The sequence below is a fragment of the Coturnix japonica genome, chromosome 11 (assembly GCF_054131305.1).
Source record: "Coturnix japonica strain WE chromosome 11, WE-NBRP24, whole genome shotgun sequence".
Taxonomy (NCBI): domain Eukaryota; kingdom Metazoa; phylum Chordata; class Aves; order Galliformes; family Phasianidae; genus Coturnix; species Coturnix japonica.
The window spans coordinates 15,778,790-15,839,737 of NC_140673.1; the positions used below are offsets into that span (position 1 = coordinate 15,778,790).

At 42.4% G+C, this 60,948-nt stretch overlaps 1 long non-coding RNA gene across 1 annotated transcript; it reads right to left on the minus strand.

The window, feature by feature from the left end:
* Positions 1 to 21,078: 21,078 nt before the first annotated feature.
* Positions 21,079 to 59,184, minus strand: LOC107317511 (uncharacterized). Its single transcript, XR_014932770.1, has 9 exons — positions 58,034 to 59,184; positions 46,232 to 46,291; positions 44,404 to 44,687; positions 40,781 to 40,968; positions 38,961 to 39,092; positions 37,860 to 38,078; positions 35,491 to 35,573; positions 29,649 to 32,645; positions 21,079 to 21,237 (listed from the first exon to the last, which is right to left on the minus strand). It is a non-coding gene; the product is annotated as an uncharacterized LOC107317511 (long non-coding RNA).
* Positions 59,185 to 60,948: the final 1,764 nt, after the last annotated feature.

The window sequence follows — 60,948 nt, forward strand, 5'->3', positions numbered from 1 at the left end:
TCTTACCTGGAAATTACTCTGTTAATCTGACTTGAAAGTAATAACATCCTCAGGAATTTCACAGTCACTGAGATGAATCTGTAAATACAGCAAATAACTAGTTTGTAGGAAAGTATTTAGTAATCTCACAAATAAACATGCAAAAACATTCAACTGACAAGAAACTACACTGGTGTCTGTAAGTATTAAATAATACTGAGAGCATTAAAAGTTTTCTATCCCTTTGAAATGCAATTTCTTACTTTCTCACTAAGCTCTCAGAGTTGAAGGAAAAAAACAGCATATTTTTTCCATTTCTGGAAAAACCCGTCTTTCTCAAAATGCCAGACCACCTCATTAGTGGAAGCCTTGGTTAGCTTATAGATAGCTGGCAGAGGTGTTTTGTTGTGCTTGTTTCCACTTCATTTTTTCCCCCCACCATTATGAGTAAGTAGAAGTAAAAGCACAGTTTTCATTGCCTGTAATGGGAGCAGAATGTGCTTTTATTTCATAGTCATTTTCCATTCTTCTCCTGGCAGTACCTGGAAAATCACGTGAAGAGAGAGATGCGACTGCGAGGTAACTTGGTGGTGAAGGCTCCAGAAGCCAACACTAAATGCAGATAACATATTTTTGACTAATGGTGCACATTTACAGCCTCTGACCAGAAATTAAAGAGTACTGTTATATGGAGAAGTCATTAACTGATATTTAAAGCTGGGAAATAGAGGAAGTATGAGGAAACCAAAAATGTAAGGCCTATATTTAACATCTCTTAACTTCAAACTGACCAACTAATGGGGCAAAGCCTTGAAGTTCATTTATAGTGGAAGAAATGAACATGAGACCTACGTGATTAATGCATCTTCTCCTTGAATGTAAGGCTTACGTTAGAAGAAAGCCATGCTGCTTTTGCAGTGTTTCAGAACTGCTGAAGCCAGATCATGTCCTCTCCAGATTCTGGATTAACCAAGGTTCAGACTATACAGCAGAACAGGTCCACAAAAACTTCAAGGCTTTTTTACCAACAGATTTAACTTGTGTCATGGTTAGAAACAGAGTTCATAACTAGTTAGGCTTGAATAGTTATCACAGGTAATGATGCATGGGAAGGAAAACATGCAGTGCTGGGAACATAATTTTCAGGGTCAACTTCAGAAAGCCATACAGTTTTATCTATAGAATCAGCAGAGAAGCAAGCATGCAGCCTGGTATATAAAGGTCATATTGAAGCCACTCTTCAGACATCTTCCTAGCTGGGTGTTGCTGAGCCTGGAGCTGAGCTGTGGCTTCTGCAGCCACCGGCAGGAATAGGGTGCTCTGCCTCCAGGCGGGGCCCACAAAACTCTGGTAGATGCCAAGGGAGCAGAAGGCATTGACACCAGCACAAGGGTCCTCAAGATCTTCCAAGAACGAAGGCAGAGAGAGTAAAATAGAAGTAGCTGAGAGATGATACAGCTGCTTTGCAGAGTACAGCCACAACAGGAGCTGTAATCAGAGAGAAAACAGCATGCCTGTCTGAAATGCTATTTCTGCTTTATTGTGTAAATACAGGAACTATGACTTCATGTCTCACACTTCAAGAGACATACTCTCAGGCTTGTTTTCTTCCATATCTGAGCTCTAAGACATGCAAAATGTGTCTCTGTATTTCAGTTCTGGCTGGAGGTTAATCTCTAGAAACAAGTAATGTAACATTTCCATCTATCTTTTCTATTCTTTTGGCGGTTTTAATTACACTAATATACTATGACACTTTAAACAAGACACATCTCAGCTTATGGCCTGCTCTGCAATGGTTCAGCTGCTGCGTGTGCTCCAGCACATTTTGCTCAGACAGGCTGCTGCAGGCTGGGGGTGCAGAATAGTGCCCTTCTGTCATGAGAGATTTCATTGCACTGATCATTGTGTATTTGACAGACTCTTTGTCAATGTCAAGTGTCTTTTGTGGTTAAGCCCAGTAAAGCTAAAACAAAAGGTCTCCTAGATATTAGATATATAGTGACATTACTGAATTCACTCGGAGGCAGTAATTTTTTGTCAGCCTCTGAAAAGAAAAATGGAGCTAATGGGAAAACAAAAGGAAGATGCTGGCATGTCTTTTTAGCTATTTTTGTTTATGTCAGACAGTGTGATTGACATCTGGCCCAGAACACCCTTTCAACCACCGAGGCTGATGTCATGAAACAGAACAAAGAGAAACTGCCAGGCAAGAAAACACTAATGGCTCAGAAAGCACTTTTTTGGGTTTATTTTCTTTTTAAGTGTTTCATTTTCAGTAATCAGTATCACTGCACAAAAGTGCACTCATAGACACCCCCTCTTACTATTTGGACTTCTAAGTTTCCTTTGTGTTTGCTTTCTTCCTTCTTGCCTGAATGGCACCACAGTTCTGGTTTGGTTGGTTGACAGTCTGTCATAACAGTGATGTTTGAGGTTAGTGAAAACTGACATGAAAAATACAATCCACTGGCCTTTAACTGAAATAGCAGCTCTGTTTTTTTGTGGAGTTGGCAGGCAGCATTTTTAAACCCCTTTCACGGTGAAGGCAGTTACAACATGTTTTTCTCTGTATCAAGCAGTTCCATCATGAAGTGCATTATCTACATCTGTTGTCATATCAGGATACTGCCTTTGAAGAGCAGTTTACTGTTTCTTGTGAGATCACTTCTGCTGAAGCACCCTAAGAGGGTTAAGGGAATTTCATGGTCATTCTCCATTGCCAGGCCCATTACAAAGCTTTAACATTTATTTAAGAGAGTTTTAGAAGTGTCAGTGACCAGAACAGCTCCTGCAGACACACAACACCACAGAGACTTCTGCATTTGCTCGCCACTTTGTCAAAATAGGAAGAATCCCAGTGTCCCTCTTATATTGTCTAGAGTCATTATATATATTATAAGCATAATGTTTGCATTCTGCAAGTGCTGTAGATTTTGATGTACTTAGTCAGCGTTATGTGCTAGCAGGAGGAAATTATTCTCTAAATTTTTAACTTTGTCTTGAAAGCATGATGCTAAACATAAACCAAATGACTACGACAAAAAAAAAAAAAGCAACAATAAAACATAAAAGAAAGCTTTTGGCAAGACAAGAGCAGGACATTTTATCAGCTATTTAGGTACAGTTACATTCTGAAATCATTGGAGAATTCTTAACAAAAGAGATCTTAATCACTTTAAAAGATTCCAAGGAATTTGGCCTTTGAATGCATCAGGTGCGCTGCAGCTAAATATCCCTGCACCTTTTTAATAGGGTTTACTCCAGTATTTAATGCAGAGCTATATTCTCCTCTAGAAGCGCACACTTAACTCCCCCCAGCACTAATAACAGATATGTTCACACATCGAGTGGAGAATTTTCTCTCTGTCTTTGCACAGTGTTCTAAAAAGAACTTTGAAGAAATTGAGAAAAACAGAAAGAGAAGTATATTAATTTTAAGGAGATGAAAGCACCACATGTCATTCCTAAATTTCATGGAAAATGCTCCGTTAGTAACAAAGATGAGCAGAAAATTTCAAAATCATTTTGAGCAGCATTAAAATCAGTCCTCCCTGATTTTCTGTTTTCCCCTTCTTTTCAAAGCACATACATTAAACTCATTTTATGCTTATAATGTATATAATGATTCCAGACAACATGAGAAGGACATTGGGATTCTTCCTATTTCGACGTATAAAGTGGCAAGCCAATTTATGCAGCTTAAACCATTGCTAAGGAAGATGTATCAAAAATTGCCTGTGATCATTACAAATAACAGCCTGAAATGTTCACAAGAAGCTGTTTGCTTATCATATTTTCATTAAAACATCTTTTCACCTGCTTTGCTTTTCCCATGCCTGTAACCTGCATTGTAATCAGTCTTATTAACTGAGAACATAAATATGATTTATTATAGTCTGATAATGGAAGCTGCATGGACCAAGAGAAGGGATATATTGTCCTTTGATAAAATGGCTCTTTTCTCTCAAATAGAGCTCTATCATGAGAGCATGCAGAATGTAGTGAGTGATTATTTCCTGAGGGTGAATGATGGCAGAACCCTACAGAAAATCTTCTTGTTGGCCATGACAGCCTCCGAGTGTCCCCAAATCTCACTGAGTTTGACAACCTGCAGACACTTTTGATGAACTGTATTCTTCTGTCAGAGACAGCCTGTCTGGGAGGAGAAAAGGGAACCTTTATCGTCTGATCTGCTATTATTGTCTTGATCTTTTATAAGCAATCTCTAATGCACATGAATATAATATCCTTTCACACAAGTGCCAAACATAATAGAAATGTAGTTTAAGGACCTTTTTCCCAGTTATGTAAATGTCCTAGTACCATAATTATAAAAGATGGTTTGTGAATGATAGCTGTAAGGAAAGGATAATGAAAATGTTTTAACATTATCTTTCTGTTTTAAAGACCAAAACCTGTGATAAATAGCATTTATGGTACATATGGGGAACCAGTTTGTGCTGAAGCTTTTACCTAAAAAAGAATAGTTTTGAGCATAAAACTGGTGTTATATTTTCATAAAACACATAAATGGCAGCTGATCTTAAGCCAAGAATGATCACTGGCAGATATGACTTAAAGAAAATGAGTATTCCACTCAAAATCCTTCCATGGCTGTTACAGACAGAACAAAGCGTTATTATTGAGCAGTGTATTTGGACAAAGGGGTGTTCAGGACCAACTAAAGTTCACCAACAAATCTCTCTTTTATCTATGTCCAGAAGAACAGGCATAACAGAATCTTTTTCAATTAACAGCTGTACACATTAGCAAAACACCCGTCTTTCTCAGCTGAAGCGGTCTGGCTTATTTATCACAAAAACAGAAATGTTTGGTGGGAAGCTTTCCAAGTTTCCCAGTAAAGGCAAGATACTTGATTTTCATTAACCTTTTGAAATCTGGAGGTGGGGCGTCCCCCTATTAACTACTAATGGTCTTTTGCATTACCAATTGGTGTTAAGAAAAGTCCCAATTGTCAGAGTCAAAAGGTTAATCAGCAATTTCACAACAGTGATGTGGTCAGTTTGCACGTTACTGCCTGAACAGGAGGAAGAAGTAAATAAAGTCACTAGCACATTACCACATTCCAATATGATTATTCTATTGTAATTTTATATTTGGATTTTTGTTGTTGGAAAATATTTCATGATTTGCTTAGTAAACATTCAGACATTTGAGAGGGTTTTGCAGAAACTCTGTGAGAAGCCCAGGTGCAAATATGTGACCAGCAAGTTTGGTGTATTCTACACTTACCTCATAAGGACAAACAAAAGAAATTATAGTTTACTCGCCCACCAAATGCCTCGCCCAGGCCAGCAGGATGGAAAAATCTTCCAGGTCTGATAATTGTGGTGATTTCAAAAAACTATCCAGCTGCGGCTAATTCAGTCTGAGGGCTGTGTCCTGTCTTCAAGAGGTGAAGACACTGGCATTCCCATTCATTCAGGGTGAATTCCATAGTGCAGATGCTGTGTTGCGGATGAAGATGGTTCCTAACAAGAAACTGAGCAAAGGCTTTTCCATCCTGTCCCCTTCTGCTGTGATGGTAGGAAATAAGCCAACAGCAGCATTTCCTGAACAAGAATGGACAGCAATGTTACTTTATCTGGAGGGACTCTATATAAACAGCCATTCCAGTAACTCAGATGGTATAATTTGACCAATGGGACTTGTGGCACAAGACCTTTCCCAGCCCTAGCAAAAACAATTATTTTCCAAAAGAAAATATAAAATATTTCTGAGAACATTGTACAATTTGGCATTTGCTACCAGTAACAGTGTTCATACAAAATGACTTCTCATTTACCCAGGCAATATTTGAAACTGTTATATTTAGCTCAGATCAAAAGATTTCTGATGTTGCCATATGGATCAAGCCAGTTGTTCTATGTTTTTGAGACACTCTATCTTTCTTCTTATGGCTAAAATAGCAGATCTTGCCCAGAACAACATCTTTCATATTGGATTTTTTCTGCGTCACATATTTACACTCGTTTCTTTCTCCATTTCAAAAAAAAAAACCAAAAACCCTACTGCTAAAATCTTTCCTCTCTTGATTGCTGCAGTTTTAATGGGGACAGGATTTTCTCCTGAAATGCTCTGAAAAAAAAAATTATCAATCTTTCCAAGTGCCCTATTACTTAGTCCACCAATTAGCTGACTACAGGCTCTGAGTGTCCTTGTACATCTTCCCAGTCCCCATCTGTATACTTGGCTGCATATGTTTATGCAATTAGAAATGGTGGAAATCTAATAAAATTAGGACGAACCTGAGTGAGCCATAATTCTGTATAATCTCTCAAACTGGATTCTTGAAAGCTTGCTGAATTCCCCAAACCTCTCTCAGGTGCCAATGAATGAGTCAATACCATACTAAAGATCTCACAGCACAGCAGATGTAAATTGTGCTTCCAGAATCTAATACACACCCTCAAACAATGAACCTAATATCTCAAAAATAAAGTCAGGGAAAAGCAAAACAAAACAAGCAAACAAACAAAGTAAAGTTTCCTCCAGTTACCATCATCATGCTTGATGCTACAGAATGGAAAAAAGGAGAATACACTGCAAATTTGTAAGAGGAGAGAGTTGCTGTTTTCAAAGCCCATGCCTTCCTATGGCAGTAGTAGATCAATCAAAGCTTCCTGCTTTCAGGTGAGGACCACTGATGTTATCACACTGAGGTTTGGTCAATCTTCCTAACAAGCGCTGAAAAAGATCAACAAAATGGGATAATTAACTTTTCTTACATCCTAGAATGACACCTGCCCAGATGTTTCTTTTAAAAGCCTGTTTCACATTTTGTTTTAGTCAGCAGTGGTGAATGTTGGTTTGCATATCAATAATCAGTAGCCTGAAAAAATCCCAGACAGCTTCATTCCTGCAACATCTCTTCACCCACCATTCAAGAGAAGCCAACAGAGGAAGTGAAGAATGATTTTGGCTAAACTATGAGGAATTTTCTCTGAAAAAAAAGAGTAGAATTATTTAGGTTTGAAGCACAACAGACAAGTTCACAACTCTGTTCTTGCATGAAGGGCCCCAGGATCTTTCATCTCATGTTATGAGGACTCTGATTTTGTATCAAAGGCAAACTATGTATTTGTTGTAGAACAGGGATCTTCAGTATGAGTAGGAAGATATAAGGTGTGTGGTCTTCATTCCTTATGTCAGAAGAAAATGTTTTTGGATCAACCAGTTCCTTTTCTTGGTTTTACCCTGTATGTTCATCTTCCTCACCTCAAAGCATATGCTGTATTTACCCTGTGAGACCTTGCAGAACTTCAGCCAGGAGGTAACAAGTCTTCTATAATCACACAACTGAAGTACCACTCTCATTACTAGTTTAATATAATCTTTGGGATGGTGAGGTTGTAAAAAATAGATCTGGAAGGGATCATAGAAGGTTTAATAATTGGGAGTATTACCCATGTTTTTGACTACTTTGCCACTGAAATCCTCAGTTGATGAAGTCTTCACCTCTTTAGTCAGTTATCCCAACTTCCTAAGTGACAAATACAGCTGAATAGTGAGAGACTGATTTCTTTCTGAGACACCTTGCTCAAATACGACTTAAATGTATTTATACCTTTCACCTTGTTTCTTCTCAATTAATTTCTGGCTTTATTATCTCCCCTTCACCATTTTTTCACTTCATCTTTTCTCTTACTGCTACTTTACTGTCTCTTCACTAAGGTACTTTATACCAGGTAAGGATCGCTGCATTATTTTAAAGTATACGTGAATACTGCAGTCTCGATGTGGCAGCTCCATGTTGCTTGGCCTAACAGTATTTGGAGATGTGAAGATAAACTCCCCCTGCCTCAGCAGGAAGTAATGCGATAAATAAAAGGAAGGACTAAGTGAAGCTTACACCTCACATAGGAACAGAATTTTGCTTTCTAGCTCTGTTGTTGCAATATAGGCATTTTGAACTGCAGTATTTTCGCATCTGCTTTGATCAGGGTCTGTGCTTGAAAACACGAAGGTCTGAAGCAAAGCCACTGTGGACATCTGAGAAAGGAGCTTGACTGTTGCAGGCATCAGCACTGAGGATCAACAGAAATGGCAACCTCACATGGTGCATGGTGCACAGAAGGTCTGAACATAAAGCCAAGAAACTAAACTTGCTCAGGAGAATAGAGGTTTGTCTCCTGTGTGATCTCAGACTTATCCCTGAAATAGGGACTGACAGCTTCATGGCTTCTGTCTCCCGACTCTTGGCTCTTCCGATGAGTGGCTGTTCCTGATTATGGGGATGTCTGATGACTGTGAGTATGACCTCTCAGAGGCCTCTGGACACCTCAGTATTATACTTGATAATGAAGCCTCCTTTTTTACCCAATCAACACACAAAAAATGTCAGACCAGAGAAAACTGTCTCAGTGCAAAATGGTGGAGTAAATTCAGAGACATTAGCTATTGACTACTATAGAAAAAACTGAAACTGCATCAGGGGTTTCTCTTTTTAATTGTTATTTAGGGATTTAAATGAGATTTTTTTTTTTTAAAAAAAAAAAAAAAAGGAAGACACGATGTTTATTCCACAATCACTCTTTGCTGCCAATATAGGCTATCATATAAATTACTTAGACACTTTTAAAAATACATTATTTACTCAATAACCCATAATGGGTCCAGAGCTCCTTTTACACGCTATTATAGAAGTACATAATTGCAGAATTTTCAAATGGATATTTCTCCTAGGCAATAGTCTGTAAATGGCTCCTTCAAAGCTCTTAGGCTTTTATCATATGAAGGCCTAAGTAGAAAATGTTTAGTTCACTGATCATTGACCTAATAGAGAGCAACAGCTTCTCTGGAACAACTATTGTCTGCTGGGGCAGATGATATATGAATGACATTATAAAAATTCTTGGAAGTATATGCTAGGGAAAAATACTGTTTGTGTGCAAAGCAAACACTGCTGATGAGATCCTCAGGGTCCTTTTGTTGGTTTCTTGGTATCTGCCCTATCCCAAGAACAAAAGAAAGCAGTCATTTTTGTGTGTGAAATGAGGACTCAATCTAGAACCCACTTAGGTCAATATGAAACATTTCTTTGTTCACAAAGATCATTCAGTTCAATTAAAAATGGTCTTAAATTAAAAGGTATTTGGTATACATTACAATGTTTAAGAAGAAGAATTCTGTAGTCAGAGAAGCAAGGGATGTAGCAAGGGGTCAAATCACATTTCTTAAGATAATACTGAAAACTATGCAGAACCCACCAGCTTATCCTAAGCACGATCCAGAAAGGAAATGGGCAACTTGAAACATTTTCAGTACTACTGCCACAAATCTCACAACTGTTGAGCCTCTATTCTCTATTTGCATTTAGCTCTTACATTTTCTGCTTCAATTTTAGACACAAAGAAAAGTTAATGTCCCCAAATGCTTGAGGTAAGAAAAAATGTCTCCTCTTCCTGCACACTTTGGGCAGTGAAACCCAAGGAGGCCTTCCAGCCCAATAAGTGTCATCTGGGTCTAAATGCCCTGGAAGGGTGGCCACAAGCTGGGGCAGAGTCTGACCTTCAGAGGGGATGAAGGCAGACCTGGCTGTGCTGGGCACAGGGAGAGGTCTCTGCTGGGTGACAGAGCTCCGTCCCTCACTCTGACCAATGGCTATGGGAAGTGTTGCTTACCAAAGGAGGATGCCCAGCTGTTGGATTTGGTCTTAACAGCTTGTGCCATCAAAGCAGAGCAGCAATCCCCAGCACAGCTCTGCTTTGTATATGGCTTGACATGAGGATCTTTCCCATGCCTTTTATTGGTGGTCATCCAGCATAGTAAGGCTGCCTGAGACTCCTAGTATTCTGGCATGATTCACAGAAAAAAATACAGTTGCCAGCAATTCTAATAGTTCCTTCTGTTTGATGCATCTGATTGAAGAGAAACTGAAATCAGAGACCAATATGCAACCAGGCTGCACCAGTTAGCCTCATCATGCAAATGAGGCACACTTGCAGGTGAACTTATTAGAGATCAAATAGTTTTAGGCACCAAGGATAATGAAAGCAGAGCGCTTATGTTGCAACAGTCAGAGCTGGAATTTAATCATGTTGTTGTTATCTACTGCAGCACTGAACAAACACAGAAATAGCCACAAAAATCAAACCGTTCAAATGAAAGGAAGATATAAACCAGAAAATAATAACAAACAAGACTCAAACCAAAAGATGTTGCAGTGGTTTCAAGAAGGAACAATCTTGCAGCATAGGGTTTGAGTCTTGCCTCTTTCATCTGAACTGCTGGGAAAGTCACTTTGACAGGGGAAACAGTAGCATATCACTGTCCCCTGCACTCCTGTAGGGAGGAAGGGGGAAATGCCCCACAGAATAGCACTTGGAAGTCAACAGTGAAGTGAAACAGCTCACATTGGTAAGTAACATCTCCTAGGAAATAATACAGAAAAAAAAGGGATAACCTTCTGGAGTGTAAGTTACAATAGAAGTTACACAACTGACAGGCTGGATTAGCAATCTGGTAGGCATTAAAAATAAATAAATTCTGCAGTGGCATTACACCTTCTGTCTCAAAAACCGTCTCACATGCTCCCGACATCCTTATACCTGGGGAAACACACAGAGCATTGCTTTGTTTTCTGGAGCAAAGATGAGACCCAGCAGGTGAAAGGTTCAAGACAGAGACATTTGGATCCCTTTTGGCAGACACAAATGGCTAAAAATACTGTTTAGCACTTCTTTTAATACCAGTTAGTAGGAGGAGAGCTCCAAAGATGTCAACAGGAAGCCCAAGAGGTTAGAGGGAATGATGTAACCAAGTGTGACATAATGCTTGGTGTGGAGATTTCCTGGAATTGATTAGTGCTGCTCATGATAACAGCAGCCAGCAGGAGTGTGAGGACTGGGTGAAGGCCCACACACAATTCAGGCATTGGATATTTTTCTTTCTCTTTTAGAGCACTGTCTCATCTCATTGCTTCGGTTGCATAATACAATAACTGCAAAGTATTTCCATGCAATTTTCTTTGGGAAGATTTGAAGCAGCACGCTTTCAGGAACACACAGCTACTCCCATGCAAAATTGTACACAGAGACGAGCACAGAGGTGAAAGGACAACAAAGACCCCCAGGCTGTCCTTCCTTGAGAATATCCTCCTCTCCATTCCCTTCTTCCTTCAGGTATATGATGCAGTCACATCATCCTCATCAGTACATTGTTTTATGCCTACTCTATACACAAAGGCTATGGAGTGCCATCTATATTTAACAGGAAGCCTCCAATCTATGTGAGTGGGTGGAAATTGATAGCGAGTGACATGGGCACTGACAACAGTACGCAAACTCTATGGCAATCTTAAAACTTTTAATTGCATTTTAAAGTAATATAACAAGGCAATGTTTAATGAGTACTTTGTTTAAGAAATTCTGACTTTATAAGCTAATTAAAGAGAAGGAAGGGTCACTGCACTGGGGCAACAAATCCAGGCTGCTGAATGTCTATACTACTGCAACACGTAACTCACATTCAACTGGCAGCCTTGCAAACCTCCATCCAGCTGGTGTGAATGATTTTTATTTATTTTTTGACTAGCAAATAAATTGCTATTATCATCATGGTTATGTTAATAGAAAAAAGTAAAAGATAGGCAAGCATTTTTTTGCTGGGGCTGGTAAATTTTCATGACAATTCTTGCAAAGCTGTCATATTGGGTTAGATGAAACTAGAAGGCTTTATGTGCGTAGCATTTAACTTTAAACATTCTTCATGGAAACTTACCCGACACATAATTTACATATTCAATACCAGTGACAATTTACTTCTCCCATCTGAACAGGGCTTTCAACTATGCCACTTGAACTAAATTAATAAACAGTAATTAGAGAATGTTGTGCGAGTGAGCTGTTGATGTTGAGAAGATTCTAATCAACACCTTCTTTTAAGGGCCAATTAAAGCTGAATGTATGCAATATAAACATCTTCTTGTATTTAGACATGAACTGGAGAACAAGGTAAAAAATAAAAATCAGAACAATTACAGCAGGTTAGAGATGATCTAATGGAATGATGAATCTTCATTAATCATGAAAGCAGCAGTAATTTCTAAAAACCACTGGCCACCTTCCATAGTGCAGCTAACAACTTGTGCAAGTAGATTTGGTCCAGGATAAACCTTCATGTTTTCTTTGATAGGTGTTTATCTGAAAGCAGCTCTCCATCTGCCTCAAGTTTCCACTGCAGTTTCACCTGTCTGTAGGACAATGCTGCATCTAAAGGCAGGCCAGAGGAAAATAGCAGTGAAGGCAGATGTATTCATGCCATAAGCACTGCCTCCTTGCAGAGCCAGAGGAAACTGGATTTGCATGGAGCAGTCCCAACACCATGATGGGAACACAGACATCAGGACAGGCCTGACAGAGGGGTGAGGCTGCCCCAAATTGTAGCTTATATCTTACTTGGAAGGAGCGGCATGGGATAGTTATGCCAGAGCAGCTGATGGACTTGTGCCTGTTGTCCATGGGTACTCCTTCATCCCTCCAAAATGATGGGGTGGTTTATTCCTGAAAGGTGAGCTTAAGGCAGCCCTTGTTTCTGAACTCCCTGCAGGACAGAAGACAAGCTCACTGATTTAAACCCAGGTAATCCTTAGTGTACCAAAGGGAGCCTGCAGAGGCAACACAGGCTTGTTCATTGCCATTATGAGCTGTCAGTAAGTTAAAAATAAGCATAACTTCATCCAAACCACAGCTCAGTGCTTCCTAAAGCACATCTAAAAATCATCTAGGCTGGTGCAATGAAGCACATGCAGAATTTGTCCTCCAAGTTAGAAGATACAACAGGCTAATAAAGGTAAGAGAAACATCTGTTCCAATACTGCACCAGTATCATTTAGAGAAAATGACTGCATCACTTACAGCCATTTGGTATCCAGAAATACTACCACAGTAATAGGATGTTGTCACCTCAGGCTTTGCTGAAATCTATAGGAATTTTACTTGCTTAAGAATTATAGGATTAGGCACATGATCAGTGTTCCTTCCCTTTGAAAATAAACATTCCCACTTAACATTTTTGTAGCAGTGTGAGATCATTATCTTGTAACAGTATTTGGTTCCACTGGCATTATCTCCTAATTAGCTGTTTAAAAATATATGTAAGTGGGTGGAGGTGGCGAGTGGACTTGTAGACCTGACAGGTCTGTTATGTTCTTACAAGCTTTGCTAATCCCAACCATTGAAAATGTATTAGAAAGGCCAAGCTAGCACTTTAAAGAACAACACAGCAAAAGCCTCACAACTTGAACTCAGGGAGCTCGGCACGTGGCAGACAGACAGGCTCTGGCAAACGGAGCAGAGCCCTGGGGCCAACAGGTAGGGAACTAGCCCTGGGAAGAGGACAGAAATGACACAAGTGAAATGTCAACGACCTCTGCAGCGTGGTTGGCCCTATAGCACACATAATTATAATCTGTGCCATGTTTGTGAACCTAATGAGGCTCCATATGGCTTAGTGCAAAGTGCTAAACCTGGGTCAGGGCAATCCCAGATATGAGAACAGACTGGGAGAACAACTCATTTGAGAGCAGCCCTGCGAAGAAGGACTTGAGGGTTCTGATGGACAAAAAGGTCAACATGAGCCAGCAGTGTGCTCCCCTGGCCCAAAAGGCCAACAGTACTCTGGGCTGCATCAACAGAAGGGTGGTCAGCAGGGAGTGGGAGGTGATTGTCCCCCTCTACTCTGCCCTTGTAAGGCTCCATCTGACATGCCGTGTCCAGGCCTGGGGCCCTCAGCACAGGAGGTATATGGATCTGTTGGTGTGGGCCCAGAAGAGGGACACTAAGATGATCAGGGGGCTGGAGATCTTTTCCTATGAAGACAGATTGAGGGAGCTGGGTTTGTTCAGCCTGGAAAAGAGAAGGCTCCAGGGAGACCTCACTGCAGCCTTCCAGTATTGAAAAGGAGCTTATAAACAGGATGGAGACTAAGTTTTGTCTATAGTGATAGGACAAGAGGGGATGGTTATAAACTAAAAGAGAGGAGATTGACTTTAGATGCTAGGAAGAAATTCTTTACTCAGAGGGTGGTGAGGCACAGGCACAGGCAGCTCAAAGAAGCTGTGGATGCCTTGTCCCAGGAGATGTGTGAGGCTGGATGGGGCCCTGGGCAGCCTGATCTAATAATCCTGATCTGGTAATCCTGACCAAGGCAGGAGGTTTGAACTGGGTGAGCTTCCTTCCAACCCAAGTCATTCGTCTGGGGTAGGACTTAGGGGACTTCTGGAAAACCAAGCACCAAGATGTTTACCAGAATCAAGATGTCAGCAATATAGAGGATAAGATCTAACAGGTAGGGTTTGGTATCCTCTGCATTGTCTCGATATGCAGAGGTATTATTGTGCTTATAGGCAAAACATAATAAAAGCTTTCTTCAAGAAGAAGGAAGTTTCATAATATATGGGCAGGTCTGGGATTTCAGTTTGCAGCATGGTAAGAATTAGGAAGATGAGTATTCTGGTATGCTGAACTCATTTTTTCTCCCAAGAGTTAGGTTTAATTCTTAACCAACTGTCTTTGTGAAAAAAACTAGGACGCTTTTATACATGATGGGTCATTTCAGAGGCCTCAAATGCATGCAGAAAGCACACCCTTGGTAATAGAATTCTTCCAACCATCAGCACTGCTAAGAACTGTGATTTGTTTCTGTTCCTGAGACGCTTTTAAACCTCAACTCAGTAAATGTGTTGGTGATTTTAGGGTGTTCTAAACAGTGGAAGGCAGCAAAGTAAATGTCTAAAGAATACTGATAGCATGAGACAGGCTTTAAACTCCCATTTGCTCCAATATCTGCAGTTTGAATCAATATGCAGCACGAATATGATTTTTTTTCTGACCAGACAGAATTTTGAGGCCTGAATCCACTTGCAGTAGCGTGGTCTATCAGTAACCTCACAGCAAACAAGGAGCTACAGAGGAACAAAACCAATGGAAGCAAGAAGGGAATGAGTCTACAGTAAAGCCCTCTATAGATTTTTGTTTTCCACTGAAAGTTTTCTCTTGCCTGAAGTCACCTCTATCCTTTTTTCATACCTCTTAAAGTCTATTGGGGGAATAAATCAAATTAAATTTCTCACTTGCCCTTAATGCTTTTCAAATGCAAGTCCAGCCTCTTGGCTGTTCTTACCTGGACACCTACTATTTTCAAAAATGCTGTTGGACAACTCATTCTGCTTACATAGGCTGGTCCTTTGGCCCATATGCACCCCATGTGCTCCCTAAGGCTCACACATAACTGCAATGAAAGATTAGTCCAATTAAGTCTCCAGCCATTTCAATGGCTTACAGAAGAGTAGATGGGGCACAATATGTAATTTCAGCTTTTTTTGGTGAAGGTTTTCAGTCCCTCAGTCCCTCCATGAACTAAATCATTTTATCAGTTTCTTTCTCCCCACCCCCACTTTTCTTTTTTTTCTTTTTTTTTTTTTTTAATTTGTCCCATTAAACTACAGAACTGGAACATATTCATGAACAGTTTCTGCTTTAACTCAAGGAGTTCCTGACATAACAAAAACTGGTAATTAACTGGCTCAAAGACTTTTACAATAGCCGCTTTAAATAAGCCCTAGTATGCAGCACTTGCAGCCTTGACACCGCACTGCTGATACCACTGCAATGCACCCTCTGTTAAGCAGAGTTTGCAGCTCTGCATCAGCTTCAACTCTCAGCTGTTTTCTCCACTGATCCACTTCAAAACACCAAAGCCCTCTCAGATTTCTCTGTGCGGCAAAGGCTCAACAGCTACTCTATGAAAGGTCCCTGCTCTCCATCTAAGTAGCTTTGTGCTGCTTCTTTCAACACTTTGGTGTTAGGGGACTACTTGCCACCAGCAAAAGGACCAAGTGGCTGGTCACCTGTGGTGGGACATGACTTAACCTTTCCTATGGGCTGTTCTGTGCTTTTAATGCAATGCATTTCAGCAGACACCACTGCCTGCCTCCTGCCCCACACCCAGGCACAACAGCAAGAGTCTCCTGGTGGAAAAATCAGACTTTGGCTTTTCAGATTTCACTCAGCAGTGTGTGATTTGTAGCTGCTGCTGCATACTGGCTCTAAGCACAGTCGGTTTTGCCTACTCATGCTCCTCTCCCCTGGTTACAATAGATTCTGATGAAAATATTACTCTGATGAGTTTTTCTCTGGCTTACTTTTATGCTTCCCGTTAACTAGCACAAGCCTTATTGTTGCTGTTCCTAATACTTTGCATCATTTGTAGTCCTGGCAATTTTATTTGTAAATAGCGTGAAAAAAAAGTATTAATATGTATCTTCCCTCAGCGCTCCAGACAGATTGGTTCACTGTGGAACAATTACATACATATATGCTAGCCTATATTTCTTGTAAAATCAAATCATGTAAGGACGCCTCAGCCAGAACAAGCCATAAAGCTAGACAAGGCATGGAAAAAAACATCCCCAAATATGTACTGCTTAAATTACAGAACTAAAAAAAAAATAAAGCAAAATTGAAAAGGGTAAAGGAGACACAATGTAAACACAGACTTCTATATGCTCTGCATAATATAGAGTGAATGTCATTCTGACGTGCTGGGATCATGAGCTGCCAGTGCAGTTTAGAAAAGAAAGGGATCCATCCCAAATTACGGCAGCGATGCTTTCCCCCACCCAAGCCCACTACAAGATCCATGTCTGCAGCTGCCAGGTCTAACTGACCATTTGGATATTAAACTAGGAGAAGTAATTTCCTATGTAATTGAGTTTAAAGTGTCTAGAAAGATCACACATCTTCAGAACCACCTTTGGAATTGAAATTCCTTTAGGAGGGGCTCACAACACCCCTCGGTGCAATGTGTGCTTCTGGCAGCTGGCAGCCCACACCTGCTGCATTGGGTCTCCTGCAAGATGGCAGTGTGTAGCCCTAACACACAGCTAAGCTGATTTTGTGCCTTTGAAAAATCTCCTCCTTAACCCAAACACTCCATCACTGTCAGCCGAACAAATTTAACTTCTGAATTAATGTTATTTTCAAGAGGTCAGACATGCGACAGTAACAACAGACTTTTGCCAATCCATCTCATTCAGGTCTGAATCTCAATTTCCACAGAGCTCAGTATTACTTAAACACAGGTAACTTACCGCGGCTCATTGCTAATGCTAAACTTCTACCCTCAGTGCTCCATTGCAGCCCTTTCATAGCTTCCATCCCCAGTAGGCACAGGCCAGCAGAACCCTCTCAAACACTGCCCTGGAGGTCAGAGGGGCCTAGCAGCCAGCAATGGAGGACATCCCCAGTCATTTCTCTTCCCATTTTGTCCCCATCCCCAAGGCTGCCAAATGTTTCCATCAAGGTTCAGTAAAGAGGTTGGTAAAAACTCACACCAGGGAGCATCACAGTGGAGCAGGGCTTGTGTGGGGAGTGGCTGCCACTCAGTGCTGGACCCTCATGGAGATCCCCAACCAAAGAATAGTCTGTTTGGTATGTTACATCACAGTCATGCAAACACAACCTCAGCGCTCTGAACAGTGTCAGCTGGTGGTTATGCAGATACAGGACAGCCAGAAATAGCTTAGGAAGGGCTATCTGTGTAGGCACATACAACCGGAGATGCCTGGTCCCTGTTGGTAATGGAAGCACAGAACTTATCTGGTCCTGGCACACTGATCCCCATGACACCAACAGCAATCAGTTCCTTACGGTGGGCTTTGGGACAGATCTGCTGTGTGCACAATGTCACAGCCCAGTCCCTGTGATAAGCGAAGTCCTAGATTTCTGCAGTGCAATCTAATAGCCAGGCTGCTGTCACCCAGCTCACTATTAGTACCAAGGAACATCGCATAAGGACTGGCAGAGTTGCCTCCCTCTGTAGACCTACCTGCAGGGAGCTATGCATTCCCAGCTCCCAGAACTCCTTTTCTCTCAGTCTCTCCTGGGAGAGCGCAGGTGGGGCCCAGATCTTCTGTTTAATTTTGTTTTCCAGCATGCTTTGTAACTCAGATAGTATTTTCATTGACTTGACTGGCATGAAGTCTTTCCACCACACCCTTGTTTCTTCAAACAAACAACCTCTTCTTCTGTACCTGCTGGCAGAGCTAAGGCCAGTGAGTAAGAAGAAACAGTGATTAAGGTACAACAAACAAAGCTACCCTGACAAAATACTTGCACAAAGCAAGACAAAGGAGCACAATCTACCTGGACAGCGTTGCTGCTAAAAGTGGGAGGAATAATTCAGATGTTTAAGGTGCAATAGGATGCCTGACAAACAGAAAATGAGGCTTCTTGAAACTGTGGATTTATCTCCTCTCGTTTGGATCAAACACTTGTAACAGTTGTGGGTTAATTTCCTTCCCATAGTCAAAACAATAAAAGCCAGGCACCATTTTATTAATTTCAAAAACAGTGTCAGATAAGCAGAACCGAATTAAAAGAAGTAAACACCCTGCCATAGAATTGGAGGATATGTGAGCTTTTGGGGCTCTTTTTTCTGTGTCTCTGAAAGGGGAGGTTTTTAGCATTGTGAATAGATTCCATTTTGTCAGTTGTGCTACAAAGCACTGATAAGGCAACGGGAAAGCAGCGGAGATTGAGGCAAAGCAGGAAGAAATACCACCCATATTAGGAGACAGCCACTTACTTAGTGGTTCACATTTGAATAAAGATGCCATTGTTCAGCCAAAAGAATGCACATATTCACAGGCCCAGCGCAGAATAGCTCAGTGTATCTAGAACTCCAGAAGTGTCCAAATTACAGCCCCAGGGCCCAAACTGCCCTCCAGTCTTTCTGAAGAATGACCCTCTGCTTAATTAATCAGTGCTTTAACTGTGAGTGATCCCAGGACACACTTTTCTCAGGCCTTTTTCTTAGCCCTGTTAGTACAGAACAAACCTTTAAATGTTCTCTGGCTGATTTTTGACCATTTTTTTCCACTTCCAAGATTATCATTTCCTGTTTTACTGGGAAAGCTCATTAGAAATGAAGACCAGCATCTAGATGATCTCAGTTCACTTTACTTAGATAGGGAATGGTTGACTCAGGATGGGGAGACATTGGCTCCCTTTCAAGACCTACCAAAAAAGACAAAGTCCATAGACCACTCCTAGAATAGTGCTACTGCAATTTGCTTTCCATATACCACGGCAGAATTATAGCAGAGCTGATGACTGTGTACACGCTATTCTTTTAGTCATATGAGATCCCACAGCCATAACTCCAGCTGCTGTGCATGGGATCCTTACCAAGATCTCATTCTCTTTTACTCTGCAAAGATAATTTTGTGTTTATTGCAATGAGATGTCATATTCCAGATTGTCTGGATTCTCATAAAGCTTTTTTCTCTCTGGAACAGAATTGAGATTTGATGGTAACTAGAAATGCATGAAGACAATGAAAAATATTGTGCAAAATTTCACTCCAAATTGGACTCCACCTTTGATGATAAAATTCATTCCATTCTAATTGAAAGTAAATTGCAACGTGGAAAGTCAAAGGTTTTATTTAAAACAAAATCAGCACCATCTTTTTTTTTTATTGTGTTTTTTTTTTTCCTGAGGAGTGATCTTTTCAATGGAAACCAAATGAATTTGGACTAACTTTACAAACTTGTAACATAATATACAAATTAAAGAAGTCAAGGTTTTAAAAAAGCCAGCATGAATGTTTTGAAAAGCTATAACAATAATATTATCTGCAGCTAGGGAAGCTGGAGACATACTGTTTGATAGGCCCTATCTTACGAGGTCTAATATTAAGCTAAGTAAAATGATCTGACTGGACGGCCTTAACTAAATTTAGTAGTCTGGTGGATTGCCATTCTACTAAATTTAGTCAGCTCATAATGGGCATTAAACATCTACAATCCAAACGATAAAATCTATGTTGCTTTTTTAGGCTCCCAGTAAATGTTCAATATACTACGTTGGAGTATTAAGCAATAAGCAAGTCATGAAGGAAAATCAGGGGAAAGGTGGGAACCAGAATCCTAAGGAACGCAGAAGGAACTGGTGTGCAAAAGCTGCATTCTTGTGCTCAGAACCAGCTAGAGGCAGGCAGAGGTGCACAATGCTCCCTAGGAATGAGATCCAAAGGGAGAGGAGGTGGAGGGCTCTGTGGGTCCATTGATCCTCCCCACAAAGCTGCCACTCCAAAAGTAACTTTGTGCCGAAGTGATGGGAAGGGCTGTAGTTGTGAACTGGGCTCTCTGAGCCTCGCCATTCTTACAGAACATATGCTAATTGCGTTTTCACACCATTCCTTCCACATTTTCCATTCTAGGCTCCGTAATCCTGATGATAAACAGGGCAACATATTTCTACATAGATTTCCATGCAACTGTGAGCCAGCTTCATAGCTAGGAAAACTGCTAAGCCACTTTTCTCAAAACCACGTTTGAGGTGTTACTTACATAGTCTCTGCTGTTTAAGGGGATTTCTGCTTCTCCGCCCGTGTGTCACCTCCCTGCTGCCATGAAACCACATGACACCTTTTTTTTTTTTCCCTTCCTGTGAAACTGAACAGTGTTAGAAGCCTCTCAAAAAATTTTGGTATTAATGAACAGAGCAGAATAGTAAACAGACACAAAAAAGTAGCGCTATGAGATTACACCAATGTTTTTAAATCAAGTTGCACTCTTCTGTCCTCATATAAGAAGCTACTGGATGCTCCATTTAACTAAGCGATACTTTCGGCTTACAGACAAGAAATAGCGCTCCTGTCACCAGTTCAGCTCCCACTACAGCAATGGAGACATTGCCCTGTTATTCTGCAGGACCTGCAGGGCTGCCATTATCCTGGAAGTTGAATATATTACATTATAAGTTAGTTGTGGTCCCCACTCTACAACAGGCATATTTAACCTGTCTGAAATTTCATATGCCTCAATCTCTGCAAGAAGCAGTGCTTACTGACCAGAGGTGTGCATGCATGTTCAACAGTCAGAGACAAACAGTGGCTTTAAAAAATAACACAGTCTAAAATAATCAGTCTAGAAATTCCCTGTTTCTTTAACCCTTTACACTGAAATGGAGCAGGTAGCTCACTGGAAAAATACTTTGTACTTTTAGTGGGGGGAAGCTTCTAAAATAGTATCTAAGAAGTAGGTATCTGAAAAATAAAGCTCTTACCTGTATGCAGTCCACCTGTTTAGACACAGTATTTTGCACATGATATAAAGCAGAGGGACAGAGTCTCAAAATACAGTGCATTTTGCTCACTTGTAACTCAAGCACTGTTTGAGTTTTCACTCCAAGTTTGTCCTTTCTTACGAAATTTAAATTTGAGTTCCTAAGAAATAGACACGGGAAATGTGATTACTCTCTGAGTTTGGGAAAATTGGCCATTTTGACCTTGATTGAATCTGAAAGCCGTGTAGCTCTCAAACACCACTGCCCATTGGAGGGGACACAGAGCTAACCCCAGTGGGCAGAGGAGGCTTGTCCCCAGCACAGGCTATGGCCCAGCAAGGCCCCAGCCTGCCTGGACTGGGGAGGGGCTGTCATGGAGAATACCTGTATAACATCAGTGAATTCAAGCATAGCATCTGAACACACCAGGAGCCACGGTGCCCTAGTTCTGCTGCTCACACAGTAACTTGGTATTCTTTTTATAATTATGTCTTAATCATTTTTTTCTAATGAAATAATCATAACATATTTACAACCAGACTTTTTTTTTCTTTTTTTTTTTCTAAATCTTCAGATCACTTTCGTTTGGCCTCATACTGCCATTCCCAGCCCAAATGACACCTTTCCTATCAAAGCCAATTTGGATTTCTTTTCTCAGATATGTGTCTGCAAGGTATTTTTGTCAAATGACTTACTCAAGTTCAGATGTTACAATTAGACCTGCAGATGTAAAGGGGCAGAGCAGCAGCTCAGGATCTGACCCGACATATGTACTGGGCTCCTCCTTGCTGTACTTTGTAACTCAGTCATGAAACCTCTGTTGTGTAGCATGGCCTTATAATCCAACAGACATGGTGTTCCTTTGCTTACCCCAGTTCTGTTTCTCACTTTCAGGACAGAGGAATACTTACTAGTCAGTAACCATTGGTATCATTTTTCCAAACAAATTAGGTTTTTTTTTGGTGCTTGTTGCCTTTTCAGATATGACTCTTCCCCATCTGCCACATTTTTTCCGCACTACTTGTAAATACTTAAAAAATGCATTAGTTTCGCATTGCTCTTAAGACCTTAAGATGAGTTTCATCTAGACTTGCTCATTTGCATATATTCCCATTTTACAGGTTTTCTCCCCCTCGCTTTTTAATCAAACACCTGTTTTCACAAGGTCTTTGCTTCTGCCTAATTGCCAGTCCTTACTTTTTAGTTGTTAAAGACCGATTAAAAAAAAAAAAAAGGAAAAAGTAGTTCTATTGCTCATCCATTTTAAAATCATAATTAACTTCAGCTCCTTCCTCATTTACTAATGGGTCTATTTTCTCTCCAGTATTTCCTTTTCCCCTGACACGCTCATGAAGGCTCTCTTGTTTCTCTTGCCCCCCTTGGCTAACTTTAACTCATTCTGCCTTTAGCTGGGGAAAGGGAGACCCTCACAGCATCACGCTCGGAACTTCCACACCATTTTATACTTTCAAAGTCTTGCAGATATTAACTAATTATCTTTCATAATATGCCAGAGAACTATAGGAATATTACTAACAGCTTTATTTTGATATGGAAACTGAAAGAGAGGTCCTGAATAATCACCACTGACTGCAGGAGGGCTATTTCAACAGCTAAAGTGCTCAGGCAAGCAGAGAACGACTCCTGTTTGTAGGCACAAGGCACTGGCTCCATCAGGACATCAGCAGCAGCAAATTCAGAATGGTGAGCTCAGGAAGAGAGCACGAAATCTCTCTTTCATCTCACTTTACTTTGGGTCATGTTATTTCCATTTGTTTCTTCAGATAAGGAGTCTAGTGAGGTTTCTCACCTAGGTTTCTGCTCAGTTCTGCTGGTCAGGTGATCCTACATGATGCATTAATTCCTCTGATTAAAAATGCCATGGGAGAAAGCAGTTCAATTGTTTTCCCAGAGGATCTTTTTAAAAACCTGTTGTTCCTTACAGAAGTGCCTGACAAACATCTTTACTTCTTGACAGCCATTACTCTTAAAGAAACAATTTCAAAACCTTATGCTCGGGGTGCTTGAACTAAGATTTAACTAGTCCCATTTACACAGGGGCATACCAAGGATGGATATTTTTATGCACATATGCCAGATTATGTTTCCCATAATTTTCTTTAGCTTCATTACACGCACACAGCACTACCCAGCTTGCAGTCCATGGACCACTGGTAGGCCATAAAGCATCAGAAAGCGGTGGATGAAACAACTTCAAATGTTTTTCAAGCAAGACTGAAAGTTCCAGTGAGCAAAGAAAGAGTAGGGGGTGAAATCAAATTAACAAGTGAACAATCAAAGCCTATCTTAATTTTTAGTTGGTTCGCAAATGAAAAGCACTGTGGTTAGATGCTCAACACTGCCTGGGGATATTTTTTTCATGATCCTAAACAGTGGTTAAACAATGCTTTGCGTGTCTGGAAATCTTAAAAATAAAGTGGTTTTCACAAGATTCTTTTCGTCTAAGCTGGTGTCAGCAATGTCTTCATCGTCTTTGCTTGAGCTGTGGATGATGACGATGCTGTGCTCCACCTAATGCCTACTGTAACCCTTCCCTAGGCATCAGCTGATCGAGGACCTTTGCTGAGCTCCCCTCTCCTGTTGCCTTCTGTCCACACAGGACATGCTCCCCTACAGCCAGGAGCTTCCAGAGGGTGAGCTCACACAGGTGCCAGGCTATGATTTATGGGGCCAGGGTGTCTGGATGAGGAACAGAGCTGCTATTTTCCTCTTTCCTGAGGGACTTCCCAGGGCTGGAAAGGGAGATGTGATGGTCTAGTTCCTCCAGCTCCAGCCATTCCAGAAAAACGCCCAAATTAGCTTTTGGATCTCCTTTGAGTGTACATACAGCAGAGAAAGCAAGGGGAGCATTCAGACCCTAACAACGGCTTGGTTACATCCCGCTGAGCAGCAGAGGCTCAGCACGCAGCCTGCTGAGTGCTCCCAAACTGTGCTGGCCATGTACCCAGTTTGGATGTTTATGGAGGTTTCTCTCTGAGGGCTGAAAGCTTGCATCTGTGCTTCCAGTTCAAGTTCTCTCACAAATTTGAACAAAAACCTTGTAAAGTTCAGCATCTTCCAAATTGCCCCATATAAGTCACTACTGAAACCATATCCAAATGGTTCTCCCCCCCTCACCATACCTTCCACAGAAATGACCTAAACTTTGTCAGGTTCACATGTCCCTAGAGATGATCTCATTTCACTGCTTCAAAAGAGCTTTGGTCTGCACAGCCTGTAGCAGCAAATTTACACTTCAAAAAGCAGACAGCTTTTTCCACATCTTATTCACTTAATGGGTGAGAATGTAAAATTAGTTCCGTTGCTGATGAGGACCTTGAGCCAAATGAAAAGTGTTCATTTGTCAGCACAGACTTACAGCCTGAAACATGATTATATAGCTAATCCAATAATGGGTTTTGATGCTGAGCATTTATTTATATACAGTATGTCTTGTTATCTGTTGATAATCAGGCTCTACAATTTACTCTCTTTTGTGTCATTAGACATAGCAACATCTTCTAGACATAGTACATTTGCGTGTCAACATACAAACGCACACAAAACCGTTGTGACCAAAATACCGTCTGCCTAGATTTTAATGCAACAGCGTTTGAGTTGGGGCTTTTTGTAATTTAAAATATTAGTAGCAAATTAATCATTTTAGACTGAGAGCCTCTCTGCATCTTATAAGTCTTAACAGATTAAAATTTGAAACATAAATTTTGTTCCCTTATCTATAGCATCATATGGACTGATTTATTCCTTTTTGCCTGATGTGAATCCCAATAGCTAATTATCTTAAATATCATTTTCTATATATGAAATGGTCCCCATTCTAAAATACTCCGTATCCCAACATCAAACATATCTGACCCTTCGGTAACTTCACAAACAGCACTGTTTGATGGCTCAAAAAAAAAATTGAAATAAAATAAACATCTTTTATAAAAAATAAAGTAAGCATAACTTGTTCATCTTAATATTAGGCATCATTCCTACATCAGGTACACTGAAAAACAGAAAAGTTGTTTGCCTGCTGCTCTAATTTAAAAAGTACTGTTGGGACTAATTTCTGCTGCTACCTTATACTCACACAGTTGTGTGGATGACTGTAAATATCGAGCACTGAATTATTAGGACAGTTTACTCCTCAACTAAATATACAAAGTATCACATTTGAATATTTAAAATGGGGAGACGTTGCTAGTTATGCTATGGAATGATACATCAAAACACTCACCAGATTTTATTTTTTTTTTAAATGCATGGGAAAGTAAAATCAATCCAGTATGAAACTGGGAGTTAATTGCAAATGTGGGGCACACCTGCAAACTCTGTGAACACTCCTGCAACACTACACAGAACAATCTCTGTGCTAAAGGATAGGTCTGCATGCAGAAACACCCAGGAACACCTCCGTGGGCTGGGTGAAGTCTTGTCCAAATTTGGCAGTCAGGAGACTTTCAGAAGCAATGCTATTAAGTAAAATTCACCTTAAAGGACACTGCAAATCAAGGGTGCAGGTGAGGCACACATGACGCATAAGCCAAGCTCCAGCTTTGCCACTGCCTTTGGAACGAGCAGGATCAGGCCTCCCTGTGTGCTTTTGTTCAGCTGAAATTTACTCTACAATAAATACTTATATATTGCTGCAACATGATGTTTTATTGGGCTGCACCAGTTTACTAAAAACAGCAGGCTGGTAATAGCAGTGCTTGTGGTTTTGCCTGTAATTCATTTCTGCATGGTAATGCACAGGGAGAGATATGATACAAGATAATAAGGCAAATTAAAAAAATGACTAAACTCAGTACTTGCAGTACACGGTACATTAGGACCATGTTCAGACAGGCTGATTCTTTGGACATTTTTATTTTTTGCTTTACCTTAGCGAGGTAATTCATTAGGTATTCGCTTGGGTAAAGAATAAATGAATATAGCATACATTACATCCTCACTTCAGTTGCAGAAACAAATCTTTCCTGTACCCGCCAGTGTAATCTTTGGAGTTTTCGTTCTATAAAACACCTCAAGAAAAATGCACCTCGGTAAGATTTACACTTTATTACTCTAATGATTCTACAAACACTGCCACAATGTGATGAAAGGCAAAGCAGTCCTGATCTGATTGAGAGCTAATAAAAATCAGTACTGAAAACTGAAAATAGCACCCTTATCATCTTTCTTTCATTTAGACCTGATTACTAGGGGATTATAATGCAATCACAGCTATGTGTGAGAGGTAGCTATGGGAACCAGTTTTAACTGTTTATCTAGCCAAAGATCTTAATTTAAGTTTGAACACTCTGATTCATTTATATGTAAGACACCAAGGAGACAAAATGCAGAAGAAACAGATGCTCACTTGTTCTTTCCATTTAACTTCATAAGCTACCAGCCAATTTGTCTTTCAGGGACAAAATTAATTTCTGATGACAATGTGAGTAAGTAATAAACTCGGAGTTCCTGTCCTGGGAAACTTGTTAAGGCCATGTAATGTTCTGGAGTTATTTAGAAAAAAACAATTTGCTCATAGACTTGCAGAGACATCTGTAACAGAGTTTTCTTTGTCCCTGTGCTGTTACTCATTTCTGGGGGCTTTATGACACCTTTTCCAGAGGTTGTTTTGAAAAAAGTTCAAAAGGAAACATATTGCCCATTATTTCTTTCCTGTGGGGTATTTCTTTTCTTTTTTTTTTTTTTACACAAATCTTTTTTTTTATTTTTTTTCCCCCTTCATATTCACAAATCATACAAACCCCAACCCATTTGTTTTGCTACTTCCCCACTGCCAGGGAAAGGAACCGGCAGCCAGGACCCTAGCAGCATTAGTCAAAAATTATGAGGAAAACAGTTTGTCGGAAATTTAGAGGCAAGTACGCACCTGAAAACGTCTGACAGAGTGCTACAAAAGAGTCTGTTCCGCGTTTGGATGGAGGGAGATTTGCCCATTAATGCTGTTAACTCTGTTAAGCTACAGTCATTAGCGAGAGAAAAAATGCCAAAACGAGGAGGAAGGAGAGAGAGACAAACACCCTAAGATCCCATAGGGAGCAGCAGAGGCTGCGTGCGCATGCTGCTCTACCAGTTACTAAACCAAAATGTTCTCTACCTTTCATTATCTTTGTTGGCGCTATTTCTCCAATTTGATATTTATTTTACACATGCAGTTCTTTACTTTGGTAATACTCTTCCATCATTTGGTGCATTCATTGGGGCTTTATCCCCGCCTGGCAGTCCCTCCACACCTGAGGTTTTCTCTTAGGTAAATTCCGGCAGTCTAATGCCTGTCCATTAGCGCACTTAGAATTGCTCCGTCTGCTGTGCTTAACATTCGTTTACAGCTTGTGTGCTGCACATGAATGTTCCTATTCCAGCAGGTCTTTTGAAGAAAGTTTGAAGTAAGTTGCAAAATGTTTCTTTTTCATCTAAACAGGGAAATGAATTTAAGAAAGGAAGAGAAGAGCCTGAAGGTTTAGCTCTTTCAAATTTTAAACAGAATTCAAAACACTATTGGAACAAATCCATCAGGGAAAGCGCTAGAGCACCTGCATTTTAAGAGTGAATCTCTTCCCTAACTCCTTCCTTGATAATAGCTTGCACGAACAGCACCTTTAAACCACATCAATCCCAGATGCTTTCCATCCATCCGGTTATTATTTCCCTTGGCACTGAAGCACACTTCCCTCCAGACTGAAGCTTCTCAGTGACGTGCAGCCCAACGTCTCCCAACAAGGAGTGACTAACATTTAATTCAGATGCAACTATAAAACAAGGGGAACTTTAATCTTGGGTCTTCAAAGAGCTCGACCTGGACACTGCATGGATCAATTCTATCTCTGGAAGTAAAGGCCATATGATTTCAAATATGAATGGTGAGGATGAAGTTTGGAGAGGAACAACTAAAAGTTCAACAAGAATTCTAAACTTTAACCACCACAGTTCTGTTTGTGTTTACATTGCAGCACATCACCAGCACACAGCCCAAGTGCATAAGATGTGGTCTGAATCCCTGTCTGCAGGGAAGGGCATACTGTGGTTAAACTGTTTCCTACTACTCAACTTTACTTTCAGTTTGTTTTCAGTGGCTGAGCTGGTGCTTTGACATGTGGCTTGGCTGGTAGCTGAGCACCAATGTGGGTGCCAGCAGCAAGAACCACTTCTTATCAGTAGAACTCACAGAAAATAAAACTGAATTGCTCTAACTGATTTTTTAATTTTTTTTTTTAACCTGCCACCCTTTCCACATAGCTTTAAAGGCTTGTCTACAAAGGCAGGATACATACCGAGGCCATACAGATGAAAACAAAGCATTAATTCACATTTCAAGAAAGGAAATTAAGGAAAGTTCACACACTTCAGAAAAACCACAGCATTTTGCAAATGAAATTAATGCTTTCAAGTGATGACATCAGCCAGCACTGCAACATCTTCCTGCAATGAAAAGCAGGAGCTGCAGCAGGGATATGACAGCAGTGTTTCTTTAAGGGAGGGTCTCTTGAAATTCCTCACCTGAGATACTCCACAGATGTTAGGGCGTGCTGGTTTACTGGGGCTAATTTAATCATATAGCTTGTAACAGCATAAAAGAAAGACTCCACGAGGAATGTTTGGGTGGAGACTTGTTCTTCATGGAGCTCTAAAGACAAGTTTGTGAAAACACATGTTGGCTACTCGGAAGCACAGCAGCCTTCTTTGGACAAAAGAAAATGATTTTCTGGATTACAGGTAGAGGAGAGAGGTAGCTACAGTATGGCTACAGACTGTATAATATTAATCCTCCACAATAAAAAAAAAGAAAGGTGAGTGAAAAGAAGGGCCTAAACTATTATGGAAAACCTGTTCAATAGAACCACAGCTCTCTCATGGGTCTTGTGCAAGTCTAAGACCTGAATCAACACCACAGTGAAGAATCTCTTAACATACATTTAAAAATCTAATGATTTGCTTCTTAAGAGTTGCAGATCAGGAAGACATTATCAGAACAATGAAAAACCTGGCATCTCTATAACACTATAAAGTATTTCCAAAACCAGGCTGACATCTTCCACTCTTCCACAAGTAGAGTATAACATGTTACACACTTTAATGTAGAATGTCTTATGCAACCTGCTTCCATTTCATTGAAGCTATTAATCTAGGGGTTGGATATCTGAAAGCTAATTTTGATTAAGTTAAGAAGTGGGAATACTACAGCAGGGCTAGGCTGAGGTAAGTTTAAGAAAAGGGTAAGAGTCCACAGGCACCTGTAAAATGCCCCAAATACAGGATGAATCTATGACAATTTCTTCAAGGTACTGAACCCTTGCTCCCAGAGGACCATAGATTGTTTAGGATGAAAAATACTGAAGAAGGATGCCCACACCCTGGCCTAATTTAGTATTGCACATATTGTAATCAACGTATTTCTGCTACAACAGAAGCAACATGAGCTCCCTCAGCAGTTTACACTGCAAAGTGACAACAAAAAGGGAAAAATTTCTTTTAACTCTATAAATCAGTGCAAAAAGCAGCATTTGATGCCAAACCCAACAGAAGCTATATGAGAGCAGCATCAATAATACTCACTTCAGTAAGATAATCCTGGTCAGGGTCACCTGTAGTCTTGAAGAGCATCAGTCTTTGGTAGACCAAAAAGTCAGCAGATGGTAATCCTTTCTGCAAAGCCTCGGTAGAAACCAAATCTTTGTTTTGTGGCACATATAGGCTGTAAAATCCATGAAACTCAAATCTCAAGGACTACAAAATAAATCCACTCCCGTGCAGTGCTAATACAGGAAATTCCAGTGTAAGGGAATGCAGCCTCCTATCCAACATACCGCAACAAGCAGAAGAATGTAGCTTTGGAGGAAAGCTTTTAACTGGTTCCTAGTGGGTTAGTGCACGAGTCAGCTTTGCATTCAGGTAACCGACCTGTCAACTGTGTTCTGACGGCCTCCCCATGGCAGAGGGCCTACTGGATAGCATACCCTGCCGCCCCCCACCCTGTTTTTTGCATACATCAAGCACCCCAAGGATGGTTTTGCTTTTTTGGTGAGCTCATGGGGAGGCACACTGTGACATGAAAGTCTCTCCCTTTGAGAGAAGTTAGTAAAAATTATTCTGAGGGCTCTCCCACTCCTCATGAAGTCAGTAAAAAACATCAACACCAAAAATATCATCTGAACCAAGTGGCAAATATAAATTGAAGCTTAACGTGTATCAAAACCTTGCTGCTGGCAAGGCTACCAGTTAGAATAAAACATATTGCCCACTTTTTGATAAATACTTGTCTGACTATCTGACTACCAAGAACTGAGGCTCAAACCATTTGGATCATACATGGCCTTCAGAGATAACTATCTGTCAAAAAAAATATGGACCCTGATCTTGGTGTAGCTTCAACAGTAGCACCTCATGTACACTCTCCACTCCTTCCTCCAAGAAACAGGTGGCCTCAGAGAGCAAAAGATGCAAAGCTTGGGCCCACTGCTATGCCTGTGGTACCTGGGGACATGACAAAGGTTGTAGCAGAATGTGCACTGGGGTGCAGGTCACAGTGTCCAGCCACACTGCAAATGTTAGCCAGCAATCCCCACAGCAAAATCACTCTGTTTTTACAGAAGGGTTCCTCCACCACCCCAGCAGAAACCAGCAACCCGAGAGTGACTATGAGTGCCACATGAAAGACTGCCTGTTCCAGTGAGATGAAAGGCACCAAACCTGAGACAATTATTTTGTCAAACCTCATTGCGAATCTTGTAAAGCCATCTCCCATCCTGTAACCGTTCTGTGGTTAAATAGTAGCTTCGGTTCTCTGATGTTGCAATCCAGCACCTTTCACAGCCATTACATTCCCTCTAAATTAATTCTAGGAAAAAATGCATTCTGCTCAGAGTTATTTCTATTGCCCAGTTGTTTTGTATGAATCTGATAACTAGTTTCCTGCTACAGAGATTACATCTTGAATACTTAATGTCAATTTGGAAATTTTTTAGACAAAACAAAAATAGATCTAAAATATAACGCACAGTTTAGCTAAGTGTAGAACATTAATGCAAGGCATGACTGGAAAAACAGCCAGCAAATTGAAGGAGGAGAGCAGACTCAATGGATATCTCTCAGGGTTAGTACATGCTGTAACTGGTCATTCAGGCATTTCAAGTCCTGAAAGCACATTTTTTAATGCATCAAAATCTCAGAGTTCAATATTTAAAAAAAAAAAAAAAGAAGAAGAAGAAGGATAGAGTGCAGCCAAAGGATAGCATTTAACAACCATTTCAAAATGAAATCTAAATATGCTTACATATTAGATAAACGTTGGCTTCCAGGGAAGCTTTTCAACAGTTTAATTCCATCCTGGACTAGAATATATGGAAATGTTTAGAATTTCCTTAAGTGTCCAGAGCCCTCTGCTAAGCTAACAAGATGATATTGCTATTCATATAATAGAAGATTTTTTTTCCACTGAAGTAACTCACTGGCCTTTATTTGTGACTTTTATTTCTTTTTCTTTTGTGCTGCAGTGCAATTTCATTTATAGAACTACACAATAATTACTTTTTTTATATTCTCATCATATACTGATAATTCAACTGCCCTATTTTTTGCCACATGGATGCCATCTATGTTTTTTTAAATGTCAGAGGCTTTCTCCCCTCACTACTTAAAACTCAGCAGAGCCAGCGGGTTGCATACAGCTGAAACATCTTTTCACTGGCTTCTCTCTCTCACTCCTTCTGCCCCTTTTCCACTTTGATAGAAAATTTAGGTCCTTTGCAAGTTTTCCTCATCCTTCATAGCCAAACCAGGGATGGCCAGTCCATGGGGCATCACACAAACACAACACAAGTACACAATGCCTGCAGAACAGATCTACTAAGGTCAGCCTGAGTAGGCCAAAATATTATACAGGAAGCAGAGACCCAGATTGCTTCTAAATGCATCACCAACCCACAGCAAGTGTAGGCCTGCATGTTCCCAGCAACAGATGAGGAAAATGCAGCCCAGAAGTCAAAAAGATCAGCCCAGATGAGATGGGCAGTGAAAAGCACAGCCTTTAGCAGTCATGAACTGCCTGTTGACACTGTACCTTTGGGCTGGTCCGGGCAACCTGCCCTTCACTGCTCAACCTGCCAACACAGTGCAAGGAAGACCAGCCCCAGCCAATGCAGAGCTGGGTGGGCTGCTGTGTGAGTCCCATGCAGCAGCTGGCATCTCAATCTATCCCAATGGGGTGGCCCAGAGCTCCCTAAGGACAGGGCAGCACGTTGGCAGTGCTTGGGCAGAGCTTTCACAGGAACAGCAGCAGCAGCTTAGCATACAGAGAAAGTACTGACATGACCCCCCTGCAGGTAGGTGGGTGCAGACCGCTTTGACCAGGGGCACTGGTGATGACAACCTGTTTACCTGCACAGACTCAGCATTACTTTGCAAGGCCAAAGAGAGGAGCAGGGCTTTCTTCCAGCTGGTGGTATGTGCAGAGCTGGTGCTGTATGTCAGACGTTGAAGGTCTTACTTCAGAACACAATGGCTTGGTGCTCAGCCCAAAGGTGTCCCAGTGTGGCCAGCCACACCTCTGGTGGTCTTAAAGACAGCAACACAAGTAATTGCATAAATGGGGTTGTGATTATTTTCCTGTAACTTTTTCTTTATTTCAGCCTTCTTTTTCAGTCTGTGTCTTCAAAGTTGAAGGAAATAACGTGAGAAAGAAGACTTCATAGCAGAGAAAGCAGCACACATTTTAACTGTACTTAAAATCAGGGAGGAATCTGAAGGCCAAAGAAAACAGTCTGCACTGCTGATGAAATTCTGTGAGTTGTCTTTTTGCACAATGCCTTTGAGCATGTCCACCACTAACAGCTGTACTCTGACACTGAACATGAAACCCTATAGAATGTTTTTGTCTGGTCTAACTTCCCATGGCTAGTTTATCTCAAAATGCAAGAGAGACAAGGAAGATTAGGAGCAGCAAGCAAACCTGCTTAGCAAACAGATATGAATCTGTGACACCTTCTCTTCACAAAAGCAGAGCCTACAAATACAGGTTAAAATGGCTGAGCTGACTTTTTCAGAAAGATTAAAACCATTCAGCTTCTGCAGACTGAAAGGTGATCCCAAATTGTGAGTGCTCATCAGTCAGGGGCAAGCACAGGCCTTTTAATGTGGCTACTCAAGCGGTAGCCCAGGAAGAGCAACTTGCACAATTTGGCAGCTGGATGTGGAGATAATCGTGTGGATATGGGCACTGACTTCTCTGCCAAACAGATAATAGGACAAAAAAAAAAAAAGAGGAAGATGCCAAGGAGATACTTGATTTCTTTAAGTAATTGTGACTTGCAATTTGTTATCATGCTCAAGTGAAGCATCAAGAAGTTTCATGTTTTTGCTAATTTTTAGGGAGAATTGATAATATCAGCATTCAGCTATCTGCAATTGCCACTCTTTTGGTTCCTAACATAACTTGATCATGAAGAGTCCATCGTGTCTGAATTACAATGTTGGTTCCCGGTCTGAGCTAGCAGAAAATGACTGCAAAGGAGAGTAATTGAGAGGAGGCTGACCTAGGCCAGGCCACTGATCTTTTACACAGCTGACAGCCCTCCCTTCAGATAGAGCCTTGCCCTCGGTATTCCCTCGGCTGCCATGGACCCATGACTACCCTGTCCAGGTGGCCTGTTCTCTGGGCACGGAAGCTTGCTCACATCAGCCCTCGCCTTCTCTTCAGCATCAGGGAGAGGTTCCAGTGCCTTTGAAAGACTGAAGTGGATACCTCATTAGGCCTTGATTATCCTCAAGCAATTGCTTAGATTTCTGCCCTAATACCAATCAGCCTTTTTTAGCAGAGGTCGTGGAATGGGCAGTGGCTGTCTTGTCTTCGTTATAATGCATCATTTGAAACTTTTCAATTAAGCTTCAGATCAGGCCACAGTACTGAGACAGCTTTAACGAGGGTGAGTAATGACCTTGTGCTGCACGTGATTTCTGGCACACCATCAGTTTTAATTCTTCTTGATCTTACTGTAACCCTTTGATACTTTGGATCAAGGGTTCTCTTGAAATGCTTTAAGCACACTGTAGGACTTTCAGGGACTGTTCTGACATGGTTTCTATCCTACTTGTCTCAATGTAGCCAGGCTGTCACCTGTAAGTTCTCCATATAAATTCAAATTGCCAAAGATTAAAAGGCAGCTGAAAATCTGGCCTGTGCACAGAACCGGGGAAATTTGGTATAGGTCCCCAGAGTGACTGAACCTAAGGAGAATTCTGCTGCAAGAGCAAGGTAGCTCCTTTGATGTGCCATGCCCAAGTAGAGCAATGCTATGATTAGAACAGAAAGCTACATTATGCTGGAGTAGTGAATTTAATAAGAACTACTAGAGAGAGACTTCCAGAAATTTAGACTTCCCAGTTAATACCTATCTTTACATTGCATATAGATCAAACTATAACTCTGTGGTTTAAAACACAGTGTTAGAACCCTCAACCAGTAACGCCAATGGTTAGAAATATCAGACATCAACAGGACAAATATTCCTTAAATTAAAGGATATTTGGACACAGATCCAATTCCAAACCTAGCAGCTGGGACTAATTTCCAAGCAGGCTTTGTCTGCTTGAAGCAGATAAGCCCTAGTATTTTCAAGGTGCTCCTTAGGTCTTGGACTCTGATGGATGTGGATTCCCCCAGAGAGCCACAACATTCTCCCGACTCATGGGCAGAACCAGCAACTCAGCCATCAAGGAGACGGAATAAGAATGAGAATGCAGCCTCCACCTCACAGGTAGGCGTGATGGAGAAATCACCATTTAGCCTGTGGCCTTGCTTTGTCCCATCAAGGCACCCAACACAGGGACCGTGCTTGCTGAGCTTTTGCCAGAGATGCTTGGTCATCCCCAGATCTCTTCTCCTGGCCAACAGGGCATGTGCTAGGCTGTTAGCCACAGCAGCTGATTTATGCTGGGCTGCTGACAAGGCCTAAAAGGATTGCCTATGAAGAGCAAAGGAACAACATATTTTACAGTTCCTCTCCTGCTATACTTTAGATAGTCAACCCTAAAAGCAACGGACTGAGCTACTTAAAAGTAATAACTCTGTGTACCTTTTAGTTGGGATTTTTTATTCTTTACTATTTTTGAACCTCTTCTTATATGAAGCATGAGGGGGGTTATCTGGAAGGGTATCAGAGAAATCCTTATGTTTTATTGCAGTTGGATAGCACTAGCACAGAACTAGAAAAGCTTTAAAACTTGCTATCAATCATTTGATGTATGCAGGAGGTAATCTTTACTGATACGCCTCTAGTAACCAACTGGAATGGTTTGTCTTTCATTCTGCCCTTTACAGGAGGCCTCTTTCACTGCACCTGAATGGTGGTAACACTGAACAAACCTCATTTCCTAAATCAAGCTTATTGGATAACGTACTCACTTTTTCATATGTTGTAGCCGGCAGAAAACATTCATCTGACACTGTCTTGGCTACAAGAATAGAGCAGCAGTACTGTATGCGTCCTATAATAGCAACACAGGAAAGAGATGAGGGAACTCAACAGATTTCACTCCAGACAAAATTATTGTCACTACATCAGGATTGAATTCTTTGTTAACCCAACACTGTCACACCTATTAGCATGAAAGAAGGCAGAGGTCATTTAGCACTACACTACTTACTGCACGCTGGAAGCAAATCTTCCAGCTCTTGCAAGTGTTAAAGCTGGAAAAAGCAAATTGCAGCCGCATGCCGTGTTCCCATCTCAGGTCCTCCAGGCAGCAATTATAAAAACCAGTTGTGTTATCACTACATTTCGAAGTCAGAGTACTACCACACTGATGTGTGGCTCTAAACCCAGCAGAGCTTGATCCATTAAGCACATAAAGGGGCCTGTGTGCCACAGGAGTCTGGCCTGAGCAGAGGACAGAAACCACAAACTTCCAAATTCAAATCCTGTGTTTCTTCCGCTGTTTGACCAACACTTCAGAACACATCCATACATTTTAAATTTCTCACTCTAATAGGAATACATAGAAATGCTCCTTTCAGAGGTGTAGCATTGATTAATAAGCTTGTCACTGAGGATGGAAACTGCTACCTAAAGTGTTAAGCACTGTTAAATAATGAAATACCATTCTGTGAATTCTGGTGGAATCCAGAGAACTTCACCAAAATATATTGGTCTCATTTGCATATATACTCTATCTGACAACAGCAACCAAGCTGGTGAAAGTTAATTCAAACGTTTGTTATGCTCCGTAACTGCAGAAAAAAATTAAGGAGAAAACTCTGATTCACAAGGAAAAATTGTGCCTGCTAAAAAATCCTTAATTTCTCACATAGAGAGTACAAACTAATATTTCTTTCATCAAATTTGCACATGCCTCAGTGATATTTAGCTTAATAACTGTGAGGAGAAGGAAGAGCATTGACGAAGTTAAAGCACAGAAAAGCATTCTGCAGAAAAATGCCTAATGCTTTCCATTTCAGCCACATATCCTTGCTCAGGTTTCTTGGCAAACTAGAAAATGTCTGGTTTAGGCACTTCTAGCCCAGTTTTTCTGTGATACACCTCCAATACCAAATCACCAGTGTGAATCGCTGTGGACCACCTGAGACTTTCCTGCCATGGAGCCATAAGCACTCGTTCTGGATTCTCAGAGGACATGTTATGGTTTTCCTCAAATAAAACAACTTGACAAATTTCTGTATTTCTGGATCATATAATTCCTTCTGTGAAGAGTTCCTGTAGCAGTTTGGGATTAGAAGTTAGGTCTTTCAACTTTCATTTGTATGCCTTTGTTATAAAAACCCATTTTCTCTTCATCAGTTTTGTACACAAAATAAAAACAGACGGGCAAGCCTGGAAGCTTCCAGGACTTCCAGAGCAGAGGCCACTGAGTCTGTAGACTAGCAAATGTCTCAGGAATGCAGGATACATCCCTGACACTGGATTACTCTGTGTCAAGGTAAATAATTTTACTCCACAGATTTTTCCCTTTCAGGAACAACGCTGCCTCTTAATTTCTGTTGGTGCTTCATCACCTAGAGCAGTGGGGTTCAGGTGACCCCAGATGATGGAATATATGCAATGATGGCTTTCTCTCAGCTTCTTCTAACAAACCATTTGGGGATGGAAAAATTTATATCTCTTCCCGTTACATTGCCATGGAAAGTAAAAAGCAAACAAAAAATAGTGGAAAAAAAGCAAGAGGCATCATTTCCTAATATATTTGTGTGGGTTCATTTCACCAAGGGATGTACTATACCTCTGCCATGAGTTGCTGGAAATGTGAGGAAGCTGTGAAACACGATGTTCTTATGCTTACCAAGAATCACCAGCCCTTCGCCTTTAACAGAAGATCTGTAGCCTAAATAGGCAGCTTTAAGAGCTCTCCTGACTCAGTTGCAATCAAGATACCATCTCCTTAAATAAGCATTTGTACTCCCAGCGATTTTAGGAGATGAATTACTGATCTTATTACCATGGTAAATACCCTTGAGGCAATGCACAGGCCAACAGAATATTGCTTTCTGCTGGTACAGTACCCATTTCCAGGAGAACTCTGGGAGTATTCCTAGCCATATGGTAATAATAAAAGATTTGCTTAGTGTGTATTTGCCAGAAAGTCCCATTTGCAGAAGTGGCTTTTAAATCTTTGACACTGTTCATGGGAAACAGCTTGTCAGCTATGAAAATATTCCTACCAGCTCCTGTGTATCAGCCTTACCAGTGGGTGCAGGGATCTGCAGGTGGCACTGCGCAGGATCAAGTGGAGAGTTTCCAGCTAACAAAATGACATTACCTGGATGAGCAGAAGCAGTTCTTCTCCACTGGCAGAGCAGCTCATGGCCTTCTTTGATGACAGTCCATTGCTCTCCCATTGCTCTGCATCCCAGCAGCCAGCGGGAGACGGTGAGGGCTGGGGAGCTGCAGTGGGTGGGAGGACGTTTATTTATCACTGAGCCTTCATCTGGTCAGCAGGAGAAGTTGATAAAAACTGCTGCCTCCAGGGTTGTGTTCTCTTTGGGAATAAGGAAAAGGTGAAGCTGGCTAAGGTCAGTGCACAGGAGGCTCTGCTGAAGGTGGGAGCACGTTGGCCATGAATTACCAAGCATCATCTGGTGTCATAGATAAGCAGAACGGGTAAGAGACTAGGCAGGCTCTACAATAAGGGATGGATTTAATTAACAATTGCTCAGAGGGAGCAGACCGTAGCATTTTGGCACGAGGACATCATACATCTGACAGTTACTTAAAGAGACAGGGAGCACCCTATTATAAAAAAATATATTACTCCTCAACGTGTTTTAAAAATTACAGGAGAAACACTAACAGATTGCATTACCCCCTCTCTGCAGGGCCACCAGGCACAACAGCACTGAGCTCTCAGTAGGTATTCTGCACAAGGGCCTATTTAAAAACACTGGTCCAAATTTGGTTCCAACGGCACAACTCTGCTGAAGTTAGGCGCTTATGCAGATGTAACCAAATGCAGATGTTGATCCATATTAACTGAACTATTAAATACATCAATCTTACCCAACCATCTGACGACTTGTCCCATTCTCCTATATTTCCCAAAAGTTTATATAAATTCAGCTAGCTGACGATTTGCAAGCTTCTGGGTAAGCCTCTTTTCGTCATTTCTTGGGTTTCAGTTTTGGTTTTTTTCCCCCCATCTCTCTTTTTAAATGACTGTTTTAACATTAAGTGAATCTTGTAAATATTTTGAAAGCTAAAGGTGAACATTACTGTACAATTCTGGCTGTTTCTCCATTCAGACAGAAAAAAAAAGAAAAAAAAAAAAAAAAAGAAACAGCAAAAATGATAAACCATTAGAGTTCTCCTATATTTTTTGACATCCCCATACTCAAAACAATGCATTGAGTCACCAGCGCCCTACCCAGTGGGTCTGCAGTCACACAGGTGACTGATGAGCATGCAGCCACGTCCCCCAGGTGTCAGCACGGCTTCAGTCAATGGATTTCCTCCTGTGGAGCTGAGCATGGACACACCACTGCTAAAATGGGAATGCCTGGAAAATAGAAAAGTACATCCCTTAACACATATGCCCTCGTAACACTCTCTGTTCTTCACTCACCTGAGTGCAGCACTGCCCAGTCATTGCAAACAGTCAATGGAGGGAATATTATTTACTGACCAATCTACAGGAAAAGGGTTTCATGCAGTTCAGAGGCTCCCTGCCAGCAATGCATCTGAAGATCTATTATACTCGAGCAGCTTTGAGCCCTCAGAGCGCCGTGTACTTTGGGCCTTTTCACTGACGACAAGACCCACCACAGTACCTTTGCTCTTTCCCAAACTCATCCATTTATTAGAGCCCATCCTGCAGGAGCAGATTGCTTTTTCTGAATCACAGTTAAAAATCAGTGTTGTAAATTGTACTCTTAAAAAAAAAAAAAAAAAAAGAAAGAAAGAAAGAAAGAAAAAGAGGCCACAGCAAAAGTGTGACCTGAATGCATAAGAATTTTTTGAATGAATGGAGCCCTTAATATTTCATTTTGCCTAATGAAGTAAGGCACGAATGTAAAAGGATTACTATTCCTGTAACATTAAATTCACACACACAAAGTGTAATTCATGGAACCTGGCTTTAATTTTTTTCATATAAATAATTAATGCTGCATTTAAAGCACGTTAAAATGTTTTATTTCTTAATCAGATAATTTGACTGAGAAACAAAGATGCCTTTATGTCCCTTTTCCTTGACTAGAGTTACTGTAATAAAAGTTCCCCTCTAGCTTTGGCCTTCACTCTCCGGTTTGCTGCTGCCAATTAGTTTTCTAAAGTCACTATTTTACAAAACGCTTCTCACTTTTAAAAAAATGTAATTGAATGTCTGCACATCACAGAGTTTCTTGTGTTCAGACACGGGGTGTTAAACATTCCTTCGGTTGACTCGGGTCAGCTTTAAAAAATCTCAGACGCTGAAACTTGAGAAGCGGTCGTGTGCTACAGTGTTTTCTCCACATCCTGTTAAGTATTAAGCGGTTATTTAAAATAGAGTTGTTATACTCAGCAGCTGACTTAAAGTGCTCGATATAGTTTACAAGACGATTAATTAAATGAAAGCATTGCATGTGATGCACATGTATTTCCATAATCATTCACATTGGCCTATAGTTGCCCTTTAATTTTCATACTAATTAAAGTAACACATTGATCTGCAAATTGTAAATGGCTGCATTTCTCTGTAGATGTTAACACTGATGTAAGCTGAATGGCGAATAAAAAACTCCAAGAATTAAGCAGTGTTTTTTGACTCTGATCCATTCAAGTTTCTCTACTCATTCCATCACTGGACCACATCCATATTTTAACAAGACCGTGTGGTTTTTTTTCCTGAGTTTTCAGCCCCATATTGTTCCAAGGTACAGTGAGCTTATTTTTTGTATTGTGGTGTCTAGCTAGCTGGGTTCCATCTGATAAAACAGAGCAGTTAGGCAGGAGTTGTAGTTACATATTTAGTTTTTAAAGTGGTAAAGGGACTGAGGTTTGTAATCTGATGGGCAGAAATAAAGGAAACCAAAATGTGCAGCTATTTCACCAGTAGTACTGCCTCTTAATTACATCTGACCCATTATCCTCCTTGATTCTTGGTCAAACCTTGACACGGCTGACTTGGGATCTGCGATGCAAAACAGAGGGATGCATTTTCAGGTCATGTCAAGGCAAGGGGAAATTACTCCCTAAAACGCTTACCAGGACTTGGAAGAGAGAAGCAGCAGATACGATTATCCCGCTGCTCACACAGCTGCTGGCATTTCAATTTGGCACACATCTGACAGGGACCACAGCATCCACCTCGAGCAGCCCTTAGCACAAAACGGGCATACGGTAATTGCTATTGAATGAGAAGTAACCACGGACTGTAGGCATATGAAAGACACCTAAAAAAAAATTGTCAAAAAAACCTTCTGTCAGGGTCAACAGCTCAAAAATTAACAACTAATCACTCCTTCCAGTGTGTCCTCCATCTAATTGCTTCCATGATGAGGTGGCTTCTCTTTTTTTTTTTTCTTTCAGAAATGAGCATTATAAAAGATTTCTTTTTAATTTAAAATGAAAAATTCCTCAATTCCCAGGTGACCTATCCAAGAGAAATAATAATAAGCACTCGATTGCTCAGAGAGCATCAGCTCTCACACATATTACAAGGCTGAGCGTTCATGCTCTCTTACAGCCCCGGCCCCACTCCCTTCCCGCAGTGTGTCCTATCTCCAGATCCTAACTTGGCTCAGCCCAAGATGTTATTTGTTAAAATTAACTTTCAGATCAGGCTGGAGTCAGCGTTCTTGGCAAGGAGGAAAGGAATGAAAACTGCAAGGGAGGGAGCAGCTTCGGGTGGTGGAAAAGGGAAGCTGCAGCCCAGAGTAGGGATTTTTGGGGCAGGGATCACAGCACAGCAGTGCTGTGGCTGGGCACAGGCAGCATAGCCATGTTCACACCTAGCCGTGCCCAGTGTCCTTGGGCCCTTCTCACCAGCCTGCCCCTGGCTCCCCACACTGCAGCGCTGAGCCCCATTCCACCCCAAAGGGATACCCTGAGGAGCTGCTTTGTGATAACCCATGTGTCCTGCACAACATCCCATGTGCATCTGCTTCAAGATGCAGAAGCGCTTGTGGCTTTGTGCTTTTTCATAGCAAAAGTCTTCTGAAATTTGGTTGGTGACACTGAACTGCCAAAGTCATGCTGAGGGAAGACTGATAGGATACAGTAATAATGCAAGGCTCTTTTTTCCCATCATAAACCAAATCTCCTATACATTTCTGGAAGATTAATTTAGATTTGGGGGAATTCTGAGTGAAGCACTGGAAAAGAGAATAAATGCATGACTAGTTTCTACCTGACCTTAGCTACTACATCAGCCACCACTGCTCCAGCACACTGATATATGGAAATGTGCATATGCTTCAGCTTAATTACCTAGGGACTCTACAAAAAAAAAGCTCTAACATATCTTCATTGAAAATGTAGCTTTTCTGAGAGCCAGGCAATGGTGCTATAAATCCACTGACAAATTAACCATGTATTTTATCAGAAAATAAGATATCTCCAAGCTACATGGACAGAGCCCTACTTGCCTTAAGTGACACATGTAAACCATGTAAGATACAGAGCTATGCAGCAGTCAGGGTTTGTTGGGTATTTTAACTTCAATTTTGCATTTTGAAGTTTAACCTCCAAATTTACTGTGAGAACCAAGGGATTACCAAGAAAACATAACCTAAAAGCAAAGGACCTCAAAAGGTTCTGACTCAAGTGACACAAATGGATGTGGCACTGGCTATGTTTCAAGCAGGAACTCCAGCTGAACCTTCAGCCTGGGCATAGAGCTCCTACCTCCTTGCATACTTTTCCCTCCTTCCGTTTGCACTCTCCAACTAAATAGAGGACCTTCCCTCCCTCCACCAGCACCCACAGAGGTTGCCACAGATGGGCAGCAGCTGGGTGCTTTCCCTGCAGGCAGGGACAAACTGAGCACAGCACATCCTGAGCAAGGCCGGGGCTGGGAGGCACAGCCAGGACCTGACTGGCTGCTGGGTGAGGTGCTGACACCAAAGCTGGAGGCCTGGGAAGTCTTTCATCTCTCCACAATCAGCTTTTTTACACAGCTTCATGACAGCTGGTTATGATGAGCAAATTAAAACTAATTTCAAAGTTACTCTTGGGCACAATTGTCAGGCTTTCCTTCAGGAAACTCTCTAAACAAGTGCTTAACTTTAAGCAGATGCCTAAATCCCAGTGAACACAGGAGGATTTATACACCTGCTTTAGCGCTTTGCAGCGCAGGGATGGCCCCCAGCAAGTGGTGTGTCACATCCCTGTGGTCCCAATGTCCAGGTGGCTTATTCTCTTCCAGGTTGAAGTGCCAGCACCCAGCCAGCTCCAGGACCACAGCTCCATGAACCAGGTTTTTACTTCAGTGCACATCCTGCTTTTCTGCAAACCTGCACAACCCTGCAGGCAGCTCTTCTGCTAATGAGCTGCAGCGCGGAAACTCGAGCACAAGAGCTGTCTAGGAGGGCTCAGTCACAAATTGCCACTCTCGATAGCAATGCTGTTCTTTCAAGCCACAGAGAGCACATCAGAACTACTTCTTGAAGTTGTAGCTTGGCCTTTCCTCCCCGTTTTATTCTTAAGAAGACTGTCAATACAGTCTCAGTGTGCCTGGAAAGCACAAGGAGAGCTGGTACTGGAGACTTCTCCAGTGAAGTGGGGGCACGTTGGTGGTAATCTCCCTTTCACTGGATACAGATGAGCCAGCTTAGAAGCAAAATTAGCATGCTGAGAAAAGCACTTCTCAACCTAGAGTAACGACTGCAGAGCTGGTGGGAGGGGAAAGGAAAGGGAAGGCTGGCACTTTGACAAGCAGCATGAAGCATTTTCTTGAGCATTAAAACTCACCTACATAAGACACTAAGATATAAGGAATGAGATCAGCTGAAAAAAAAAAGCAAGAATATTCAGTGAAAAAACTTCTATGTTTAATAAGCTTCAATTCATTCTTCTTACTTAATTGGAAAGCAAAACCAGAGTTTTCATTTCTCTATCTCTTTCTCTGTTGGAAAGAGGAGGATGGGAAAGGAAGCAGAAAAGGAAAGGGTCACCGCTAAGCTTTCTGAGGTCTTTCCTTTTGATACTGTGACTTGTTTTCGATATATATTTTTTTAATTACTTATTTTAACTAAAATAAAAGAGCACTTGTTTTGGTTAAAAAACCAAACTGGCTCTAAGGAAGACAAACTCTGTGGTACTATGCTTACATATTAAAGAGGGCACAAAGAAGTCAAAAATGCACCAACAGACCAGCATAGGTCAGACCCATGAAAAAAAGAGAAAAGATTTTTAACAATCTTTCAGCCCTCTCTTTATTAGACCTTAATTAAATCAATGGGTCAAAGCAACAGAGGAAAAAAATGGTTCAGCTGGGGGACACTAATCAACCCTTTTTTGTGGGCTGAAAGATCTGTTGAGCAAGAACTAAGCTTTAAGTCAGCATCTGCCTCATGTAACACATAAGCATAGGCATTATGTTGTAAGAAAAAAATATTTATAGGACTATCTTTTCTTGAAAATATAAAACGACTTTTAAAAGGAAACACTGCTAATAACCATATGGTAAGCCAGTGAGCATGCTTGAATGAGGAAAACTGGGCAGATCTTTAGGTTTTGTTCTCAAACGCCATCCTTGCACACGCTATTTTAGAGAACTCAGAGCTAACTCACTTGTGAGGACATGCAAACACAAAAATACCATCCGTGTTACTCGCAGCATACGTACAGCATGCTCACCCAGCAGGAGCCTCGCAGTGAGGCCTTACCAGCACAGTGCAGGCACGTCTGTCCATCCCAGCATGAGCCCACGGGAAGGAAACATGACTCAGCACCAAAGTTTTCTTCCATCACTTCTGGATGTGGAGGAAGTCAGCTGCACTGTAGCGGCTCTGGGTGCACCTCTGTCCCCTGTGCCTGGGCTGTAGCTGGAGACAGGCAACTCCTACTTCTCGTCCTTCTCCTGTGCTTTGTGCAGAACAGGGGGAACTTCAATTTCTCTCATTCTTACTCTAAATAGAGAGCCAAGATCCAGCAAGCTCCTGTTACAGTCCTGTAAAAGAAAAAGCAGATGTGTTGCCTTCCTTATCTATCCCATGCTTGGAAGCAATCTTGCATCCGAAAGACGACATCATAGATTTTGACCAAAATGCACATCTGCAGGTATAACTCTTCATGTGTACAACAACCACCAATGAACAAATCCAACACTCAGCATTTATCTATACAATGGCCACATATAATATCCCAAGCTAAGTGTTAACAATTGCACACCTTCAGATACTCTAGGCAGTGGGACTGAAGCACTGCAGAGGGACTTTCCCTCTCAGGAACCCAAGGAACATGTGAAGCAGAATTGCTGTACCACAAATGGTGCAAGAAACATGATGGTGTCTCCAGCTCCGCTCACAGCTCCATGCAGCTTTCATGGCAGAAAATGTCAGGGAAATAAATATCACTACATTACTACACAATGCTTTGCCTTATTATAATATTGTCTCTGCTGCTGAAAATACTGTTGCAGAAGGAAGTTAACATTAGCTAGGCACTGGGTGGGATTCCCTTCCTGGAAAACATGTTCTCAACAGGAAACCCAAACACAGTGCTAGACAGTTATCTTAAGTAGATTTAAATAATTAAATCCAAAATTCTCCAACCACTTACTGTTTCAAATTTATTTCTTTAATAACAAGCTTGTTTCAGAAACACACTGGATTAGGGTTTCATTTATTCAAAATTTAAGGTCTGTCCCACTTTGAGTGTTATTTTAAGTATTTAAGGGAATTTTTGTGCTTGAGAAAACGAAGAGATTGTTGCATTATAAATTAATTTCCTCTGCTATTGCACAGGCCATGCACAGTGCAGCTGTGAAAGCGCTGCAAGAGCCCCAGTAGTGTCCTCAAGCCCAGCCTATACAGAGCAGCCCGATTTCTCACACACAGAGATGCTGGTGCTGTCTTACAGCTTCAGCTAGGACTACTTCCCAAACAGCGACCTCGACTGTGCCAAACAAAGGGAGTGTTTGGAGACACTGAGAAGCACCCACCAGGGACGTGGCCACTAAGAGCCATTGCTGTGCCTAGGGGCCGAGCCTCAGAGTGCTGCATTCTGTGGCATGAGCAGCTTGGCTACAGGTGCTGCCTCATACAGATGGGTTCGGTGCTGCTTGCCTTTTGCACAAACAATTTCACAAACAAGCAAGTTTCTTATATGTTCTTCCTCACCTCCAGGCATTCATATTCTTTTTAAGTACAGGAACGTTAATTAGATTTTGACCGCAGACCCCGGATTTGACTTACCCTGACAGGGTTTCCATTAGTGTAATCTGTAGGGGAATTCACTGTTTTAACATCTGTGCGCCTAAGGCCTATCTCACATTTACTGCTGTAGTCTGAAAAGCCTCCCTTGTACGGCTGTGTGTTTCTTCATGCTCCCAATTTCACAGAAGTCATTTCAGCACCAAACGGTAATTAGCAAAGGGATGGGCCTCGGCTGACATGAATGCAATTTATTGTTTTCCACAAGGCCCTGAACCAAGCAAACAAAGAAGGCAGTCTTGCTGTCTGGCATTTTATTAACTTGTATTGTGCGACGTACCTTACTGAAGGGAGATCTCCGAGTAAATTCAGCAGCCGGTATGCCGTAACATGCGTGCTTCTGAAGAATATTAATTTCAGTTCAATTAGACAAGTTTTGCGGGACCTCAGCCTCTAAAATAGGACAGCCACTTTTATAATTATCTTCTGCATTAACTTTATCACCACCCGACTTTTTACATAAATGCAACCTTTCATCTTTAAAATGCCAACACTTCTTCAATTTTGGCAACCGTACAGCATTGCTAATTATTTGCTCATTATGTGTGGTTAACTGATGAATCATTAATAAATGAATGAATGGCTAATATATTTTTATGGTAATTGGAGATATAACTGATTGCAGACTTCCTTTGCTTCTCAAAACTGCCCTGAATGAGCAGTAGCTGCTTAATTGTTTACAGATGATATTTATGCCACTGATGAGCTCTTCCATCCCCGTGGCTCAGGAGAGGTAAGCCCTCCCTGTGCCTACGCTCTCCTTCCCCACAGCCTCTCAGAGGATGGGTGCACACACCTATATGGGGAGGGCCTCCCACCAGCTCCCCATGATGGCCGCGAGCAGGAGAACCAACACGACTGCACTCACTGTCAGCATTTCCAAGCAATACCCGATCAGAAAATGGAAATCACACCCTTCTGGAAACGTACCCCAGCAGGCTGGGTGTCTGAGGTGAGAACCGCAGATGGGGCTGAGAAATCAGGCCCCAGTGACATTTTGTTTTAACTCCATACCGCGCATTACAGTAAATGGCTTATATAACCTCTCGCTGCCAGTGCGCAGTTAATGAATTCAGAGATAATTGCTGGGTTGATTTCTTTCTTTCTTTCTCTTTTTAATAACCTATATTTCCATAAATCATTCCTAGGGTATATGGTTTCAAAACACAGCATTTAAACCTGCTTGACAATTCAAATTGAAAAGAAAAGATAGTATGATGGCCAAACAAGGCTCCTTTAGTTATGCACACACATCCCGAAGATTGAGTTAAAAATGCAAAGGAGATTACCAATTCTTAATTATAATTATTTAACCAGGTGGGTAGTTTCTCTAATGAACATTTCTATGAAAACAGAATAACTAATGATGGTCTTAAAGAAGTCTTTGTCTTCCCGTGTACTAATGATCGCATTTCTAAATATGCAGGAAGGCCCCCATGTACATTGCTAATGATAAGTAATTAAGCACCAGGCATCAAAAGCTATAGAAAAGGGTCACAGTCATGCAACAGAAAATTAAAAATGCAATAAAATAAGTTGTATGGAAAGATTAAATTTCTGGCTTCTGCAGGCCTGGCTATAAAGAAATCTTTTCCCCCTCCAGTATAAATGAGGGCTGCCGTGGGGTATCAAAACAAAATCTTCTAGGCACTTTCATTAGGTTTTACTTGCCTCTGCTCTTGAACTCCTATTAAAAAGAAGCGAGCCACACACCATTTAAAAAAGGCACTATATTCAGTAAAGCTGCAGTTTCTCTTAACGCTTATGAGAAATCATGATGGTTGAGATTATGACTCTCAACTACCTCCTCTGAAGCATTTCAGAACTTCTGATGAAAGAAAACAAGAACATGTTAAAAATGAAGCCTGATTTTGCTGTTATTTTTTTAATCTGTAGCTCCATGCACAAAGGGCCATGGTCGACCCAAGGCAGACTCAGACCTCAGGCTCCCAAAAAGCTGACTTGAGCCTTTGTCTGTGGTACAGCAGCTGAACCAAAACCACGTTTGTTCACCAAGCATTAACGGCAGTCTTCAAATAAAAAAGAAATGGGCTTTCTTTAGTAGTAAAGAATGAGCGCCCTGTGCTGGCATCCTTCAGGCCTCCCCACCACTGCTCATCCCTCTGCTCCCAGGCCTAATTTTCTGCAGCTGTTGTTCATGGTTCTACCAAACGACAATACTGGTAGAAAGGAAATAATTCACTAGTATCATTTCTCAACAGAAGTAGAATTCATCTTTTCAAAATGTTGTGAGAGACCAGCAGAGCTCACATGGTAGGAGATGCAGCACAGCAGCAGCCCGCCCGGCACCGATCCCACGTGCCCACCCACCTCACAGCATGGCCATCTCCACCCACCTGCTGAGGCCCAGCCGCAGCCCTTCCAGCTCCCTCATCACATTCCACCACACTTCTCCAAACAGGATTTGTTGGCTTGGTGTCAGACTTAACCAACAGGTTAGGTTAAAACACATGCAGTCCACTGCTTAGAGCCAATGGACACCTCAGCCATAACTGCAAACAGTGCCACGACATTTGAAATCAACGAGTGTCTGGCATTTTCAGCCTTCCAATGCTTCCTTTTGAAAACAGTTTTATGTCTGTTTTCCCTTCACACCAGTATGTCCATCCTGCCTGCTGCCCAGCCACAGCTAGGTCACTCTCACGAAGCACCGCTACCATGAGACCATTCAGGGCAGGGCAGCACACACCAACCATACAGCCCAGTCTCCAAGTTTACGGGCAGCACAGCCCAGCTTGTCTGTTCAAGCTGTTTCATTTTGTCTACAGCCAAAAATAAAATAACCTGAAATACAGCCTTGACAGTGAGCCACTGTGATCCAGGCTCTGCCAAGCTCCACCCTGCACCAAGCACACATCCACCTTCTGGAGTGTACTACCCTACACAGGGGCATCCAGAAGGGACATCCCCAAAAGATGCTGCTGCTGCTGGACCTACCACTGCCCCACGGGGCCAGGACTGCCAGCAAGGATGAGTCCCTGATGCCACGTGGGAACAGGCCGGCTGCTGCAGGGGTCTGGAGGAAAGGGTACGAGTGTCTGCACTACTGCTGGCAGCTGCTGGAACACAGGATGGATCGGAAAAGTGAGCATTGAATTACAGTTATCTTCAATTAAAAAAATGTTTATCTTTGAAAGCGCGTATCTGTTACTGACAAGCTCTGAAAACCACCACTCCAAGCCTGTCAGTAAAACCAAATGTTAAATGGAAAATATTTGCCAGGATTTAAAATTAGACCTACACATTACTTACAGATGTTTCAATGAAAAACACTTGAAACTCAACCACAGAGTAATAAACCCCACAATGGTGTATTTTTTTTATACTTCAAGTTAATTTTTATTATATAAGTAGCCATACGAAGAAGCCATTGCATACTGCTTAAATTAAATGTGGAGGAATGAAATCAGCAGTATCCCTTTACAGCATATGGTCCAGCAAATCAAATTACAAAGCTTTCCACATCTCATTAACTGCAATGAGTACAGTGAGATTTCTAATAAGTCACTTCTTTTTCATGTGAGAGGTGAGCAGTGACTTATTGTGAGTATTCTCACAGGATGACCCTTGTGCTGAAATTAAGAACTAATCTAAAATGGGAAAGGTCATTTGGTCAAGTCTGATCATAACATTTCCTCGTTATTGTTTTAGTTGGCATTGAAGCACATGCTTTCCCGGTGCACCAGCTGAAAAATGCCTTTGATAATTTCACTGACAGCGAGTAACCCACACACTGCCATTTAATGAGTTTGGGCAGGATTAGCTGACAATAAAGAATACAGTATAAATGTTTTTATAGGATGAATTTTTCAGCAGGAAAATTTCATACAGGCGCAGTTAACTAATTTATTTGCATTTACTACCAAGATGCCAGCCTGAGCACCGCACCAGTGAGCGCTTGCCATCCCCATCCGGACAGCAGCTGCCCCAGCCACAGCCCCATGCCCCAGGACCTGCCCCAGCTCACAGCCCACCTGTAATGGTGGCTCCGGTTGCAGCGGGTGCGCCAAGGCAAGAGCTGTGTTCAAACACTCGCTTCCTCCTCTGCACAGAAAATCAAATCATCCTGCAGTTGCTTGTCATGTGGCTTTGCTTTATGTGGATTCCTGATTTAGTGGCAGATCTGGTCCAGGAACTGAGGCGTTCCTGGCTCCCCATCCCAGGCTCAAATCTCCGATCTGAATCCAATCTCCCTTCCGCCATCAGCCTAAAATTGTTTGCTATAGGATATGTTGACCATAAAAATACAGCATAGTGCACAATGAGAGAAACATCTCAAGACAGTGGAAAAGAGAAAACTCAGCCAGGCCAGCTGAAGCACTTGGGAGGAAAATCAACAGGCTGTTTTTAGCAATTACGAAGTTGTTGGCTGATCTGATGTAGCTGGGCAGGAAATTCCATAGTTTTTGGAAACCATTGACAAAAAGGTTCTGGCACTTCCAGTCTTTGTTCTGTGCTTCAACAAGAGTTAATACGCTGTGCCCAAGCAGCTCAGGATGCAAAGAAAAATGGGGGAAGATGTACAAATAGGTTTGGAGATGCGTCCTCTTCAGCTGTAGAAGAAAAATTCTGTGACTGATTCAAAACCTCCCACCGCACTGTGCTAATGGTGGGGCAGGAACGCCATCATTCTGCCAGGATGTTTCACTTGGTTATTAACCCCGTGGAAAATTTTGGAGGACTATAAACCAATCCTCAAAGGATGGATTTCTTATTTGGTCTAAAAACATTGCCTAACTTTTGTGCAGCCACTACTGAGAAGTCTGAAACCAAGCTACTGTTTAGATTAATTTAATTCCCCCTTAATGTTCATTAAATACTAAGCTGTTATTTTAGAGTATCTCAAAAAGAGTTACAAGCGTGATTTTTTGGAAAACAGTGTTGGAGTGCAAAACTCACAGCGCAGGGGACGTTCACATTGTTTTCTCTGGGCTATTTTAAGCACCTAACATTGAAAACATTCAGAAATACTGAAGTCTTCAGGCCAGCACGGACCTGCACCCACCCCAGGAAAAAGGGGAGGTGGGTGGGAGCACCTCTATCAGATGGCAGATGGCCACCGGTTTGCTTTGATCAGGGGCTGCGCCCCAGGTCGGGGGCAACAAGAAGTGCAGAAGGAGATGGATGACGGGCAGCGGGAGGCTGTACCAGTCCACCATCCTGCGAAGTCAGTTTGTGCTTCCCACCTCCAACTGCACCAGCCAAGCACTGTCCTCACCAAGCTTTCCAAAACACCATCTATTTTGGCTGCTTTTTTTATGGGTATTGTTTTGTTGGCTTTTTCTTTCTTTTTTATTCTTATATTTTTTTTTTAATTCCATCTGAAACTTAGGGAGAGGTGGGAAAACTTTAAAAGCACGAGTTGGAGTGGCGAGACTCAGACTGCAGAATGCCTGAAACAACAATCTTTTGGCAAACACAGACAACTCTCACATTTCTTGCTAGAATTAACTTTTGACCTCTGTACCTCAGACAGTCAGAGTTTCAAAACAGAAAAGCAGTTCTGCATGGTGTGCATTAAATTACTGCAGTTCTCACATGCATACAGTTGGTTAATGATATATACATATAAAGGCCAGAATAGACAATGTGCTTTAGAAAAACTTGATCTGCTTTGCCACAGTAAATTAAGCAGAACACAACACAGAATTTACTAAATAAAAGCTTCACATCTTCCTTTGTGCAACAGTTGTGTTGCCCAGAGTAAAGCCCTTCTGCACCCCAGTTACATGCCACGCCTTGCATCTGCTGAACATCCACAGCAGAACAAGGGCAGCAATGATGCCCCAACTGCAGGCCCTCAGAGAAAAAGGATCTCATTTAAGAAGCCATTTGCCCCTCTCCACTGAATTCATCTAATGTAGTTGATGGGACCTAGATACTACATTTATCCATTACTGACATTCTGGGAGTATGGGCAAAAAAGGGAAAAAGCCAAAGAGGTGATAGACTTGAGCACAGCACTCCTGCCTCCATTGGTTCAGGAGGGAATCATTTCTGAAACACAGGGAACACCATGTGAACCTGCAGCTCTCACTCTGGGCTCCGTGGAGGCCCAAGGCATGTGGCATGGATGCCAGGTCACCCTCCGGGGCTCATCAAAGCCACAGCTGAGCAAAGCTATCATTTTCCAAACCCCAAATGTAGGCAATTGCTATTAGCATTTCCATGCATGTTTTACTTTAAATAGTTGCTGGCTGCTCATCCTTCCCGTAGCTGAAAATTACCTACCTACCTAAACGCATACACTTGTTATATGCCTGCATATATTTGTTTTAAAATAGCTTATGCATATATAGCACAGACAGACAAAAGTTCCCCGACGCTTCTTCCTGGAGGGGCAGTAAGACAGAAATATTTAAGATGATTCAACACTGGACGGCTCGGCAGATGCATCCAGCATGGTGCAAGACATTAACGTCTGCTGACTCATCATCTGAGCTAATTCCTGCCTGGCTCGTGTTCCCGTCATCTAAGCAGCAATTTAGTACTTGGTAAATTTTCTCTCATCAGGAGTAAATGTTATCACAGACTTGTGATTATGTGCTATTTGAAACTGGTGGAGCTAAAGCCATGTGTGATAATAAAAGGTAACTGTTTACCTTTGAAGCTGATATCTGTGGCCTTTGCTGTGCTCTGCAGGAAATTGGGCCAGAGAGTGGCCGCTCGAGCTGTGCTGACACCCCTCACCAGGGCGTTAAAACAAGGAGGGCCATGCCACGTGCAGAAGTTGAAACAAGCTGGCGGCACCTTTATAGGCTTGTTTTCCCCTACTGTGAGAAGCTGAACACAATAAAAAACTCAGTAAGGAAAAAGCTCCCCTACTATTTCACACCATTGCTGCCTAGCAATTGTACATGGTCTTGGGGGTACAACCAGGCCACAGCCACTGTCACGTCCACACCTGGGATGGTTCATCCCAGCAGCCCTGCAGACAATGATGAACAGCCCACAGGAGACAGAATTTTGCGTGCTCCAAGGGCCACTTCTTCAGCAGAGAGAAGCTGGGATGTAGTTTCACACCAAGTGCAGAAAAAGGAGCCACTGGGGCCATCAACCTGCCCACACCCAGTGGCAGGCGCTCCAGCCAACAGGAGCTCCTCATCTGAGAAAGAGGAAAAGGCATAAATATGGAATACCAACTAAAGGGATTTCGTGTTTGTAACACACGTTATTAACACACCGTTAGCTTTCACAACTCATTTTCAGGGGATTATAACCATTCTTCACAGAAATGGCCAGGGAGATGAGAAGTATCGACATTTTTGCCTGCTTTTCCTTATTCTTCCTTTTCCTCCCAAACAATCCACATTGGAATTCATAAATAAAGACATATGCACATTTGGAGCATGTTCAGATCAATTATCCCACATCATTTTTTTGGAGCTGAGAAGAAGGTATATTGCCTAAACACTAATGCCTATGGATCTTTAATATTAATGTGATGCTCAAAAGATAATTACTTCTCATGAACCGGAATGAGTCTGGCCAAAAAGGCTGAGCACGTCCAAAATTCAGTTGACTTCAGTGCAGCTAGTTCTGGTTGAGGCTTTTTCTCCCCCACTGGACACACTGCCAGATGTAATAGAAATAAGCCCCACTGGAATTGTCTGAGGATACGTATCATATTCTGATTGGTACCAGATTTGCAGATTATTGGAGGGTAATTTACTAAAAAACAAAAGTCTCTTAAAATACCATTATGGTCCTGACACAACCCCCATGAAGTCCTGAGGCAGACCCTCAGATGGAAGTACACCTCTTGCCCGGGCACAGGATCCCAGGGGGAAGCAAGAGGAAACCGCTTACTGCAACTCCTACCCCATGCAACAAAATGCTGGAGCCAATGGGGCTTCTGGAGAAAGAAAAAATGATTAGGTTTGGATTGAACTAAAACCTAGGAGCAGCAGATCTGTGGCTGTACTTTTTAAGTGTAACCTGTAGAGAACAGCAGAGCTCAAAGCCAGAATGAATGATGGTTTCCTGCATCTACTTATAACTTTACAGATGGACAAGTGTTTTGGTCTCCATCTCATGGCAATGGAAGGGGACAGCCCTGGCACACTTGCTCTTCAAGGGGACACTGAGCTCAGTGGATTCAACCCTGCACATGGCTCCTTGTCAAGGGAAATCTTTGCAGAAAGCTGCCCAAAACAGGACTGGGAAGCAGTGAAAGGAGCTCCTCAGCAGCCCAGCTCTGCCCTTGCTCCTCCATCCCGCTGCAGATGAGTCATGTATGGAGCCGGAAAGGAAATAAATGCAAACACATGGCAGTCAAAATGGCTTTCACAGAAAAGAAAACACAAGGCTGCAGCTGATGCTGGTGCGCAGCACGGAGCTGCTCCCTTATGGGATGGGCACTGCTCAGCGCACAGCTCTGTGCAGCTGTCTGCAGCAGTACAGGGACTTACGAATGTTTCCTGACTTGCCAGAGCTGTGTGCCAAGCTGGGCTGAATACCTCATCTCTCCATAGCTGGGTTTCAAATGTTTGAATTACGTAGTCCTGCTTAACCCAAGACAGGCTGGGAGAGGGAAAAAAGGGCAAAACTACAGGTGAAAGGCGGCGCTGGATACTAGAAGCATCCAGCTAACTTCTCATATTAAACACAAATATACACTTCAACACATAGGCTGCAAATTCAAATCTGGCAACCTATGCTTATCCTGTGTCCCTTCTACTCGACCTTCCTTTACGAGTATTGTGTAACAGTCTTTAATGGCACGACCATGCTCTCACCTATCCACAGCAGCTTCCTGTAAAACGAGGCAGCAGCTCACACCAGCTGTGATGGAGCAGCAGCTGAGATCCTGCTGCAGGAGCTCTGCTTCCTTGGCTTTAGTCCAGGCTGGTCTTGCTCCTCTCAGGCAGCACCCCTGCAGCTTCTGCTGCTCTAACTGCAGTGTAAAACACCCACACAACACCTCCACACCTTTGTCTCTCTGTAGTCTGACAGCACCTCCCCAAGAAAACTGTACTTCCAATAAAGGCTCACAACATCCGATGGAACAATGGACAGAAAGTTATCTCTCTTGGCAATCTCTCTACTTCCTTCCCAAACTGATGGCACTTCTTACAAATCATGCAGATACGGCAGTTTCCTGAAACATCCCAGCAGTTTGGTGTCCAAGCAATACTGCCCAACATAACGACTTTTACCAGACTCCTTTACAGCCGCAGACTGGATTGTGCCACGTCTTGTTCATTTCACCACACAGAAAAACCTTCCCATAAACAATGGTTGTCTCTTGCTGTGACACGAGTCCGAAGTTGGATAAAACACAATTAAAGATACTCGCAGAATGGGGCCTCAACTCAAAGTTCCTGAAAGAGAACAAATTTCAACCCACTAAGACCAACACTTCAAAACTGAGAGGAATTCAGGACTTATCCCCACAAACACTTCCCATTTGCACAGCATATTCAGGGATCTTAGGCTCTCGTTTTGCAACGCATTGCAGGTGTGAGGGTGTAAGAGCAGCCAGTCCCGGTGTGCTTTGTTAGCATGAGGCAAGGCGCTCTGCTCAGCTTTTGCATAATGACTCAGCCACGATTTTAAGTATTCAATTCTACTTGCATGACTTTTTAAAATTCTCAGCAATATAATTATACTGATGGGAATGCAGAAAGATAATTGCTTTTAGAGAAAAGTTTCTCTTTTGTTTCACATTCATCTGGCTTCCGTAAATAGAACAAGAGACCTTGAACAGCAGCAATATACATCCGTGTGTCTCTAGCTATTTATTTACAAAGCTAGACTTTGACAAATGTAATTTGTTCAATAAAATTAAAAAGGATGCACGATAATTCATTTAGACAAAAAAGGCTTGAAAAGGAGCGTCAGTGGGAACGTGCCTCATCACGGGGAGGATCAGCTGACTCCCAAAGAACTGGCAGGTGCTCTCCTTTCGCAGAGCAGCACTGAGGTAGCGCTTCGGAGAGTGAAGGAGTGAGCTAGGAATTGGAGCAATCTTTTATTCAGGCAATAATTATACAAATTAGATCTATGAAAGCCCGAGAATGACTGTGCCTTGAACCCTGTCTGTGTGCACAGAACAATGGAGAAATTAATAATTAAATCTATTACATATGCTCATAACTCAGCACAAAAGATACTTCACTAGCTCAAACAATTCTGCATTTTCATTTGAATAAAGCTTTCACACATTTTTTCTCATTATGTATGTATTATATTTTAAATTTAACAGCTTATTTTGTTGCCTTTATGTCTTGAATTAATAAGGCCACTCGTTAATGCACTAACGTTGAATAGCATTAGCATGCTTTACAGTCATTACTTGAGGGGAAGGGGGGGAAATCCCTGGTTTTCCAGCGCCAAAATCAATTTGCCCATAACTTCCTGTCTCTCATAACCTCTGCAAGCATAACTCAAAACTTAGTGCTGCTTTCCTACAACAGGACTTGTTTATACATTCTGGCTGTGGGCAGGACAGGATCTGAAAATCAGGCTACGCTGTAAGTTTGCAGAGACAGCTCAAGAACTGACTGAAATCTTTGCAGCCGGTTAAAGCAATTAGCAGGCCAGATCCGCCAGCCGAATGCTGTTTCCCTTACAAGGAATGATTTAGCCCCAGAAACACAGATGTGGGTTCTGACCCAGGGCTGTTTTCCTGCCAGTGGGGCAGTGCCGAGTGGAGGCAGCCAGGGGCTGGGGCTGGGCTGCAGCCTCACAGCACTAAGGGTGGATGGAAGAGGAGATAGGAGAAAATGCACTGAGGGACCAGGGATGTGAATTACGCCGTTTCCCCCCCAGCCCTGATGCCTGGAGTGAGGCCGTCTCCAGGCCCGCACAGCCTGCAGCCCACGCAGGCCCTCCGAAGGCTGCCAAGTCAAATAACGCTAATTGCATTACAGATCGCGAGCAGAATTCAATGTCCTTTTCAACTAAACCGAAGCCTTTCCATTCCCATTTTGTTTGGGGATTTTAAGCAGCACGCATACTCCCACCACCAAGCAGGATATTGGGTTTGGAAAGGGGTGGCGGGTGCCTGTTCAGAGACCAAAAACAGATCTGTAAGCTTGAGAAACCAGAGAGGGAGGTAGAAGGAGGGTTACAGACTGACAGCTGTGGAAACAGCCACCTTGGCAGAGCTGGTACCCCTGTGAGCGTGGCCCAGGGGCAGCAGGAGCCCAGTGTAGGCCAGTGATGCTCACAGGGCCTGGCCATGGTGGGGCATTGCACCATCTGCGCCTGGCACAGGCCCACCAGACCAACACTGACACCACCCAGCCCTGACGCACTCTGCAGCCATTGGAATGCTTCTGTTATCTGCAGCTCCAAGAAGAAATGAACTCTCCTGACAAATCTCCCACTGTCCTTTTGCATGGGAAGACTCCTGAAAAGCCCTTCAAGGACTGCCAGACTCACTCTGCCAGCTACAACGTACCGCACATCTGCAACACAGCATCCCTGCCCTCTGTGTTTCTGCCCAACGGAGACGTTCCACCCCATGCCTACTTACACAGAAGGGTTATCACTGCTCCTTCATACAACACCATGCAGCTCAGAGGAGCAGTGAGAGGCCAAGAGCTATGCCAAAAAGCTTTGGGAAAACAGTGTCAACGTGCTCCTTTAAGCATCATTGCAACAAACTCGGCGTGCAGCTGGGAGATAAAGCACAGCACTTTAAATTCCCAAACTAATCAATAGGGAGAGCCGAGCGTGCAATCCATTTTCTGAGAAGGGCAACCTCTTAAGGTTAATTCTTCATTCATATAAATACAACACCAGGGTGGTTACTTAAAGCGGTCCTTCGTTTTGGTAATTGGGCTCAATTTAGCGCTAAAACCGGCCGCAGAAAGGCTCCAGAAGGTTCTGCTTAAAACAAGGCGGAAACCCGAACACAAAACGCCAAAGCGACGCCCGCAGTTGCCCCTCGGGGCGGCCGTGCAGGGGGTGATGGGGGGAGCAGCCCCTCAGCGCCGCTCCGTGCGCGCCACCTAGCGCTGAACCACGGCCCGCGGGGACCACAGCGGGCACAGCGCCTCGTTCCCGGAGCCCCCGGTGCCTCCATTTTGCCCTTAATACAGAAACGAAGTACCTTTAACACTGTACGACCGCAGAGAGCCGCTGCTGCGTGCGTTACCCTCGTGTCCAAAGCAGGCCCGGTGGGGAGAGCGGTGCTCAGGGACAGCGCAGCTGTCGTGTGCCACAGGCAAACGGATCGTCCCGTAAACACAGCAAAGCTTCTTTGGGCGGGGGCGGCAGCTCCGGGCACAGACACACACACACACGGGTTCACTCGGGGGTTTAAGAGGAGCCCGCACGGCCCCGCCGTTGCTGCAGGCCGCCATCGGGGTGCAAACGCTTTTGCAGGGGCTGCCGCTGCTGCAGGTGATGGAGCGGCGCCTCGAGGGGCGGCGCGAGGAGGGTCCGGCCTGGGAGCAGCGCGGGATGGACGGTGAGACCGTGGACGTGTGTCCGACAGCAGCCAAGTGAACTGCACGTGTCAAAAGGAAAAAGCAACGCGTGGCTTTCGTCCGCTCCGATAAGGATCGGACGTAGCACCTGTGGGCGCATGAAGACCTGCAGGCGTTGTTCCGTAAGCAGGTGCGATGCTGTAGCACAAGGGTGTATTTACAGCACGCAGGTACTTGGAAGTACGGGGAGGTACTGTGCCTTTTGAACACTGCGTGGCCTGGGCACAGGTGCCCCTGGGCGTGGTTTTGGTAAAACACAAGCCTGAATACATAGAAAAAAAAAAAAAAGTGTCTTGTGAGGGTTTTTTTTTGTATGACCTCAGACCAATATCTTCATGCTTCTGTTGTGCTGGGGCAGAGGAAGATGGTTGCTTTCTTTTCCAAAATCAAACAAAGTTAATGCATCTTCACCCTCGTCACCATTAGAGTTTGGACAGGAGGGATGCTGATCTGGAAATGCAGGTGGGCAGATTCTGCACATTACAATGTTTTCGGTCTCCCCAATCATTCCCACCTGTTGTACACACTCCAGCACAAGGCTATCCTAAGCATATGCTACAGAATAGCCTGAAAAATCTTGCTCCCAGTGGCTACAGATGTCTAAAGGGATCAGATCAACTTTTCTGATTCTTATCCCCTTGATTATTAAAGTGGTTATTACAGCAGACAAATAAAGAATGTATTCATGGCAATTCTTTCTTCTGATCAGTTGAAACCACAGAAGCAAGAATCAGACACGGGAAGAAAAACAGGTGCAATTGCTGCACCACCCTCCCCAGCACTGCAGCACACACAACTGTTTCTGTTCTGATCCATTTCCAAATGAGTTCCAGACGAGTTCCACCTTCCAGGAATTTGCTGCTTGTCTCCCACTTCAGGAGACAGGGCTTATTTGGAGTCTTGGGGAGCAGCATCTTGTGCCTTGATATAGCAACAGCCAGCAGCAGTGGGTTTGAAGCACTTGTAAGCTGTGACCAAATGGAGAGCTGCAGGTACAGAGCTCCCAGACACCCACAGTTGTTCCTTGACCCTTCCCTGCTGTCTGGAGCATGACAGGCGAGTACAAAAATTAAGTTCTGCATGGAGACAAATTTTTGTGTTATTATATTAAAATGCTAGAGGTTAGTACACATTAATTTGAGGCATTAGTCATGCCAAGGTAGAAAGTTACATGGGAGGAAGGCTAGTGAGGAGATGTAGGAGGAGCCCTTCAGCAAGGGTATTTAATGCTTAGCTTTTCCACAGTATTCTTGCATAACTGAAGGCAATTCACCTACACCAACATCCTAGCTCTATTTCCAGGCACCACACTTCTGGTTTAGAAGTGCAATGAAAAGCCTGTTCTCTTAGCCTCACTGTTATTTTAGCATGGTGTTTCAGTATCAAACCACTCCTAATAGGCATTTTCACCAGGCCACGACCCAGCTGTACCTGATGGCCAACAGAAGAGGGGATCCAGCTGAGCTGCTCCCACCCCTGCACAACACATCCTTGCTGGAGCACCAGTAGATCCCTGCCCGGGGCCAGTGCTGAGCCTGCACACAGGCAGCAGGGAAAACGAAAAGATCCTCCCTCAGAACAGATAAATCTCACCTGTGCTTCAATGCCTCATCTCTAATATGGATAAGTACCAGGTTTTCTAATAAAAATATTGCAAAAGATTAAATGGACTCAATTAAATGGCATCCACCAGTAACTGTGTATTATGGCAGCCACATGCTGGCGCTGCTTTCCAATACAGGTTTCCTTTTGATCTGTAGTACTATTGATTTATGTGCCAATAAAGTTATTTACACGCAGTAATACTGACACTTCTTACACCAAATCATCTACAGAGAACAAGAATCCATGCTGCTCCTGATAGGAAAAGAAAGCTCTTACCTGATGGAGAGTCTTCCCTCTAGCAGATGGATGACGATGACAACAAATGCCCAGAGATAGCTAGAAGGATGAAAAGCAAAAGATGCAGGAATGCACTGCATCTATGTTAGTCTGGTTACTTCGTGTGTGGTGGGTGAAATATCCATCTCTGATGAGTAATGACAGGGAAGCTGCTTAAACTTCTCGTTTACGCTGTGTGTCATTGGCCAACTGGAAAATGACTATTCCTAGAAGCAGACACCAATATTCCACAAGTAACCTCTTCTGTGCTTTTCAGTAGACAAGCCTTCACCCACCAGCCAGTTTTGCACAGAAGTTGCATATTCTTCACAGAGAAAGGGGGGATGAGCAAACACTGCTAATAAAACTTACCATTGGATGCATTTCTTACAGTAAGCTGCTGATATGTAGGTTGGTGCAGCTTAGAAGCCAAACTGCAGAACCCGAAGAAACAGTTTAATCCAGATGGATTTCAGAGTGGAATCCTATTGCTGTGGGGTATTTTTTGTTTTTTTATTTGTTTATTTGTGTTGTTTTTTTAAAGTGATGTAGGTTTCTTTGTTGTTTTTTTGTCGTTCCAGTTTCGAGCAGGTGGACAGTTTGTCTTTGTTTTTCACTTATATTGCTTTAACAATGATTCTCAAAGTCTTTAAGA